The sequence below is a fragment of the Pyrus communis genome, chromosome 3 (assembly GCF_963583255.1).
Source record: "Pyrus communis chromosome 3, drPyrComm1.1, whole genome shotgun sequence".
Classification (NCBI taxonomy): Eukaryota; Viridiplantae; Streptophyta; class Magnoliopsida; order Rosales; family Rosaceae; genus Pyrus; species Pyrus communis.
Window position 1 is genome coordinate 1,805,020 of NC_084805.1, and position 63,975 is coordinate 1,868,994.

The following is a 63,975-nucleotide window of genomic DNA, read 5'->3' on the forward strand; positions in this document are numbered from 1 at the left end:
AACCCTTTTGTCTTTGTGGTTTATCGTCAAGCTTTTGCCTCCCTTGCCTTGGCTCCCTTTGCGTTCTTCCTTGAAAGGTTGTTAATTACTCCTCCTAATTAATCCCACTCTCCCACTTAATTAGTGTTATATTGTTTTTGAATCTTTTTTTGTTTTCTGAATTTTCAGTTCAAAAGAAGCTCCTCTTTCCTACACCTTACTCTGCAAGATTTTCTTAGTCTCCTTATCTGGGTACGTATGAACTTGGTTTAGTTTTTGCTCTCATCAACATTTCAGTTAATCAAGTTCTCTAATCTTGTATTATCTCTCTAATCTAGGATTACCCTGAGTTTAAATCTCTACTACGTTGCAATCAACTACACCTCTGCAACCTTTGCTGCAGCCACCACCACTTTAATTCCTGCGATCACTTTTTTCATGGCGGTTTTATTAAGGTAATTAAATTAAATTAAACTTTATATGATATTTTACTTGTTACTTAAGGTGTGTGTGTATATATAGATAGTTAGTTTTGTCAAATATTGACGAAGAAAGTTGGTTTTTAATTAACTTTTTTGTGCAGGATGGAAAGCATTTCTATGAAACATTTGTACGGAGTGGCCAAGGTGTTGGGTTCTCTCACAAGCCTTTCAGGAGCATTGGTGTTTGCTTTAGTGAAAGGGCCTTCCATAAACTTCAACTGGTTTCCATCAAATCAAAGGCAAACTCCACACTCCTCCTCATCAACTTCCTCCACAGGAGGAGACTGGTTAAAAGGTTCCCTCATCATGATCTCGGCTAATACTGCATGGGCTTTGTGGTTAATTTTGCAGGTTCATCTCATCACCACCACTATATTTATTTATTGTTTATGCACGAGAGATTAGAACTTAAGACTTCAGGTGCATCTTATCACCGTTATTATCTTAAACTAAATGGAATTTTTCTTTGCTAGATAATTTATAATTAAGAAAAAAAAGGTTTTCTTACTAGACGGTGAATTTGGAAGATATTTAAGTATGGTAAAATAACGGTTTTCGTTTAATGTTCTTTTTTATTTTTGCCTCTTGCCTTATTAACTAGTGCTTATGTTCTAGGGTCCCATTATCAAGCAATATCCGGCAAAGTTGAGGCTTACCACTCTGCAATGCTTCTTCAGCTGCATCCTGTCAGCTTTCTGGGCCATTGCATTTGAGAGAAACCCATCAGCTTGGAAGATTGGATGGGACATTCATCTTCTCTCTGTTGTCTATTGTGTAAGTCATTCCTACATATCCACGGGCATATAGAATTCTTGCATACAACATGTATATGTTTTGTGCGGTGTTTTTCTCATTTAACTGATAATGATAACAATAATAAAATGAGTGAAAAGATCATTATATACACACGTCGTATGCAAGAAATTACTATTCTCAGTTAGTATTTTATGATAGTCATTTGTATGTACCGACTTAAAAAATGCTTGCACATAACGTGTATATGTTTTACATGATGTTTTTCTTATTTATATCATACCATTCAAAGAATATGTAACAAAATCACTTCATACATCCGTTGTATGCATGAAATTACCATCCTCGACAATCAAATTTAACTATGCATGAAATGACTGCATGATAAAACAAAACAATTAATATTTGCAACTAAATCACAAAGATCTTTTGTCTTGAGAACTATTTGGACCACTTCTATATGTCATCTCCGACATTGAGGATTGCATGCCGTGCTGATCCCTTTGGACCATATAATTATTTGGACCACTTATATATGTTGTCTCAGACATTGAGGATTGCATGCCGTGCAGATCCTTTTGGACCATATATATGTAAGTGGCTCAATTAGTTCCTAAAAAGGTACTATTTGAAAATGTTCTGGATTTGTATATGGCTCCTATTCCCTCAAAGAGATGGGATAATGACTCATATTTTGATCTATTAGTATTCATAGGGTTGTTATGAGATCACATGCATATTTATCCAGCATTACATATAATATACATGGGCATGCATCTATATAAATATATCACATACATATATAGAAACATAGGGGAGCGCTCACGTGCTAAATGATTAGTAACTTAATACAACAATATCACATGTTTGAGCTCATTTCGTCATATTTTTTTCATGATCTAAACCGTTCATCTTTTAGATTTTTATTCATAGATTAGTTTTACAAAATTTTCATTTGGTCAGTAGATTTTTGTCGTGAATATTTCATTGAGTTCTCATGGTAATTAATTGGTAATGGCAGGGTGTAATTGTAACTGGGATTACTTATTGGCTGCAAGTTTGGGTCATAGAGAAGAAGGGCCCAGTATTCACTGCATCGTTCACTCCATTATCGCTTATTATAACAGCCGTCTTCTCAGCATTCATGTGGAAAGAAGCCATCTACTTGGGAAGGTCCATATCTTTATCTATCATACATTATTTCTGAATGGTGCCGAACATACCATTTACTTCAATTATATTTTATAGACTAAGAGATGTGACGGCTAATAATTGAATTTTTTCTTTAAATCATTAGAAAAAAGAATTCAACTATCAACCGTCATATCATGTGATTACATCCTCATTATTCAAATCACTTGATGCTAAAAAAGTGAAAAATTGAGACAATCACCAATGCATGTGGCGGTATTCTTTTAAGTATTGATGTTGAATTACACATATGAATGTGACTATTTTTGTGATCGAATTTAAATAACGTGTTGCAGTATCGGAGGGGGTGTATTGCTAGTTGCGGGTCTCTATGGGGTGTTGTGGGTAAAGAAGAAAGAGGACCAAAGGAGCCAAGAAAGTGATCAAAAACAAGAAAACAAGCCGGAAGTCGTATAACATGATATAGATGGGATGGGAGGGAATTTAGTATTTCTAAGTTTTGATTGCAGTGTATATAGACATGGATGCTATCACATAGATTTGTATTTGCTAATTAACTTCGAAACTCGGAGCTGTGCTAAAAATTATCAATGGTTAAATCTCGTGGATAAGCGTAAATTCCCATGGTGCATATATGGTTAAATTTGCAAGATACTAACAAATACTTTTAGTTTGAAAAATTCGACACGAAAACGAACACTTGTTATAATAAAGGTTAGTAGAGAGCATACACTTTGTATGTATGAACAATTTCTCTTAATAAGTGATTTTTTTTTTAATATTACATCATTATTGTTTTGTGCTTCTTATGTAAATATTGTGTATTAAAAGTGAGGGTAAAATTGAAAAAATAAGTATATGATTGTCATTTTCTAAAAAAAAAAAAGGGTAAAATAGGAAAAATAAGTATATGATTGTCATTTTCTAAATAAAAAAAGAGAGGGTAAAATAGGAAAATAGGGATATGACTGTCATTTTGTCAAAGAGTAGAAAATTACTATTTTGCCCTCCTTTTTGTCAATAGATCAAAAGTGCGGGTAAAATAGAAAAAAAAAAGTTGATAAGAAGGATTCTCTTAATAGTATAGATAATATTTGGATAATAACCGGTACCCAAATATATTAAATGGGTCAATAGTATTATAACTAGTATGTTGATATGGTGTTTTAGGGAAATTTAAAGTAAATAAGGACTTAAAATTGACTAAAAAAAAAAGTTATAATAGTTGAGCAGTAGGGGGTCATGCTAATCGTCTCTGTATTGTTTCAATCCTATTAGATTAGGAATGTGATTGTGTATATCCTAACATATCTAGGATATCCTTATGAGATTCTACCATATCTCTTAGACTAGATATTATTCTATTAGAGTTGTAATCCTATTAGGATAGGGAATTATCCTTCCATACTACTATAGATAAAGGTATAATAGAGTGGAATAGAACACACCTCACAATTACACATCTCTCTTTCTCCCTACTATTGGCGCACCCCCTCTCTCTATGACCTCCATAATCGTTCAGTAAATTATGCCTACAATAGAGCTGAATTTATTTATACATTCTAATGTAGCGGGCCATGCTAATCATCTTTGTATTGTTTGAATTTTCTTGTCTTTGTATTGTTGAATTTTATCGAATGGCCCATGGAGAAGCCTAGGCTGAATTTTTTATTTGTATTGTAGTCCATGAGATTTGAACTCAAGTTTTACTCTAGCGAACTGAAAAATAATTTTTGCTAGATCAAAGAATTAATAATGCAATAAAAATCATATGGGCTTTGGGTTTTGGGCCCTCATATGGGCTTTGGGTTTGGATCCCCCATATGGGCTTTGGGGTTTGGGCTCACAAATTTAACGAAATTTCACTTTGATCCTTACAAGTATTTATGTTTCAATTTCAACCCTGTAAAATTGTTTCGTTTTCACAGTCGGTACAATTCCACTTGTAGTTTAATCGAAAGTTTCCCCTCCTTCAAAGTTTCAAACCCTTAACCCTCCGCAACTCAAAATCCCTTCTCTTCCCTTCCAAGTTTTCACACAATGAAACGCTCAGCCGATGGCGTTCCCATCGCCGCTTCCTCCGCCAGCGCCTCCTCCTCGCTGCCGCCCAAGAAACCCGTTTTCTTAACTAAAGCCCAACGCGAGCAATTAGCCCTCCAACGCCGTCAAGAACAAACCGAAGATCAAAAGCGCCACCAGAACCATCTCCTCTCCAGTCTTTCCCACTCGCGCCCTTCCTCCGACGCTGCACCGCCCGCAACCACCGCCAATTCTGACCGAGACCGAGATCGAGACAGAGACAGAGACCGAGATCATAGGGACCGAGACCGGGATAGAGACAGGGACCGATACTCCCGTGACCGGGAACGAGACCGGGAACGAGATTCCGAGCGGCGGAACCGAGACCGAGACCGAGATAGGGAGCGGGAAGAGGAGGCCAAGGCTCGAGAGCGTGCCCGCTTAGACAAATTGGCGGAGCGCGAGCGGGACAAAGAGTTGGAAGCCATTAAAGAGCAGTATCTCGGATCGAAGAAGCCCAAGAAGCGAGTCATCAAACCCAGCGAGAAGTTCCGATTCTCTTTCGATTGGGAGAACACGGAGGACACCTCTCGGGATATGAATGCTTTGTACCAAAACCCTCATGAGGCCCAGCTTTTGTTTGGGCGAGGGTTTCGAGCCGGGATGGATAGAAGGGAGCAGAAGAAGCTTGCTGTGAAGTACGAGAGGGAGCTGCGTGAGGAGATTCGGAAGAAGGACGGCGTAGAGGAGAGGCCCGAGGAGGCTGCTGCGCAGAGGCTCAAGGAGGAGGCTGCGGAAATGTATGACACTTTTGACATGAGGGTTGATCGCCATTGGACTGATAAGAAGCTTGAAGAGATGACTGAGAGGGATTGGAGGATTTTTAGGGAGGATTTTAACATTTCGTACAAGGGGTCGAGGATTCCGAGGCCAATGAGGAGTTGGGCTGAGAGTAAATTGAGTGAGGAGTTGCTTAAGACTGTGGAGAAAGCTGGGTACAAAAAGCCTTCTCCTATTCAGATGGCGGCAATTCCACTTGGGATGCAACAGCGCGACGTTATTGGCATTGCTGAGACTGGTTCGGGTAAGACTGCTGCCTTTGTTCTTCCTATGTTGACTTATATTTCGAGGTTGCCTCCCATTAGTGAGGAGAATGCGGCCGAAGGGCCTTATGCTGTTGTTATGGCGCCTACTCGTGAGCTTGCACAACAGATTGAGGATGAGACTAACAAGTTTGCGCAATACTTGGGTATCAAAGTGGTTTCCATTGTTGGCGGGCAGTCGATCGAGGATCAAGGTTTTAGAATTAGGCAAGGCTGTGCGGTTGTAATTGCTACTCCAGGGCGTTTGATTGATTGCTTAGAGAGGCGTTATGCTGTTCTTAACCAGTGCAATTATGTTGTTCTGGATGAGGCTGATAGGATGATTGATATGGGGTTTGAGCCACAGGTTGTCGGTGTTTTAGATGCAATGCCCTCCAGCAATTTCAAACCTGAGAATGAGGACGAAGAACTTGATGAGAAGAAGATTTATAGAACCACTTATATGTTCAGTGCCACCATGCCCCCTGCTGTGGAGCGGCTTGCTAGGAAGTACTTGAGGAATCCTGTTGTGGTCACGATTGGAACAGCTGGAAAGACAACTGATTTAATTACTCAGAATGTAATCATGACCAAGGAATCAGAAAAGTTCGAGAGGTTAAAGAGATTGCTTGACGAACTTGGTGATAAGACTGCTATTGTGTTCGTTAACACCAAGAAGAATGCAGACTATGTTGCTAAGAGTTTGGATAAAAATGGATATCGTGTGACCACTTTGCATGGAGGGAAGTCACAGGAGCAGAGAGAAATTAGCCTCGAAGGTTTTCGGACCAAGAAATACAATGTTCTAGTTGCGACCGATGTTGCAGGTCGTGGGATTGACATACCTGATGTGGCCTATGTTATTAATTACGATATGCCTGGGAATATCGAACAGTACACTCATCGTATTGGGCGTACTGGCCGTGCAGGGAAGACTGGTGTGGCCACAACATTCTTGACTATGCACGACACGGATGTATTTTATGATCTCAAGCAGATGCTTATTCAGAGTAATAGTCATGTTCCTCCTGAACTGGCGAAACATGAGGCCTCAAAGTTCAAGCCAGGTTCAGTGCCTGATAGACCACCAAGGCGTAATGATACTATTTTTACTCACTAAGAAGTTAGGAGTTCACCAGAGTTTTCGACGGAGGGCCCAACTTATTCTCCGTGTGATGGTGTTTGGTGGCTGAGACATCTTTGCTTAATGCTGGAACTGAAGAAGTGAGTTGCTTTGTATGGGATTGTGCTCATCTAAAATTTGTGCCGTACTGTAATTGGCAAATTGATGTCATAGACTCTTTTGCTCTAGAATAATGTTGTTAACTGTTATGTTTGCTAGAATTATGACGATATCAGTTTGAATGTTTACTTTTTCACTCATCATTGAGTTTTGCAAATTATTCATTCACTTGAGTGGGTTTTCTTCAAATACTATCTTTGTCTGTTGATGTTTTCATATCACATTTGTATGCAGAAATAAACATTAAAGCTACTCTTGTATGCTCGTTATGTATTATGTGTGTATTATGTTCACAGTGTGGTGGTCACTTCCACCTTGGAGGTTCTTGGCAACATATCTCCGAGAATCTGCTGGACCACCTTGCTGGATGGCACTGTTTGGTTTTGGCGCTTTTCTGTGCATGCCAGATTTGTCGAAGCAATTTGGTATTAAGGTGCTGTTTTCTACTATGGTATGTGATTTAAGTTATTGCTGATATGTGGTATTATTGAGGATTAACTGTGATTAGCAAGGAAGTAAATATGAAGGAAGAGAAAATAAAGAAAGCTCTGTTTATGAATCATAACATTAAGTTTGTAAGTATTGGATAAGAATAGCTGGTTATCTTTTATAGAGTCATAAGATTTTGACAAACCAATACCATGTCGAAATAATTTAGTGTCACTGCTAGCTACTGCTGTAGTTTTGGCTTTTGATAGAATGTAATTTTGAGTTCTTGACAGCCGATAATATACCGATAACAATGTTGATATTACAAAACATGATCAGGAATCGAAGCATATAACATTTGAAGCCCGTTCGTGTACACAAGTGCAATATCTTTTACCCCCAAGGAGCTTAATCTTCCAACTGATGTTAACATATATTCGTATGCATTTGGTCTACAAGAAAATATGTTGTTTCATGGTTTTGGTATTGAAAAGTGGTATTGTTGAACTGCATTTCGTAATATCACCTTTGCATAACTGTTTATTTGCTCTGGTTTTGCAAGCCCTTTATAGTCTTAATCTCGTTGACATAATTAGGTTTTAGATATATCATGTGCAGATAGTCAACCTCATGCATCTTAATACAGAAAATTATCTTGTATTGAAACTCAATAAGCCAAATAATTCGACGAAAAGAGTACTTTGTTCCATATAATTTACATGCTGTTGCGTCTGAAAATTGCTCATTCTATGATCAAGGTTTGTTTTGACTGGAAACTCTTGCATGTGTAATCTAGGTCATAAATCTGTGTTTATACATGTTTAGTGAACTAAGGTGACATTGATTAATAGGAACGATTAGCAGCTGTTCATAGATTTGGATACATTCTGCAGATAAGTTGCATATATTTGAGCATATTACAGTCCAGATGAAGTAAATAAATGAACAAGAAGAGCAAAGTACTGAAAATTTCAGAACCCATATGTCAAGGAGGCCTTCTTGCCTGAGGTTATAACTTATAACATGCAAATATGTCATTGTTAACTACACCCTTGTGAGACAAGAAGTATTTTGCAAAACGCGCATCGAGGTGCACCTAGGCGGCTTTTGAAGGCAGGGGCGGTGATGTTAACGCGAATGCCCATCGGGAGTAGGCTTAAACGCCCCGGCTTTTGGAGGCGGGGCGGTGATGAGGAATAGTCGTACTATCAGAATTTTGGTGAGCAGTCAGTAGCGTCCCCGAGATCATGGTCGTGGCACTTTAGCCGTTAAGCATCCGCCGGGTCCAGTTCCATCTTTTGAGACATGATTATTTGGGCTTGCTGATTTTCTGTCTCACCATTTTATGATTTCCTCCAAATTCAAAGCAAAGAAACCATAGCCCAAAGGAGCTACTAGCATTCTAGGAAAGCGTAACGATGAGATTATTTATGCTTTATATTTAATTTTCGGCCCTCCCTAACTTCGAATCCTTAGCTCCGCCCCTAAAAGAGAGCTAATGAAATTCGGAAAGGGCCTCAGGGGAGACCATTGACCAAGAAGTGATGTAAAATATTAGTATAGCATAGCTAGTTTTGAACTCAACAACGTTACGCTATGAATAAAGGAATACATAGAATTAAAAATAGGAAAATTTTCTTCGTAACGTCTGAGATTTTTCAAAAAATGATTAACATCTTCATTCTCCTCCCACCGCTCCCACAAGTGAAATGCCATCATGAAATGCCTAAACCCGCTTACAAGGCAAGGTGTTAATTTTCACTTAAAAATCCCAAGTGCGACAAAAATGCTTTCCAACTAACTTCGTGAAATTTGGTGATAAATCACATCATCCGAAACCTTGCCTATCTAATAATTTGGTACTTACGTGTTTGTCTAATTAGATTTACACTGCAACTTAATATTATGATTTAGCGATATTTTTTTTAATTTGTAAATGAGATATTTTAGGTTCGATTTTCGTTAAAGGCGAATATGAACCAAATTATTATGGTTAACCCACAATGAGACTTAACTCACTTTAGTGTAGATAATGTTGCATGTATTTATAAAAAAAAATAATTAGATTGCACTATATTCTTCTTTGTTTCTGTTTTGCTTCCAAGTTAGATTTCAAGTTTCAACCACCATAATGAGTACGGTTGGTTTTTAAATAAATAAATTCATGTTTTTGAGCCAAGAGGAGGGCAAGAGTAAAAAAGTTCGATCTTAAGTACTCATTGAGCCAATATATACCAAATTTACTAAGAATATAATATTGGTATATGAGTACATACTTTGAGCTTTACGACCTTCATTCGAAATCTTTGTAAACAATTTCATGACATTTTCATACTTTAAGAAATGGCTTTGAGAGATAAATTCTTAAGTAGTAAGTATACAACTTTCACATACCATAAGTCTCATGTCTAAAGTAACAATGTACTTATAGAAATGTGGTTGCTTGGGAGACTCAGTGGGACAAAACCAAGCGAAGGAGAAAAATCGAGGCAAATTGATGGACATTCAAGGAGAAGTGTTGTATATATTATTCATTATGTGGTTGTTCACTTTCTAGGTTAATAAGTAATATCTCAATAATTGAACACTTTTTTATGTAAATCATATACTAATAAATATGCACTCTAATAAGAAGGAAATAACACCTAGATTTCTCCTCCCCATCTCTATCGTCACTCTATTCTTTGTTAATAAAGAAAAAAAAAACAAGAGACAGTCGTGTTGATAACATGTTAAAAACAACTAAGGTAATAAAAATAATTTTCTCACCAATTAACTTCAATATCACTTGTTTTCTCTTCATTGACTTATTTTAGAACATAAAATATTTATCAACCGAATCTTAGTATTAAATATCTTTTATAATCTTGTAAATTTTGCATAATTGAAGTTATTCTTTTAAGTTTAACTCACGTATATACATTTTAGTACAACTAAGAAATTAAAAATTGTGTCTAATACAATGAAATTAAAATTTGTTTTATTTCATGTGTTAGCTAGACAATATATGATTGTCAAATGCTAAGGGTAGTTAGGTAAACACTTCGTTTTTAGTTTTCACTTTTTGTGCTTGAAATATGAGAAAACATATAATGAATAAGAGATTAAGCATATGGATGAATAAGGGATTAAGAAAACAATTTTTTTTAAAGTGAAAATAATTTTACATAGTTTTTTACTTTTGGTTTTCATTGTGTGTACCTTTCTTTGTAAAGTTCTTCTACATTTATCACGTCATTCTTCCTCCACTCTCATATTTCTCATTTCTCCTTGATCTCCAACGTAAAGACATATTCATGAATAATATGAATCCTTATAAATTAGAACTACATAAAAAATTACAACGAATCATGATCAATCGCAAAGCAATAAGCATACTTTACTCATTTCGTTGAAAGTCGAACTTATTAAGAACTGCAACGTTAAAAGGATTAATAAAATCGCTAAATTCCGATTTCCATATTCCATCCATTTTTGTCTGCATGCCTCTCTTACAGTGTAGCAAGTGAAGTAAGCAAAACTGTACAATACAGACTTATGTGGCATGTTGCCTGCCGTAGAAATTTTGGTCCCTTCATTAGACTATGCAAATCAAGTCGGCAATATTATATTGTTATGTAAAAGAGATGTGGGACCTAATTTGCCTATTCACTTGAAGTGCGCAAAATTTCTTACTCAATGCAGGAAGCAAATTTGTTCTTATACGGCCCTCCACCATTGGATGCTCTTATACAAAGTTTTAAGGGAATTTTAATGAAAAATTCTAGGTACTGTTACAAAGTCAATCATAATATTATTTACTTTATTATTTATTTTATCTTTATCATTAAAATTTAAAGTTTTTAAACCCTCTCCATTAATTTTCGTAAATTTTTATTTCCGGTCAATTCCATATTCCATCCATAAAATCCAGGCAAATTCCACCAATGAAATCCACTGACTACACACGTGGCAGCAGATGCAGCGAAATCCACTGACTACACACGTGGCAGCAGATGCAGCAGCCTAGTAAGTAGAGTCACAACCGCAAGGGACAACCTCGTCATAGCATACCCCATCAGGGATACAACCGTCATTTCACTATCCAACAGGCTTCCATCATGTTAGCGTGCCCCATGCCATAATCTTCCCCACATGCGCACACCATATTAAATCCTGACCTTTTCAACAACATCAACGGCCCAGATCAACAGCTCCAGTGCGTCCACAAGGTAATAAACAATTCCCAGAAGCACTGTATTACTCCTCGCAAATTAGAACCAAACGATGTCGTATGAGGTGCATGCTAAAGTACGCCGAACGTGAAACAAGCGGTTTGCGTCCGAATCTCGCTGTAGGATACGCCGTTGGTCGGGTAACGGAAACACGGGGAGTTGGTCTTTAGACCAACAAAGTCAACCGTTAGGGGCACAATGGTCATTCGCATCAGTCTCAAGTGGGGTTCAATTAAATAAATTCAGACAAATAAATAAAACTAAACAATTTGGGATTAAGTTAATAAAGCTATTAGTTGGTGAACTGGATTGAATAAAGAGTTGAAGTCCGGACCACCTCAGAGAGAGAGAGAGAGAGAGAGAGAGAGAAGACGTTGATCTGGTTGTTCTGATTATCTGGTGTTTGGATCGCAGCTTTTAGAAGTACTGAATCATCACTTGTCTCAGATGTTTGTTTAGATTCCTGGACCTCTTCTTTTCTGTTTGTTTCTCGCGAAAATTTGTAGGCCCACCTGGTTTCATTTCTCTTATTGTTGGATTTACAAGGTACGTTTTTTCTGGGTTCTTACCTTTCTGTTCCAATAGGGTTTCTGATTTTGTGGGTTTTGTTTGGTTGGTGGGTTGTAAATCTCTTATGGATAATATCTGAATTTTCATTTTTTGTTCTGTTTTTAATTCAGGGGGTTTGCAGCTCCACATTTTTATGTAATTTGCAGCTCCACATTTTTATGTGCTTTCTGCACTAATTTGCTTAATTTTCATTTTTTTTTTTTTTGTATTTTTTGTTGGCTTTGCATCATCTACTTTTGAATTTTCAGTAAACGGAAAATCAGCAAATAAAAAGCAAATTTTTGATGGTTTTTACCTTCAATTTTTGGGTGTTTGTGTTGTAGTATTTGTATTTGCAGTATCTCTACGAGAAGGTTTCATCCTTGCAAGTTCACTGATCTCCGAAAGCCTTAGCGGTGAAGCAATGTATCTTTGATCAGTGCCAACCTTTTCACATTCAGTTTTTTGGAATTCTACTTTGGTGGTTTTAGGGTTTGCTCTCTCTCTCACTCTCCTCACTCTCCCTCTCTAGATATATATATATATATAGTGTGTGTGTGTGACTTATGAAGCTAACTCTTAGTTGAAGGATTTGCGTTTAACTTCTAGGTCAACATAAATTAGAACTCTTTTTTCTTTTTATTCAGGTTACATCTATCATTTGGTTCATATTTCAGAATCTGGGTTTTGTTTTCCGAGGTTCATTTGGTTTAGACCGTACAAATAGGGATTTCGGATTGAAACTGGTTTGAATTAGTTGTAGTTTGGTTTGTAGAAGATCAGCTTTAAACCCTGCCACCAAAAGATGTATCTGATTAAAGTTTGATACTTTAGGCTGCTTTAAGTCCATGTGTGAAAGTGAGACTTTATTCAATGGGAATCTCCTTTCCTTCTCAGTCTGTCTTCTTCCTTTATTTTTTTATTTTTTTTATTACATCGAAGGGGAGTTCGGCAAACCACACAATGGGCAGCCTAATTTGGTATCAAATTTGCCATCCACGAGATTCGATCCTAAGATCTTTCACTTACAAGTTAAAGAGGAATAACATGAAATCGTAGTACTGAGTGACACCTTTTTTTTCCTATTTTACTCTCTGTTATTAAGCTTTCCGGCAGGAATTTAAATCTTGCTTACGGCAGGAATTTAAATCAATGTTTGATTAATTTGCAGCTGAACCCACACTTATAGTTTTGGGGCCAGCCCCCTTGAAGTGGATATACTTAACATCTGGGTCTGTTGGCACGTCAGAGTAAATGTCATTCCGCAGTATAGTTCGCGATGTAAGAGATGGGTTTGGAAGTTTATCAAGACGGAGTTTTGAGGTGAGGCTGCCTGGTCATCACAGGGGGAAATCACATGGTTCAGTCCATGAGGTGCATGACCAGCATTTGGTAATCCAAACTAGCCCTTGGGCTAGCCTGCCTCCTGAACTACTGCGCGATGTAATAAAAAGATTGGAGGCTAGTGAGAGTACGTGGCCTTCTCGCAAGCATGTTGTTGCTTGTGCTGCTGTGTGCAGTTCATGGAGGGAAATGTGCAAGGAAATCGTCAGAAGTCCTGAATTTTGTGGAAAGATTACCTTCCCAGTCTCCTTGAAGCAGGTGAGAGGTTCTCATTATTGTATTGCTTATAACATGGATTTTGTTGATAAAAGTCAAAATGCCCAAATATTTTTCTTTTAATCTTGTTACCCTGGTTTTTCTGTTTAAGTTATTTGTGTCGGCATTTATCCACTTAGATGCTCTCTTTTGAAGAACGATGTTTATGCCTTCTTAAAAAGGAAAATGATATTTATGATATCTGGTAGCTGAAACGTTGTTGAAATCTCTGCCTTTCACAGCCAGGATCTCGGGATGGAACCATCCAGTGCTTTATCAAGAGGGACAAGTCTAATTTAACTTACCACCTTTTTCTTTGCCTTAGCCCTGGTAAGATTCTCTTTAGATGGTTTTGTTGGCGCATAACGTTCAATTTGACATTTCATGTTCTGTGGTTGTTTGGATGATCAACTCCAAACTATTCTGTGTATAGTATTGTGAATATCTTTTTGTTATGCATTGCCATTGCACCAAGTTTTCTTATAAATCTTGTAGTGATCAGGGTGTTTTTATTTTATATTTTTTTATAAATTACTAGTGTCTCTTCTCCTGCTGTGTATTTTTCTGGTCTTGCAAATCATTTACTTGTGCACTTTGCCCCTATTTTCCGATGACTAGTGCATCCAAGGCCCTAAAGCCTAGCTAGGTGGAGAGGTCTACCGATACCTCACTAGTTCTAAGTTCTAATTTGGTTCAGCCAGTCATGCTGTCCTGCATCAAGACATGTTCTTGTCATTGAGGTTATTAGCATGTGCAAGGCTGAAAGCTTATTTTGATGCTTAGTGGTTGACCATCGCCATAGGATTAATACATAAACAGTGCACTTATCCCACTTTATAATGCAATAAGAATTATCTACTTCTCCCTATGTGTTTTTTTTTTCAACGTAAACCTGCTGCCCTTACCCTACTTTGCCACAGTTGCATAAAGGGTTTATGTAACAAAATCTTTGTCAGCAAAGGTTGAATATCATAACTCGACCTTGAACTTCATTGACAAACATCTTTCCTTGATTGCATTACTGCATTCGAGTTTACTTTAGGCTGTTCTCTTGATCAATGCCATGCCCTTGCAGCTTTGCTTGTTGAAAATGGGAAATTTCTTCTTTCTGCAAAGCGGACGCGGAGAACTACTTGCACAGAGTATGTGATCTCCATGGATGCTGATAACATTTCAAGATCAAGCAACAAGTATATTGGGAAATTAAGGTGGGTTTTCTTCAACTTTCTTCTGAGCTGTAAATATATGTGCTGAAATTCATCTATTAGCAACTCTTTAAAAAACAACAATGTGAACGACTTAAAAACTTAAAAGATGTGTCATTGTTAATTCCCCAAAAAAGAAAACGTCATTGTGCAAACAATTTTTTAAACTTTGGTGTGAAATTGGAACTGAGAAAATGGCCTTATTTTAAACTTATTGCGCAGATTTGAGGGATCTAGTCTAAAGAAATGAATGGCCTTGTTTTAAACATAATGCGCAGATTTGAGGGATCTAGTCTGAATTAAATTCATTTATTTTCTTATTCACCTGATGCCGCATTGATAAAGGATTAGTATGGGGGTTCTTCAATGTGATTCAATATTGTTCCTTTGCTTGGGTTTGCAGTAAGTGGCTCTGTCAAAAATATATTTTGTTTGAATAATATACATGAAAAAGGGTTTTAAGATGGTTAATTGTTGATTTTTATAATTAGCTGTTCTTTTGTCTTGTTGGAATCGTCTTGGTATTTATGCTTCTTTGGTTGCATTAGAATTTCATTGCTATACCTTAAATTTAAATGAGATTTCAACGTGAATAACACTGAAGTTGGTGCATTCTGACCATGGATTTGGATAAATCACAAGGGTTTTCTTGCTATCTAGTGTTTTGGTGCAAGGAACTTGTAAGATTGTCTTCTATTTACTAAAAAGAATGAAGAATGTGAATGTGCTGAAGAAGATTGTTCTAAGAATATCTTCTCTAGCATATTTTCATTTGACATTACTATCATCAGTATATTTCTTAGCTGTAACAGTGCCTCGCTTGTAGGAATTTAATAGCAAGTATCAACTTGTTTATATTAGGGGGCAAAATCTCGTATTTGACAATTTTAAGTAAAAAGTTCTCTCCCATGTATTTGCTGTTATCTATAAACCTTCGATTTCAGCCCACTTTCCATGATCGATTGAACTCTACTTATATCAGTCCGTTTAATTAGTAATGTATCAACTTCACATCAATTGTCTTGTCACTCATTTGAATCATCTTTGCCGCTTTGCATGCCGTCCAAAATTGGTGCTTTCTAAGTTCTCGTGGATGTGTATATGTTCATGCTTAAATCAATTTATTCTTATATGGTAGACATGTTTCTTGAATTTTTAGCAGTTCGTAGTATTGAAAACATAGCTAAACAAATCAATTTACTGGTATACTACATATAAAAGTCCTTATTCAATATCTCCCTGGAACTTTGATTCCACCTGGTTTACAGACTTTAAGACTAATGGGCATCTTCCATTCCCCTTTTCCCCATATTTTTCAGGTCTAATTTTCTAGGCACCAAATTTATTATTTATGATACCCAACCTCCCTACAACAGTGCCCAGCTTCCCCCACCTGGGCGAAGCCGCCGGTTCTACTCTAAAAAGGTTTCTCCCAAGCTCCCCACCGGCAGCTACAACATCGCACAGGTGTCGTACGAGTTAAATGTGCTTGGCACAAGAGGGCCACGGAGGATGCACTGCACCATGCACTCAATCCCTGCTGCATCCCTTGAGCCTGGTGGCATTGTCCCTGGCCAGCCTGAGATTCTCCAACGCTCCCTTGAGGACTCATTCCGAAGCATTTCCTTCTCAAAATCAATTGTTGATTCAAGTGAGTTTAGCAGTGCACGATTCTCTGATATAGTTGGGGCCCATTGCGAAGAAGATGGAAAGGAAAGACCATTAGTTCTTCGGAACAAGGCACCAAGGTGGCATGAACAGTTGCAGTGTTGGTGCTTAAACTTCCGGGGAAGGGTGACAGTTGCCTCTGTCAAAAACTTCCAGTTAATAGCGGCTGCACCTTCTGCTGCTGGCGCGCCAACACCATCTCAACCACCACAGCCAACGTCTTCTGACCACGACAAGGTCATACTTCAGTTTGGTAAGGTTGGGAAGGATATGTTTACTATGGATTACCGGTATCCATTGTCTGCGTTTCAGGCTTTTGCGATCTGCTTGAGCAGTTTCGACACCAAATTAGCATGTGAATAGAGAGAAATTATGGCAAGAAATAGAAAGCGTAGTTGGTAATTCTTTTTTCATCATTTTCTAGCTTCTCATATAGATTGTTGTTGTTGTATGATGACATTGTTAAATCTCATAGCAGACTGAAGTGCAGAGCAACAGAAGTGCACACTGCATGAGGCCCTCTGTTTTTTTTTTTTTAATTTTCTTATTAATGTTTATTATATTGTTCTGTTTTTTTCTTTCTTTCTTTCTTGTGTTTTTCTTTTCATATTTTCTTTTTTGTTAAAGACTATTGTTTTATTATATATGCTTTGGAAAGAAAAATTAATTGAGAATCAAGAGATAAAAATAAGGGCAAGTTGTAAGAATGCTCACATTTTGACATTTGCTTCGGTTGTAGAAATGATCTGTTTCTAGTAAAAACTGCATATTGATCATAGGAGGTGGATTGTTTGCCCTTTCATTTCCATACTCTTCTCATGCCATCCTATAATGTGTGGTCATGGTTAAGTTACGTCAACATTTTATATTAATTTTTTATAGAAATAATAAAACAAAAAGTAATAGGAATATAAAATGTTGACATGGTTTAATCGTGTACACATAAACAGGAGGGGATCGGGAGAGTATGGAAATGGTAGGGTAGACAATCCACCTCCTTGATCATATTGATGAAACAATGATAATAAAGTAATGACATGCAAAATTGATCATTTCTGTAATTAAATGTCAAAATTTGATCATCTGATTGAATGAATTGAAGATAATTAAACAATAGATTTGAGCAAATATGCATAAAATGTAAAAGAAGAAGACGTGTGGATAGCAACACGAGGGCTATGAAATGAGGTATAAATACCACCTAAAAAAAGAATTTTTACGAAAGGTTTTTTGTACTGTTTATTTTAACGAAAAATCATATTTTTACACTGAAAAATCAATCTAATATTATTCATTTTACTCTTTATTTTGTTTTTATCGTTAAAAATCAAAACCTTCTAATTTTTTTCATTAGTTTTTTCTAAAATATATATATATATATATATATATATATATAAATACTGGGGCCATCTGTTGTGAGCGGCTCAAAGTAACCAACCTTATGGCGCCATCTCTTGGGTTACCTCAAGTCTTACTATGGTCCTTCCCACATTGAATCTTCGTGTATATAAATCCGCAAGCCCTACACTCTCCCTTCCCACTCTCACGTAGTTTCAGTCGCCGCTTCTTTCTCCCCCACACCCGCACGGCCTCTCTGTTTAGCCCTAAATCACCGATTTGGGGATTTGCCCTAATTTACCAATGTAGAATTAGCCCCAAATTTCCTTTCTTTCATAGTTACGATTTTTGCTTTCAGAAATTCCCAATTTGTAGAATTAACCCTAAATTTCGTGTCTTTGATAGTTATGCTTTTTGTTTGGCGTTTGATGTTAAATGGGATTTGTGGGGGGAATGATGATACATGCACTGGGGCTTGAGCAGTTCAAAATCGCTTTCCATAGTTGCTCTGAAATTACTGTTTTTGGTAATGCTAGTTTGGATTGTTTAAGGTGTATTATATCTAAATGCATGAAATTTAAATTGTGTTTTTGGGTAGATTTGCTGTTAACCATTGTTGTTGTTATCATGCATTCAACTAATCTTCATTGCAATGCAAATGAATGGTGGAGTTGTCATTCTAGGTTTGCTGGTTTGGGATTTTGCAGTAGTGATATTTCTGTGCTAACTTTTGGATGCCTAATGATGGAAAACTCATTTTCTGAGCGGTTACGCGGGTTATTGTTACGAGCTTTTTGTATCATTTTTGCTGTACTAGTCTCTCTCTCTCTCTCTCTCTCTCTCTTTCTCTCTCTCTTTCTCTCTGTCTGTCTGTCTGTCTTTATGGCTTGTACAGTTGAAGATGTGAAAAGGCTCATGGTGATAATCCCGCAGATGACTGTCTATGACCAGGTATAGCTATGAGATCTGAAGGCTTGTTTGCAGGCATTTTCTTTTCCCAAACAGATGTGTGTTGAATTTTCAGTTGTTTTGTTTCGTTAATGATTTCAGTAAATGTATTCTTACTATTGTATTGATCTGAAGTTTTCTGTTAATAGAAAACCAAAGATCACTTTTGGCGTTGCAGTATTTTACCCCTATAAAACGATTATTGGAGATTGTTTTCGTTAGAAGATGGTTATAGATTTTTTATTCACTTTATCTTCTGGTTCAAATATGAAGCTCAGCGATGGGAGAATTGAAAACCTAAACAGTGGAGCGGTTCTGTGGATTGTTATTAGGAGCCTAATGATGGAAAACTCATTTATGGAGCGGTTCTGTGGATTGTTATTAGGAGCCTTCTCTATCATTTTCCTGTACTAGTTGTCACCATCAACACCACTCTCCCTCTCCCTCTCTCTCTCTCTCTCCCTCACTCTCTCTCTCTCTCTCTCTCTCTCGCCCTCTCTCTCTCTCTCTCTCTCTCTCTCTCGCCCTCTCTCCCTCTCTTGCTTGTATGGTTGAAGATGTGAAAAGGTTCATAGTGATAATCCACAGTTAACTAGCAATGACCAGATATAGCTATGAGATCTGAAGGCTCTTCAGTTTATTTGTTTATTTAAGATATGCATGTTGAATTTTAAATTATTTTTGTTCCTTTAGTTATTTCTATAGGTCATTGCAGCATTGTAGACATTATCTTTGGTTTAACTGAAGAGCACTTTCGGCATTGCAATATTTGATTACTATAAATGTACTGTTACTTTTGTATTGATTTCAAATTTTCTGTTAATAGAAAACCAAAGAGCACTTTTGGCATTGCAGTATTTTTGTATATAATGCGAGCTCCCTTCAGACTCACACTGCTTGTAGATTGTTACATATAAAGCTAATAAACCGTCGTTTGGAAAAAAAATTTCATTGTTACCGAGTGCTTTTATTTCCTACAAAACTATTATTGTAGATTGTTTAGGTTGAAAGATGGTTATACATTTTGATTTACTTTATCTTCTGGTTCAAATATGATGCCCAATGATGGAAAATTGAAAACCTAAAGAGTGGCAAGCGTGGTTGATTCTTCATTATCCTGTACTAACCACAAGCACCGCCTCTCTCTCTCTCTCTCTCTCTCTTTCTCACTCACTCTCTCTCTCTCTCTCTAATATATATACATACACACATACATACATTGGTGCTGCATTGTGGAGTATGAAGGCTTTTGAGGAACGCCATTTGCCATGAACTGGAAATGATTTATTGCTATGTGATCTGAGGGCATTTTCATAGAACTCACTATTTTCAATTACCTATTTGGGGATTTATCCCTCCATGCAGTCCAAATTTTGCGCCGCAAGTTATTTTGACCCCGCATGTGTGTTTGGGCCCCAAATTTTGTTTCTTTCATAATTATGCTTTTTATATGGGCTGATTGTCTGTACTGTTCTTGTTTCAAACTGTTGTTTCATAAAAACCTGTATTTTTCTTGACTTGGTGTTAGGCCTTTGATATTAAGTTGTTTTGATGATGGTTTATTTTCATTTGTGGTAGAAGTTTATAATGGCATAGTTCTGAGTGGAGTGCTTGTTTAATTGGCAGTTGGGGTTGGGTTATAACTGTTATGTGAGTGTGGGGAATGATGGTACATGCAGTGGTCTCTGGGTAGTTTGGGATTGCAATTGTCAATGGAAATGCAGCCTAGAATTCTATTTATGACGCCTGGAGTAATTGTACTTTGGGGTTGGAGTACGTTTCATGTTATTATTGTCAATGGAAATTACTGGTCAAGTTATTTATGACCCCTGAAATAGTGATGTTGTGCTAATGAGTTACACTCTGTCTATAGTCTTTCTTTTTCTTGAATTATTTTGGGTCATTACCATGTTCTTTGATATAGCTTTTTTGCTGCTTCTGAAAGGTGGTGCAGTTTTTATTTGCCTAATGATGGAAAACTCATTTATGGAGCGGTTCTGTGGATTGTTATTAGGAGCCTTCTCTATCATTTTCCTGTACTAGTTGTCACCATCAACACCACTCTCCCTCTCCCTCTCTCTCTCTCTCCCTCACTCTCTCTCTCTCTCTCTCTCTCTCTCTCTCGCCCTCTCTCTCTCTCTCTCTCTCTCTCTCTCTCGCCCTCTCTCCCTCTCTTGCTTGTATGGTTGAAGATGTGAAGAGGTTCATAGTGATAATCCACAGTTAACTGGCAATGACCAGATATAGCTATGAGATCTGAAGGCTCTTCGAATTTTTTCCTTTTTTATTCTTAAGATATGCTTGTTGAATTTTAAATTATTTTTGTTCCTTTAGTTATTTCAATAGACATTTCCTTTTCTGGTTATTGCAGTATTGTAGACATTATCTTTGGTTTAACTGAAGAGCACTTTGGGCATTGCAGTATTGTGATTACTATAAATGCACTGTTACTTTTGTATTGATTTCAAATTTTCTGTTAATAGAAAACCAAATAGCACTTTCGGAATTGCAGTATTTTTGTATATAAGGCGAGCTCCCTTCGGAGTCAAACCGCTTGTAGATTGTTTCATATAAAGCTAAGAAACCATTGTCCGGAAACTATTGTTGTAGATTGTTTTAGTTGAAAGATGGTTATAGATTTTTTATTAACTTTATCTTCTGGTTCAAATATGATGCTCATCGATGGAAAATTCAAAACGTAAAGAGCGGTAGGCATGGTTGATTCTTCATTAGCCCGTACTAACCACAAGCACCACCTCTCTCTCTCTGTGTTATGGGATTGTGGGGAAGGATGATACATGCAATGGTCTCTGAGCAGTTTATAAGTGCAATTGTCGTTGGAAATATTGGAAATGCAGCCTAGAAAGCTATTTATGACCCCTGGAGTAATTGTACTTTGGTGATGTTTCATGTTATTATTGTCATCATTCAATTAACTAATTGTGTTGCAATGGAAATTACTGGTCAAGATTTTTTTTCAAGGTCAGATGTTAGTAAAGCGCAATCCCTTGAAGTAGTGATTCTGTGCTAATGGTGAGCTCTATTGTCTTTAGTCTGTTTCTTTTTCTTGAATTATTTTGCTGCCCCTGAAAGGTGGTTCAGTTTTTATTTGCCTAATGATGGAAAACTCATTTTTGGAGCGGTTCCGTGGATTGTTATTAGGAGTCTTTTCTATCATTTTTGCTGTACAAGTCGCCGTCGTCATTACCAACCCATCCTCTCTCTCTCTCTCTCTCTCTCTCTCTCTCTCTCTCTCTCCTCTTCTTTCTTTCTCTCTCTCTCTCTCTCTCTCTCTGTGGCTTGTATGGTTTAAGATGTGAACAGGTTCGTTGTCATAATCCACGGCTAACTGGCAATGACCCGATATAGCTATGAGATCTGAAGGCTCTTAACAGGTTTTTCCCTTTTGTTTTCTTAAGATTTGCTTGTTGAATTTTAAATTATTTTTTTTCCTTTAGTTATTTTTATAGACATGTTCTTTTCTTTGGTTTGCAGTGTTGTACACATTATCTCTGGTTTAACTGAAGAGCATTTTGGTCATTGCAGTATAGTGTTTATAACAGAAGCTCCCTCTAGACCCAAAATCCTTACAGCTTGTTTTTCTCACACCGAATCTGAGTCTCTTTTGCAAAAATTTCACATTTTTTTTCTTCTTAGATTCCTCTTTTATCCAAGAAAGCAGTTATTTTAGAGTCTTTTGTATGCTTATAGATTTAGTACGCACAAATCTGTGTAATGTTTGTTGTGTTTTATGTTTACAAAGCGACATGCTAAATTACTCTTTTTTTTATTCTTGCTTGTACGATTGAAGATCTGTTGAGGTTTATAATCGAGCTTGTGACCGTGATGACTAGATACATATTTTCATGGCTATTTGAATTTATTGCTATAGTTGTGTTGTATTGATTTATACGTTCTCAATAGTTACATGTTTTACCCATTCAGTCGTACAGTCCATTCCTCTCAAAGGTGCCCTTGCAATGCTAATTCAACAAATTTTACGAGGCCTCGATCAACTGAAAATAGTTATGATCTTATATGTGGCTTTGTTTTCTTTTTGCTTTGTTGGTGCAACAAATGCGAAACTATGAAGTATGGTTTTTGCATATATGCTGCAGTATAGTTTTACACATTTGATCCAGACTCGTGGTCTTGGGTATGCTTTTGATTTTCATTATGAGCATCTCCACTTCCTATATTTCTATCGTCAAGAGTAGCCATCTGCTCTTTATGTTGGTGGTGGTGGTGGTGGTGTTGGTGTTTTAGTCAGATACTGTTTATATTTAATTTTAAATAAAAAAATTTAAAAAATTATGACCGCACGATATATGAAGAAACTTATGTGATTGGAAGATTATCAAGATCATCACAAAGAGGATCCGACGAGAATCCTCTCTCCACATGTCCCCCTCCATCCATCAATTCATTTAACAAATTGACCCATTCCAAAAGAGAATCAAATGCTCATGTTCCACTCAAGAGCTGAATGAATGAAAATGAAAGCTGCAATTTGTTTTTCTTTGTTACCGTTTTCCCTTCTTTAACATGTGCTTAATTGTTTGAAGTGATCAAACTTAAATATAATATTTGATTGAGTGAATGATGGGTTTCTTTCTTTGTTTAGAAAGAGACACAAACAGAAGCTAACTGCGTTTCACACTTTACATCTTTGATGTGATTTTTCTAAATATTGAAATTGTATTAATTTATGTGAACTATTATTAGCACGTCAAAAATTTTATTCTACACATCTCACAAGTATATTTTTCTTTCTAATTATAAAAAGTTTGTAGTGCCAAATGAGATTTTTGGAATGCTAATAACAATTTCTTAATCTATTTCTACAATTTAATAATAACTTTGATTTTTTATTAAATTGATGGCATAATAAGCACGCTACCGATGTTGAATTCATATTTAAATCACATTTGTAAGACACTAACAAATAACTCATCAATATAATTAAAGAATAGATGCTTATTCAGGAGAATTTATCAATAATAATCAAAATTTAACACTCACTTTCATAAATGTCAATTTTTTTTTTTATAAAATCTTTTAAATATAACAGAAAATCACATAAATAGATCTAATGCCCTTAAAATCCAAAACCCATTTACACAGAAAAACCAAAACAATTGAATAGATCTCCTATGCACCTTTGTTTGACGAACTATTGTCACATCCCAATCTCGACTCCGTCGTAGTACAATATTGTCAACTTTTAAGGAACGCCACTAGCTGTGAACTGTAAATGACTCATTCAAAGGTGTGAGATCTGAGGGCACAAACCTTTGAAGTAGTGATGCTTGTCAAGTTACTTTTCAAGGTTAGAGCACTAGCCTTTGGTGTGGTAATGTTGTGCTAATGATGAGTTACATTCTGTATCAAGTCTTTCTTTTTCTTGAATTATTTGGGTCATTACCATTTGGTTTTGATGCTTTTGGATGCTAAGTGATCTGGTTTTTGGGATAAGTTTATAGGCTGTACTTGCACTTACCATTTGGTTTTGTTTTTCAAGGTTGGATTCTCTATGTTCTGGTTCACATGTAAAAAACGATATATCCTGTTTATAGGCTGCACTTGCACTTGCACTTGCACACACCAAAAAGACAATCACATTCACATGTAGAAAACGATATATCCTGTTTAATGTTCTGTTGTCCTTTACATGGTTGAAAATTGTTGCAATGCTTCTTTGTGAGTGATCAGTAACGTTAAGTACTGTGACATAATGCTTCATGATATTTTGAACGAGATAAGTGAAAATACCATGGAATTTCAAAATGACGGGATTTAGAAACACATGATTTAGATCCCCCAAGATTTGAAGATTTCTTGTTTGACTAACCTATTTAGAATAATATGATTTCACTGAATTTCTAATCTATTTACTCGTAATCTTGGATGCATCACTTCGTAAATATGAGTGGTTGTGGTGGTGGAGTTTTAAGTACCCCTGACTGAGGACTTTAGTAATGTCGTGATATCTTAAATCCATTCCTAGCTTCAAGCCCCATCTCAATCCCCATATTCCAAATGCACCCTTTAGTGTCCAGGTGTTTTTTGGTGTCGTGGTTTGGTGTTGTTCACACTATGTAATACGCAACATCTCCCTGTAACTGGGAAAAAAAAAGAATGAAAAAAAAAAATACATAGCTTATCCTGAGTGTGGATACCTGCACTTGAAATGAAAAGAATATTATACCCTGTATTAATTATTCCGGCATAAATGGATCTAGTCAATATTATACCTTGTATTAATTATTCCGGCATAAATGGATCTAGTCTGAGACAGTAAGAGGCCATTGCTATGGCAGATGGTAGGGGAAAGAAAAAAAAGCAAAAGACCACAACATCTGCAGCTGAAGCCGGGTTTTCTATTAGTAGGCTTGAAATCTGCGTTGGCCTTGTTACTAAAGCTGAGAAGCGTCCTGATGCTGATTCACTTTACGTGGAGGATACTGATGTTGGTGAAGGACAAACTAGAACAGTGGTCAGTGGACTAGTCAAATACACACCTCTCGGAAAAATGCAGGTTTGTGCTTCTATCTACCCATTTTTCAGAATACGAAGTTAGTATCAATTTATTTCAACGTTTATTCGTATTGATTGTTCTGTGGCAGAACAGGAAACCATGTGTTCTTTGCAATTTGAAGTCAGCAAACATGTGGGGTGTTAAGTCAAAAGCAAACGGTTCTTGCTGCTTCGAACAGTGATCCCACCAGATTAAGCAGCCCCGTATACCCTGAATTAGTATTTGCATCTTAATTATGTACTTTTCCTACGCTAATCATCACTGAAACGATTTTATGCTAATGATTAATCATACTCTATGAGTGACACCAAACAAAGGAGTCTGCTAATATGTATTGATAGTATTTTTCACGTCTATGCAAATAAGATCAAAATCACATGAAATACTTGCAAGAATACAAGGATGTTGTAGTATAGATGCTCATGCAAGGTTGTTCTCCTCAAGGGCTATTTGGATAATTTATGTAAAAACAATTTCTAATTAAATACTTATAGTTAAAAATAGAGAAAAGAGATTATGAAATTGAGTAATATTAAAAACGAATTTTAATTAAGAACTAATATGACAAAAGAAAAGAGTTTTAAATACCAATTTATAAAAGTACTAGAGTTCTACCATCACCTAACAATCCTATGTACTTTTACCAGTTACTTATGATCTACACATGTCACTTTAAATGTTAGGTTTTCCTAATTTATATTCTACTTGGAACCTCTAACATCAAATGTATATCTAACATGTAACCCGTCTAAACGTTCGGATCAAATCTGAACATGAGAGACTCATTAGGCTTTATGAAAACTCTTTGAAAAACCATACAACCCTTAAGATGTGATGTTCATCCTAAGTGAAATTACAATTATTAATCGCAAGAAGCCAGCGTCAATTTTAGGGAACCTTCTAATCAAAATTGCATCAAATTACTTTTCTAAATATCCTAATGGTGATTAGGCATTAAGACAATTAAATAGTTTTAATCATGGTGATCAATAATTCAAAGTGTGCATGCAATCAATCATAAACATTTAAATAAAAATCATATGTTCATGCTAAGGCTTAAGGCTTAAGGCTTCGCCCTAGCAAAATGGATTAGTTATGCATATTCATAATTGAAATCATATAAAATATTATTAGGAAAATGATTGAAAACACTTTAAAGTAGAAAATCTCCAAGAACCCGAGCAATTATCTTTGTCTCCAAAGTTGCATAAAGAAAAGCGTAACCTCAGACTAATAATGGCAAAGCAATATATTTGCTAAGCCATCGCATAAACCCTAAAACATAGGTATCTTATTCCAACTAGGAAACTAAATAATAAATAAAAATAACTTAGAAAATAAAGTTCTAATTATGCTAGGAGAATATGCCAAATACTTGTCCAGCCATGTTTTAGCCTTAGACATCCTCCAAATCTGGCTCAATATAGCTTGTTTTAAAGATCATGACATTTTGAACACAAATCCGGAAGGCCACAAACTCATTCAAGGTCATCTTGAGCCCCAAAAACGCAATTCAAGCCCAAAACGTCATTATTCCAGCACTGCACATCGCTAATTTATTTTATTGCCAGAAAATCACCGCCTAGTGGATAAATCTGATATTTTGACACAATCTAGTCAACTGACTCACGAACGTCCTCCAACTAGAATTACTCCAAAATTCGTCCATTTGACCACGTTTTGCTCTAGAGGAAGTTGAAAGTCCTATATTGGAAATGCGAATCAAAGTATAAAAAATTCTTCCAAAATATTGACCAAAATATACTAAGAATAGGGTTGAATATCCAATATAAAATCTACTCATCATGTATCTTGATGGTTTGGTCTCTGACATTTGTTGATTTACGAATAATGAGGATATGTTTCCACATCATTATGTGAAACTTGCTGTTGTAAAAGAGTTGATTTCTGGTAGGCACGGGATTGTAGGTGTTTGCCGAATTATGCATACGGTCATGGCGATAATACTGTGAAAATGTGAAAAAAAAAAAAAAAAAAACTGCAGAATTCACTGGTGATCATGCGGCCTATGGCATTCTTCAGTTTCATCGCTTGCTTCAAAGGCAAGTATGGCTTTAATGATTATGATACTGCAAAACTCCTCAAAATGCATTAAATGGGAGTGGATCCATCTGGCTGAGGCTTTGGATACTTTTGAAGATTTAGCTGCCTTTGTATGTTGAACCATAGACTGCCAAATAGTCACAGAAGGAAGGGGTTCTAGGACGTGGCCCTTCTTTTTCGAAGTACTTTCCTGATTTGAGCAGGAACATGAGGAGAATAAGACCACCTAAAGTCATTGTTGGTAGATGAGACCACATATTTCATCACTTAAGCTTGAATACCACATATGGCCGTTGCTACTCATTGAATGATAGGGCTCATCAGTCAACTCATTGAATGATAGGGCTGCAACAACCTATCTTTAAATTTACATTCTAATTAGTTAAATTTACAAAATTGCCCCTAACAAAGTAAGTGTCGACTTCCATTGACTTTCGCTTTATGGCATGTAATAATTGTTCTTTTAATTGGTTCACGTTGCACTTGTTGCTACGAACGCGTGGGTGCAAGCGGAATTGAATTCGGAACTAAACCGAAGTTTCTACAAATTTTTAAACATCAAGGGCATTTTAGTAATTTCACATTAAGAGATATTTGTCCATCTTACACTTTGGGGCTCGGTTTTGGAACGTCTTTCGCCGAGGGTCACAACTAAAATGAATGATACTCTCACAATGCCTATCTCAGTTGATGAAATTAAATTGGCAGCTTTCTAGCTGGGGCGTCTGAAAGCCCTGGGTCCGGATAGATTTACCATGTTATTACTTATAATCCAAGTAGGGAATTATGTAGAGTTCTTTGATTAAATTTGTGGAATGATGTGTTATCTCATTGATTGATTAACGTAATTAAATGATAATATTGTGTATCTTTGACTCATGAATTTATTAATGGACATGTTTGTGGCATGGTGTTGGAAAGCATGTGATATATGTGAATGACGAAATGACAAATCTTAGTATATATATAGTTGTTATATAGTGGAGTACTCTATGTTTTCTGCTAGGAAGTATGCTGAGAAAGGTTTAGAGTTTAATTATAGGTAAATTTAAGAAAGGTTTAGAGTTTAATAATAGGTAAATTACGAATGACTTGATCTCTATTTAGGGTATGTAGGTAGTCTAACAAGGAGATTAGATGTAGCCATAAAGTATACGAAAAATTACTACACAATTGGACTTCGAGTGGTGTTTTGTCTATTTCTTGAAGGCAGGGCATGATAGACGTATGTTGGGTTCGGGGCTTGACAATTGTTCCTCTGTCTATTTGCCCTTTCCCCTTTTCGCTCTTCCCTTCTTTCCCTGTTGTTGCACAGTGGATGCCTTATTGCTCATCTCCACGATGTCAGTCATTCTTTTGAATTTCAGATCGACCTCGGACTCATCTGCAAGTTCCTTCATAACCTTGCGTTAAAGGTTACTGCAGCTGGCGCTGAAAGAAGTGTTCTAGTGGTGCTCCTTGCCAAGATCGATGGCTAGTTCTAGGTCTTTCTTGGTCTGTAGGTAGGTGTGAGTCCATAGCTTGAGGTGCTCGATGTTTCTGGCGAGATCCTCTTTGGCTTTCTCAATTGCTTCATGGGATCCTTTCACCGCGTACAGATCAGAGAGAGACTGAAATCTGCGTGCGCCACCCCGCATCACCATGTTAGCGGCTGCCATTGTCAAGGTTGGAGAGAGAGGAGGCATGGAGACTACTTCCTGATATCCTCTCACAGCGTGCAGATCAGAGAGAGACTGAAATCTGTGTGCGCCACCACGCATCAGCATCTTTGCAGTTGCCATTGTCAAGGTTACAGAGAGAGAGGGCAGGAAGCAGAGAGAAAAATGAGGGGGGGGAGAGAGAGTGGGTGGAGAGGAAAAGAGGGAGGAGCGGTCTGGGCTGGTTTTCTTGAGAGAGAATATTGGACTGAATCCATGTGTTCCAAAGGGGATTGGAGGGAAGGAAAGAGCCGGTTTGTTATTTCTGTTATTTTCTTGCAATTGAAACATTTTTGTTAAAGAGTCGGTACCTGCACTTGAAACGAAAAGAATACTATACCTGTATTAGTTATTCCGACATTTCACTCTTTCATTGTTACTGACTGATTTTATTTCCTACAAAGCTGTTATTGTAGATTGTTTTGGTTGAAAGATGGTTATACATTTTGATTCACTTTATCTTCTGGTTCAAATATGATGCCCAGTGATGGAAAGTTGAAAACCTAAAGAGTGGCAAGCATGGTTGATTCTTCATTATCCCGTACTAACCACAAGCACCACCCCTCTCTATCTCTAATATATATACATACATACACACATACATACGTTGGTGCTGCATTGTGGAGTATGAAGGCTTTTGACGAACGCCATTGGCCATGAACTGGAAATGACTTATTGCTATGTGATCTGAGGGCATTTTCATACAACTTACTATTTTCAATTACCTATTTGGGGATTTATCCCTCCTTGCATTCCAAATTTTGCAAGTTACTTTGACCCCGCATGTGCATTTGGGCCCCAAATTTTGTTTCTTTCATAATTATGCTTTTTATATGGGCTGATTGTCTGTACTGTTCTTTTTTCCAAACTGTTGTTTCATAAAAACCTGTATTTTTCTTGACTGGGTGTTAGGCCTTTGATATTAAGTTGTTTCGATGATGGTTTATTTTCATTTGTGGTAGAAGTTTATAATGGCATAGTTCAGAGTGGAGTGCTTGTTTAATTGGCATTTGGGGTTGGGTTATAACTGTTATGTGATTGTGGGGAATGATGGTACATGCAGTGGTCTCTGGGCAGTGGAAATTACTGGTCAAGTTATTTATGACCCCTGAAATAGTGATGATGTTGTGCTAATGAGTAATACTCTGTCTATAGTCTTTCTTTTTCTTCAAATAGTGATGTTGTGCTAATGAGTTTTTTGCTGCTTCTGAAAGGTGGTTCAGTTTTTATTTGCTGCTTCTGAAAGCTCATTTATAGAGACAGCTGGGTGTGCCTCTGGCGAGCGGAGAGGAGGGAGACACAGGGCCTGACAGATTGGAGAGAGATGGGAGCTACGGGTTTGGACTGAGTGAGAGAGATTTAGTGGGATTTTCTCCCATTTTACAGAGAGAGATGGGCAGGGAGAGAGATACAGAGCGGGTTAGCGACTTTCATTTCCTTTCTTTGTGAGCTGCAGTGGGACTCGGTGAGAGCATGCCGTCGGGAGAGACACAGCGAGCGAGCAGAGAGAGAAGAGAGACAGGGAGGGAGAGAGAGAGAGAGATTTGGTGAGAGGAAAGCATGCGGTTTGCAGGCAGACAGAGTCACAGGGGGTGTACGATTCGAGGGAGAGAAAGGGGTTGGTTTCGAAAGCTCTACCTAGGGTTCTTCCTGCAAGATTTCAACAGCGTTTTCCCTCTTCTCCACTATTTTCCTTCATTCCTTTTCTCTGAACCAGAAAACTAGATTCCTCTTCTGGAGTCTCTCCCAGTGTGGAACCCCCGCCACCACCAGGCGCCACAGCTGCGTCAAAGGTTTGCGTGTTGAATTTCACATCAACGGCATCTCCCTATAACCTAGGAGCTTGGTTCGGATCGGGCGATTCCGGAGGCCCTGCCATCGAGGTTAGTCTGAAGCGATTCCTATCTTATTGACTTATTGCATGTCAAAATCTGCTTCAAATTTGTGATTTAATATAATTGGGCTTTAGAAAAAAATTCATGATTTTGTCTAATCCAATTGAATGATTAGAAAAATTTTCATTAAATTTCTGGGTTCCTGGGGGTTCTGAATCGTGATGTTGAGAGAGCTTGGTTGCTTTAATTGCTAATGAAATTAGCTTCTAAAAGTTCATAATTTGCTTTTTTTATGTTCATTCTATATTTTCTTTGAGTTCAGATATATTTGTTTTTTTTTTTTTTTTGGTGATATATTGCCGCTGCCAAAATATCATATTTACAAGGACAAAGATAGCAAGGTTCTAAATCAAATTTTTATCCTGGTTCTGCTGCTGGGTTCACTATCAGTCAAAGGCACATGAAATATGGTATTGATTTCAGAGCCTTTGATTTCTCAGAATGTCTTCATATATCGAATGTCATCTGAATTTAGTTGTAGTTAATTTGTCAAAGTTTGTTGTTGTTCGGCTTTTTCAAAGGTCAGTGTTAGTATTTGCCCAGTATTTTTTGTGAATTCCAAACTTTGCTTATAATTGTTGGTATGTAAAAGCTGCCAATTGGATTTGTTCCCCAGATGATAATGGCATACTAATATAATGGTTGTTCTTTTGCTTTGATGTACGAGTAAGAAGATTGTTTTGCCCCTAATGTATCCTGCTTCTTTCCGTTCCACGAAGTTGCCAAGAAAAAAAAGTACTTTGTGATCGTTTTCTTTCTTATGGTGATGTGTAGATAAAATCTGTCCTTTTTTCTTTGTATCAGCAACCTTTTACCCCTTCATGAGCATGTTCAGTTAAGAAACTTTTGATTTTTCTTCTGTTTAATTTCTCATCTGATAGGTTCAATATTAATAGAGTCCAATTAACATCCATATTGGAATGACAATCGAGAAATGCAATGACATACTTCTAATTCCATCCTCATTAAGTGTCTTAGTAACAATCAAGAATTGAATGACATGTTTCTCATTGTTTGTTTCTGTTACAGATCTACAAAGGATGATGAAAGCTTTTCGTCACTGATCTTTGGAGAAACAGAGGCATGCATATAAAAGATGTAATTACCTAGAACCTTTGTTTCAGTTGAAGCATGTCATCAAAGAGAGTAGTCAATTAACAGTTGCCAATTGATATTAGGTCTTAAATATAATTTTAGCTTTCATTTTTTTTTTTTATAAATTAAAATTTTTTACAGAGTTTTATTTTTATGTAAGGTGGGTGAAATATATATATCTATATATATATATATATATATATATATATATTTTTGTAATATTACTTTGATTTGCAGATATGTCATTGCAGCAATAGTACATATATTTTCAATTTAAACATCATCCTATATATTTTCATACTGCATGTCGTTTGGGTAACCTCAAACAGATGTGTTAAACATTTTTTTTTTAATTTGTTGTAGTGTGTCCATTTTTTGGTGCAGAGCTCCACGATTGGCTAGCCTGCATCTTGGTATCTTCATATGCATGCAATGTTCAGGGACCCACAGGAGTCTTGGGGTACATATATCAAAGTTATAATTTTCGGTTATGCAAAAACTTCAAATTCGTTTTTTTATTTGTATGGTACTCAATTCCATATTTTATGCATTATGCTAATGAGTTTCGGTTCTATTTTTCCCTGCATTATTCTGATGATTTGGTTGCATATATCCAATGTAAGTACCAATGCTGTTTTACCGGCTTCTTTCCATTCTGGTAGTAAGGTCATATCTGTCATGCAAGGTTGCACTGAGAGTGAGAACACCGAGGGCACTCTCTTACCCTCACTGACCCACATTAAAGAGGCACATTATGTTTGCACCCTATTTTCGCATATCTCTGTAAATTTAGCTATTTTTTACCCAGATTTTTTTCTTCGTTAAGCTTTCATCTTGCTGTAAATTTAGGTGTTTTCTATCTGTGTTGGTCCATCTGCTTATACTTTTCAAATGTTGGTTCATCTTATGTTACTTACGGAATGATAATTATTGCAGGAGGAGGAGCAGAGGGCATTACTGCAAATGCAGTGGAGAGTTTTGGTAATAAGCCACAAGAGGACCAAGAAGTGAATTCAAAGAAGGTTGGCTTTATAATAGATTACTCTCTCTCTCTCTCTCTCTCTCTCTCTTTTTCTCTCTCATATCCACAAACACAGATTAAATTACTATAAGTTGTTTAGTTGCAGTTGATTGGATGTATTGGTTAATCTTAATTTTAGTCCGCATAAATTACTATGGCTGTGGAAATTGAACTAAAAAGTACACTTCTTTTTTAAAATTGAATTTGTTTTCCTACCAGGAAATAGGTGGTTATAAATTATTTACTCCACAAATAAAGAATTTGTTAAATTAATATAAGCTATTTAAATGTTTAATTTCCATTTGAAAGCTTGGGGAGTTCTAGGTATGTTGTTGATTGAAGAAGCTCAGTCTCAAACCCCTCAAACGGTCTCTCAGTTGCCACTTTGTTTTCGTAGGTTGTGGAACTTGATTTTCTCCATCCGTATGAATTTGTGCCTTAGGTTATGTTTATCTGCTAAGTATGTATTTTGGAAATGCTTATTTGATGAATGCACTGGTATAATTGATCAGTAATTTACTGGAATTGAATATAAGTGAAAATCAAACTTCTTTGATTCGTTCACCCATCTCTTGGTTATTTAAATTCTTTACAGATGCCTATATTGATTTGTGATTTTATTGGATTTACTCTGGTGAAATGTGTGTTATCTGCATTGGTGTATTGATTAGCATTTGTTTTTTAATAATTTGGGGTGTGAACCATGAGTTACTTTACAGTGGTCTGTCTCATTGAGTTGCAGTTTCTTCCTTATGCACACGAGGTAATTCCATGAGGTTATTCTCAGCAGCGAGTACTCAAGGAGGGCATGTTTGATGACCTGAGCTTGGCCAACAAGCTGCTCCGGTTTGTTTTGAGATTTTTAATGGTGTGCTTGCTCTTGAATTGGCAAGAGATGGTCCGGCAGCTGCTCAATCAGGTCAGAGTCTTGGTTGATGAGTGCAAGAGGACCTTCCAGGTTTGTGATTTTCCATTGTTTTGTCATTAGGGTGCTTTGATTTGTTAGAAAACATAAGTTCAGTGTTCATGTTCTTGTTTTGTGTATTTTTAATCTTTTCTAACTGACCACTATGTTCTGATTCATTATCCTGTTAGTTAACTTAGTTAACTCTATGTACTTTTGTGCAGCCATGGGTAATGAAACGGGAAACAGTTATTGGGAAATAGAATTGCCACCAAATTTTGACAGAAGTGGGACGGAGAAATTTATTCGTGCCAAGTACGTTATTTTCTAAAATTAATTATGAGCTTTATGTGGAACATGGAGAATGCTCAGTTATTATTTCCTTCTGCTCTTTTAACTTTCTTGGGAACTTTCAGATATGAGGGAAAACTGTGGGTTGCGAAGAATGCAAAGCAACCAGTTCCTCTCTTAATTCTGATTTGTGAAGGAGCCCGTGCTTTTCCTCAAACCAACGTTGTCTTACTTGATGAACAGCGGCACGATCGAAGTCCCTCACCCTCTGTTATCGTTGGACGATGAGGTGGCGGTGATCATCTCTCAGAAAGCTCGCGATGTTCCGCAATCCACCGCCATGGATTACGTTGCGGGTAAATTTGTAATTTTTGTTATTGTTATTTGTTAATTAATCACTTTTTATTTTATTTTTTGAATGTCAATTAATTAATCAGTTAATAGTTTTGCTGTTAATGATTTAGTTTAATTAAGCAGTTAATAATGCTGCTGCTAATGATTTAATTTTAATATAATGATGCTGTTAATGATTTGGTTTTAAGTTTAAATCTGATTAGCGAAAATTGGATGGTGTAAGGTTAAGCACTTGCTTTGGATATGACTGCCAGAGAAATTCAAGCTTCTGCTATGGTAATTATCGATAATCGGATTGTTTTGATGCGATCAAACACGGTAGTGAAATGTTCAATTTTATGGCTACAAGTTTCTAATTAGAATGCTAATGCTGCAATTCATGATAATCATATGTTCTGATTTAAACAGTTACTGCAAATGTATTCTTGCTTTGTGATGAATGAGTTATCTTTTGCATTTAAGACTTTTCGTTTCTCAATACTAAGTCTAAAATAGAGATTTCAGAGCAAAACATTGATCCAATATAAGCGAGTTGTGATTTTGTAGTTTATTTATGTTTCCAGATAAAATCTACAGAGATTAGAAAGAGAAAAAGGGCAAAGGAAAGGTATGGTGACTCTCGAAAGATGGTTCAAGTCTCTGTTGGAGGTACATTGGATTTATGTTTATTATGTGTTTAGTACATTTTTTGGACTATAGATTTGGATTGAACTCAATGTTGTCCGTGTATATAAATATATCTGCGTAAATATATTTTTGTGTGAATATATGTGTGCATATAGATTTATACATTGTTAGGACTAATAATGTTTGTGCTGTCGGGATTTTCTGTTGGGATTGGGGGCTAATAAGGACTAGGGATGTTGGATAGCATCTTAATTTATAAGGGAGTTGATTTTTTCTTCTCTGTGAATCAGGATTGACAATTTCATTTTGCACAGGCCATACCAATTAAAGATGCTATGATGTTGTCAAAAGATAAACCTGACATATAAAGTTGGATATTTCAAAGTTGCCTGTTTTCTGTTTAACCATTTTGTTTTTCCCATTTCTTCAGTTTCAATTCTTACTTTCGACTACTACTTTTAAGATGTTGTTTTGGCTAGACTTTTGGATGAGGCCAGTCCTGCAAAGATATAATTTTCTCTTCTTTTACATAAGATATTGCTTTTTTTTTTGTCATTCATCGCTTTGAAGAATGCATTTGATCTGCTTGAGCATAATATTCTGATCTCAAACCACTTTCCCAAAGCTGATTTGTTATCTACATGTATGCTATTTTCATTTCAAATTGTGACTGCTATTTTGCTTTTCCCCATTCTCATATTCCTAACAAGTGATCTCTGAAGTTTATTGCCTATATCTTTTCAAAGCGCTTCAGGTATAAATTCACCTCACACTTCCTTGACAGGGGAGAATCAGACCATTGAGTGGGCTATACGACTAACAGGTGCTCTGAACATTGCCAAAGCATTAGATCACTGCAGCAGCGAATGCCGCCCATTGTACCATGACTTAAATGCATATATGGTTGTCTTTGATAAGGTGGTGTCTCAAATTTCCTTTCCCAAACGATAATTAATAAAATAGAGGACAAATTAAGTCTTTGAAAAACAAATTTCTTTGTCTACGTTGCTGAGTATTTGGAGCTTGCAACTTTGATTGGTTATTATATTTGATTGAGTTAAACTTGGATTTCTGGATTTTGACTTTTCCATTTGTTTCTCTGTTGCAGAGTTGGCTTCATTTCAGTCCAGTAACTCTCTAAATAGGTCCAATAACTCACTAAATAGGTAAGTTGAGAAGAATTCAGTGTTGCACGCCTTTTTTGGTATACTGTTTAAATCTGTCTGTCATTTTGTTCATTCTTCATGCTTAACTTTGTTCTGCAGGCTTCCTATGGCTAACTTAAGCATTTAAGTTATTCATTTGTTAAAGATGTTAGCTATTTTGGAACAGTTTGAAAGTTAATGCATGACTCGAGGATGACTTTTAGCTTATCCCACTTATCTTTCACGCTCTCACTTCATTCATGTGCTGAGTCATGGTTTAATTGCCTAAATTCAACTAAAAATGGCTAGCAGGCTAAAAAGTGATTAGATTTTGAGATGCATATTTTGGTTTCTCATTATTTCTTTGTTTTGTATTTTTCATTTATTAATGTTCTTTTGGCAGCTTATTTGATTGTATTTGTGGTTTCCCGGGGACGAACAAATCCTCTCCTTAAACATCGATTCTCAGAAGAATCACATTTCTGATGGCCTCTGGGAGAGAATGATTAGTTGGAGGTTTAAGCTTTTGATAAGATACAAATTGAAACATTAATTTGTGTTTGTGTGTTTATCTCTATATATATTATTATACATATGTGTAATCATTTGCTGCTCTACTTAATCATCATATTTTTTATTTGGGTTTCTGAAGTTCTGGGACGAGTTCGCCGCGACCAAAATTTATGCCTTACTTTGATTCCAAACTATCCAAAGCTGCCTTCTTTATAGATCATCAAAGCAGTGCTGAAATTCTGAGAAGGTATATTTAGAAACAATTATTGAGTTTTACCAAAAGTTTTGCTCATTTTTTTTTCTTCATTTTCTTATGAAATTTAGGTTTTTGAGTAATGGGTTAGGAATTAATTCTTAATCAATAATAGGTATTGTAGTTGAGTTGCAAATAGTGTTGAAAGTATTAGATGATCTTAGTTGCGTGGGATTATTGTGTTTCTAATCCACCAAATTCATTTCAAATATAGTGTCGATTCTTGGTGTACCTGAATAAGCCATACTCAGTTGAATGCATATAAAATCTAAGCTGCTTATCTTATTGACCTCATTCACTCATGTGTCCCTCTATTCATTCATGGCAGTTGGTTCCCGCCGCAACACGCGGGCTTATTATCTAGTGTTCTCTAATATAATTAATTTGCTGCCTCTGAAAGGTAGTTCAGTTTTTATTTGCCTAATGATGGAAAACTCATTTTTGGAGCAGTTCCGTGGATTGTTATTAGGAGTCTTTTCTATCACTTTTGCTGTACAAGTCGCCGTCGTCAATAACAACCCATCCTCTCTCTCTCTCTCTCTCTCCCCTCTTCTTTCTTTAACTCTCTCTCTCTCTCTCTCTCTCTCTCTCTCTCTCTCTCTCTCTCTCTGTGGCTTGTATGGTTTAAGATTTGAACAGGTTCGTTGTCATAATCCACGGCTAACTGGCAATGACCCGATATAGCTATGAGATCTGAAGGCTCTTAACAATTTTTTCCCTTTTGAATTTTAAATTTTTTTTGTTCCTTTAGTTATTTTTATAGACATGTTCTTTTCTTTGGTTTGCAGTGTTGTACACTTTTATCTCTGGTTTAACTGAAGAGCATTTTGGGCATTGCAGTATAGTGTTTATAACACAAGCTCCCTCTAGACCCAAAATCCTTAGAGCTTGTTTTTCTCACACAGAGAATCTGAATCTCTTTTGCAAAAATTTTACTTTTTTTTTTCTTAGATTCCTCTTTTATCCAAGAAAGCAGTTATTTTAGAGTCTTTTGTATGCTTATAGATTTAGTACGCACAAATCTGTGTAATGTTTGTTGTGTTTTATGTTTACAAAGCGACATGCTAAATTACTCTTTTTTATGTTCTTGCTTGTACGATTGAAGATCTGTTGAGGTTTACAATCGAGCTTGTGACCGTGATGACTAGATACTTATTTTCATGGCTATTTGAATTTATTGCTATAGTTGTGTTGTATTGATTTATACGTTCTCAATAGTTACATGTTTTACCCATTCAGTCGTACAGTCCATTCCTCTCAAAGGTGCCCTTGCAATGCTAACTCAACAAATTTTACGAGGCCTCGATCAACTGAAAATTGTTATGAACTTACATGTGGCTTTGTTTTCTTTTCGCTTTGTTGGTGCAACAAATGCGAAACTATGAAGCAGTGGTTTTTGCATATATGCTGCAGTATAGGTTTACACATTGGCCCAATGATGCAGACTCATGTTCTTGGGTATGCTTTTGATTTTCATTATGAGCATCTCCACTTCCTATATTTCTGTCGTCAAGAGTAGCCATCTGCTCTTTATGGTGGTGGTGTTGTCGTCTTAGTTAGATATTGTTTATATTCAATTTTAAATTTCTTTTTTTTTTTTTTTTTAAATTCTGATCGCACGATATACGATAAAATTGATATGATTGAAAGATTATCGGGATCATCACAAAGAGGATCTGGCGAGAATTCTCTCTCCACACTAACCCCAACACCCACCACCCCCCCAACAATCCATCAATTCATTTAACAATTTGACCCATTCTAAAAGAGAATCAAATGCTCATGTTCCCCTCAAGAGCTGAATGAAAAAAAAATGAAAGCTGCAATTTGTTTATCTTTGTTACCATTTTCCCTTCTTTAACATGTGCTTAATTGTTTGAAGTGATCAAACTTAGATATAATATTTGATTGAGTGAATGATGGGTTTCTGTCTTTGAGATAGAGACAAACAGAAGCCAACTGCGTTTCACCCTTTACATCTTTGATGTGATTTTTCTAAATATTGAAATTGTATTAATTTATGACAACTATTAGTAGCATTTTAAAAATCTTATTTCACAAATCTCACAAATATATTTTTCTTTCTAATTATAGAAAGTTTGAAGTGCCAAATGAGATTTTTGGAGTGCTAATAACAATTCCTTAATCTATTTCTACAGTTTAATAATAATCTTTGATTTTTTATTAAATTGATGACATAATAAGCATACTACTGATATTGAATTCATATTTAAATCACATTTGTAAGACACTAACAAATAACTCATCAATATAATGAAAGAAGGAGAATTTATCAATAATAATCAAAATTTAACACTCACTTTCATAAATGTCATTTTTTTATATAAAATCTTTTAAATATAACAGAAAATCACATAAATAGATCTAATGCCCGCAAAATCCAAAATCCATTTACACAGAAAAACCAAAACAATAGATCTCCTCTGCACCTTTGTTTGAGGAACTATTGTCACATCTCAGTCTCGATTCTGTCGTAACACGATATTGTCCGCTTTTGAGGAACGTCACTAGCTGTGAACTGTAAATGACTCATTCAAAGGTGTGAGATCTGAGGGGCACGAACCTTTGAAGTAGTGATGCTTGTCAAGTTATTTTTCAAGGTTGGAGCACTAGCCTTTGGTGTGGTAATGTTGTGCTAATGATGAGTTACATTTTGTATCAAGTCTTTCTTTTTCTTGAATTATTTGGGTCATTACCATTTGGTTTTGATGCTTTTGGATGCTACATTCTGTATCAAGTCTTTCTTTTTCTTGAATTATTTGGGTCATTACCATTTGGTTTTGATGCTTTTGGATGCTAAGTGATCTGGTTTTGGGATAAGTTTATAGGCTGCACTTGCACTTACCATTTGGTTTTGTTTTTCAAGGTTGGATTCTCTATGTTCTGGTTCACATGTAAAAGACGATATATCCTGTTTATAGACTGCATTTGCACTTGCACACACCAAAAAGACATTCACATTCACATGTGGAAAACGATATATCCTGTTTAATGTTGTGTTGTCTTTTACATGGTGGAAAATTGTTGCAATGCTTCTTTGTGAGTGATCAGTAACGTTAAGTAATGTGACATAATGCCTCATGATATTGTGAACGAGATAAGTGAAAATACCATGAAATTTCAAAATGATGGGATTTAGAAACACATGATTTAGATCCTCCAAGATTTGAGGATGTCTTGTTTGACTAACCTATTTAGAATAATATGATTTCACTGAATTTCTAATCTATTTGCTCGTAATCTTGGATGCATCACTTTGTAAGTATGAGTGGTTGTGGTGGTGGAGTTTAAGTACCCCAAACTGAGGACTTTAGTAATGTCGTGGTATCTTAATTCCATTCCTAGCTTCAAGCCCCATCTCAATCCCCCTATTCCAAATGCACCCTTAGTGTCCAGGTGTTTTTTGGTGTCGTGGTTTGGTGTTGTTGGCACTATGTAACACGCAACATCTCCTTGTAACTGGGAAAAAAAAGAAGAAAAAAAAAATACATAGCTTATCCTGAGTGTGGGTACCTGCACTTGAAACGAAAAGAATACTATACCCTGTATTAATTATTCCGACATAAATGGATCTAGTCTGAGACAGTAAGAGGCCATTGCTATGGCAGACAGTAGGGGAACGGAAAAAACCAAGAGCCCACAACATCTGCAGCTGAAGCCGGGTTTTCTATTAGTAGGCTTGAAATTTGCGTTGGCCTCGTTACTAAAACTGAGAAGCGTCCTGATGCTGATTCACTTTACGTGGCGGATACTGATGTTGGTGAAGGACAAACCAGAACAGTGGTCAGTGGACTAGTCAAATACACACATCTCGGAAAAATGCAGGTTTGTGCTTCCATCTACCCTTTTTTTGGAATACGAAGTTAGTATCAATTTATTTCAACGTTTATTCGTATTGATTGTTCTGTGGCAAAACAGGAAACTATGTGTTCCTTGCAATCTAAAGTCAGCAAACATGTGGGGTATTAAGTCACAAGCAAACAGTTCTTGCTACTTCGAACAGTGATCCCACCAGATTAAGCAGCCCCGTATGCCCCGAATTAGTATTTGCATCTTAATTATGCACTTTTCCTACGCTACTCATCACTGAAACGATTTTATGCTAATGATTAATCGTACTCTATGAGTGACACCAAACAAAGGAGTCTGTTAATATGTATTGATAATATTTTTAATGTCTATGCAAATAGGGTCAAAATCACATGAAATACTTGCAAGAATACAAAGATGTTGTGGTATAGATGCTCATGCATGGTAGTTCTCCTCAAGGACTATTTGGATAATTTATGTAAAAACAATTCTAATTAAATACTTATAATTAAAAATAGAGAAAAGAGATTATGAAATTGGGTAATATTAAAAACTAATATGACCAAAGAAAAGAGTTTTAAATACCAATTTATAAAAGCACTAGGGTTCTACCATCACCTAACAATCCTATGTACTTTTACCAATTACTTATGATCTACACACGTCACTTTGAATTTTAGGTTTTCCTAATTTATATTCTACTTGGAACCTTCAACATAGAATGTTTATTTAACATGCAACCCGTCTGGACGTTCGGATCAAATCTGAACATGAGAGACTCATTATGCTTTATGAAAATCCTTTGAAAAACCATACAACCCTTAAGACGTGATGTTCATCCTAAGTGAAATTACAATTATTAATCGCAAGAAGCCAACGTCAATTTCAGGGAACCTTCTGACCAAAATTGCATCAAATCACTTTTCTAAATATCCAAATGGTGATCAGGCATTAAGACAATTACATAGTTTTAATCATGGTGATCAATAATTCAAAGTGTGCATGCAATCAATCATAAGCAATTAAATAAAAATCATATGTACATGTTAAGGCTTAAGGTTTCGCCCTAGCAAAATGGATTAGTTACGCATATTCATAATTGAAATCATATAAAATATTATTAAGAAAATGATTGAAAATACCTTAAAGTAGAAAATCTCCAAGAACCCGAGCAATTATCTTTGTCTCCAAAGTTGCATAAAGAAAAGCGTAACCTCAGACTAACAATGGCAAAGCAATATATTTGCTAAGCCATCGCATAAACCCTAAAATATAGGTCTCTTATTCCAACTAGGAAACTAAATAATAAATAAAAATAACTTAGAAAATAAAGTTCTAATTATGCTAGGAGAATATGCCAAATACTTGTCCAGCCATGTTTTAGCCTCAGACATCCTCCAAATCTGGCTCAATATAGCTTGTTTTAAAGATCAGGACATTTTGAACACAAATCCGGAAGGCCACAAACCCATTCAAGGTCATCTTGAGCCCCAAAAACGCAATTCAAGCCCAAAACGTCACTATTCCAGCACTGCACATTGCTAATTTATTTTATTGCCAGAAAATCACTGCCTAGTGGAAAAATCTGATATTTTGACACAATCTAGCCAACTGACTCACGAACGTCCTCCAACTAGAATTACTCCAAAATTCGTCCATTTGACCACGTTTTGCTTTAGAGGAAGTTGAAAGTCCTATATTGGAAATACGAATCAAAGTATCAAAAATTCTTCCAAAATATTAACCAAAATATACTAAGAATATGGTTAAATATGCAATATAAAATCTACTCATCATGTATCTTGATGGTTTGGTCTTTGACATTTGTTGATTTACGAATAATGAGGATATGTTTCCACAACATTATGTGAAATTTGCTGCTGTAAAAGAGTTGATTTCTGGTAGGCACGGGATTGTAGGTGTTTGCCGAATTATGCATACGGTCATGGCGATAATACTGTGAAAATGTGAAAAAAAAAAAAAAAAAAACTGCAGAATTCACTGTTGATCATGCGGGCTATGACATTCTTCAGTTTCATCGCTTACTTCAAAGGAAAGTATGGCTTTAATGATTCTAATACTGCAAAACTCCTCAAAATGCATTAAACGGGAGTGGATCCATCTGGCTGAGGCTTTGGATGTTTTTGAAGATTTAGCTGCCTTTGTATGTTGAACCATAGACTGCCAAATAGTCCCAGAAGGAAGGGGTTCTAGGACGTGGCCCTTCTTTTTCGAAGCACTTTCCTGATTTGAGCATGAACATGAGGAGAATAAGACCACCTAAAGTCATTGTTGGTAGATGAGACCACCTAAAGCCGTTGCTACTCATTGAATGATAGGGTTCATCAATCAACTTATTGAATGATAGGGATGCAACAACTTGTCTTTAAATTTACGTTCTAATTAGTTAAATTTACAAAATTGCCCCTAACAAAGAAAGTGTCGACTTCCATTGACTTTCGCTTTATGGCATGTAATAATTGTTCTTTTAATTGGTTCACGTTGCACTTGTTGCTATGAACGCGTGGGTGCAAGCGGAATTGAATTCGGAACTAAACCGAAATTTCTACAAATTTTTAAACATCAAGGGTATTTTAGTAATTTCACATTAAGAGATATTTCTCCATCTTACACTCTGAGGCTCGGTTTTGGAGTGTCTTTTACCGAGGGTCACAACTAAAATGAATGATACTCTCACAATGCCTGTCTTAGTTGATGAAATTAAATTGGCATCTTTCCAGCTGGGGCGTCTGAAAGCCCCGGGTCCGAATGGATTTACCATGTTATTACTTATAATCCAAGTTGGGAATTATGTAGAGTTCTTTGATTAAATTTGTGGAATGATGTGTTATCTCATTGATTGATTAACATAATTAAATGATAATATTGTGTATCTTTGACTCATGAATTTATTAATGGACATGTTTGTGGTATGGTGTTGGAAAACATGTGATATATGTGAATGACGAAATGACAAATCTTAGTATATATATAGTTGTTATATAGTGGGGTACTCTATGTTTTCTGCTAGGAAGTATGTTGAGAAAGGTTTAGAGTTTAATAATAGGTAAATTACGAATGACTTGATCTCTATTTAGGGTATGTAGGTAGTCTAACAAGGAGATTAGATGTAGCCATAAAGTATACGAAACATTACTACGCAATTGGACTTCGAGTAGTGTTTTGTCTATTTCTTGGAGGCAGGGCATGATAGATGTACTGGTACCTGGTGACATCAAGTGTCAATTCTAGACGTATGTCGGGTTCGGGGCTTGACAATTGTTCCTCTGTCTATATGCCCTTTCCCCTTTTCGCTTTTCCCTTCTTTCCCTGTTGCTGCACAATGGATGCCTTATTGCTCATCTCCACGATGTCGGTCATTCTTTCGAATTTAGATCGACCTCGAACTCGTCTGCAAGTTCCTTCATAACCTTGCGTTGAGGGTTACTGCAGCTGGCGCTGAAAGAAGTGTTCCAGTGGTGCTCCTTGCCAAGATCGATGGCTAGTTCTAGGTCTTTCTTGGTCTGTAGGTAGGCGTGAGTCCATAGCTTGAGATGCTCGATGTTTCTGGCGAGATTCTCTTTGGCTTTCTCAACTGCTTCCTGGGATCCTTTCACCGCGTGCAAATTAGAGAGAGACTGAAATTTGCGTGCGTCACCCCGCATCACCATGTTCGCGCCTGCCATTGTCAAGGTTAGAGAGAGGGGGCATGGAGACTGCTTCCTAAGATCCTTTCACCGCGTGCAGATCAGAGAGAGACTAAAATCTGCATGCGCCACCACACATCAGCATCTTTGCGGCTGCCATTGTCAAGGTTAAAAAGAGGGGGTAGGGAGCAGAGAGAAAAATGAGGGGGGAGAGAGAGAGTGGGTAGAAAGGAAAAGAGGGAGGAGCGGTATGGGCCTTGAGAGAGAATATTGGACTGAATCCATGTGTTCCAAATGGGATTGGAGGGAAGGAAAGAGCCGGTTTGTTATTTCTGTTATTTTCTTGCAACTAAAACATTTTTGTTAAAAAGTCGGTACCTGCACTTGAAACGAGAAGAATACTATACCTGTATTAGTTATTCCGACATTTCACTCTTTCATTGTTACTGAGTGATTTTATTTCCTACAAAGCTGTTATTGTAGATTGTTTTGGTTGAAAGATGGTTATACATTTTGATTCACTTTATCTTCTGGTTCAAATATGATGACCAGTGATGGAAAGTTGAAAACCTAAAGAGTGGCAAACGTGGTTGATTCTTCATTATCCCGTACTAACCACAAGCACCGCCTCTCTCCCTCTATAATATATATACATACATACACACGTACATACGTTGGTGCTGCATTGTGGAGTATGAAGGCTTTTGAGGAACGCCATAGGCCATGAACTGGAAATGACTTATTGCTATGTGATCTGAGGGCATTTTCATACAACTTACTATTTTCAATTACCTATTTGGGGATTTATCCCTCCCTGCATTCCAAATTTTGCAAGTTACTTTGACCCCGCATGTGCGTTTGGGCCCCAAATTTTGTTTCTTTCATAATTATGCTTTTTATATGGGCTGATTGTCTGTACTGTTCTTTTTTTTCAAACTGTTGTTTCATAAAAATCTGTATTTTTCTTGACTGGGTGTTAGGCCTTTGATATTAAGTTGTTTCGATGATGGTTTATTTTCATTTGTGCTAGAAGTTTATAATGGCATAGTTCAGAGTGGAGTGCTTGTTTAATTGGCATTTGGGGTTGGGTTATAACTGTTATTTGATTGTGGGGAATGATGGTACATGCAGTGGTCTCTGGGCAGTGGAAATTACTGGTCAAGTTATTTATGACCCCTGAAATAGTGATGATGTGCTAATGAGTTATACTGTCTATAGTCTTTCTTTTTCTTGAATTATTTTGGGTCATTACCATGTTCTTTGATATAGCTTTTTTGCTGCTTCTGAAAGGTGGTTCAATTTTTATTTGCCTAATGATGGTAAGCTCATTTATGGAGCGGTTCTGTGGATTGTTATTAGGAGCCTTTTCTTTCATTTTCCTGTACTAGTTGCTGTCACCATCAACACCACCATCCTCTCTCTCTCTCTCTTTCTCTCTCTCCCCCTCTCCCTCTCCCTCTCTTGCTTGTATAGTTGTAGATGTGAAGAGGTTCATAGTGATAATCCACAGTTAACTGGCAATGACCAGATATAGCTATGAGATCTGAAGGCTCTTCAGTTTTTTGAATTTTAAATTATTTTTGTTCCTTTAGTTATTTCAATAGACATTTCCTTTTCTGGTCATTGCAGTATTGTAGACATTATCTTTGGTTTAACTAAAGAGCACTTTGGGCATTGCAGTATTGTGATTACTATAAATGCACTGTTACTTTTGTATTGATTTCAAATTTTCTGTCAATAGAAAACCAAAGAACACTTTCAGAATCGCAGTATTTTTGTATATAAGGCAAGCTCCCTTCAGAGTCAAACCGCTTGTATATTGTTTCATATAAAGCTAATAAACCATCGTCTGAAAACTATCGTTGTAGATTGTTTTTTGTTGAAAGATGGTTATAGATTTTTTGTTAACTTTATCTTCTGGTTCAAATATGATGCTCATCGATGGAAAATTCAAAACGTAAAGAGCAGTAGGAATGGTTGATTCTTCATGATCCCGTACTAACCACAAGCACCACCTCTCTCTCTCTCTCTCTCTCTCTCTCTCTCTCTCTCTCTCTCTATGTTATGGAATTGTGGGGAATGATGATACATGCAATGGTCTCTGAGCAGTTTATAAGTGCAATTGTTGATGGAATTGCAGCCTAGAAGGCTATTTATGGCCCCTGGAGTAATTGTACTTTGGAGATGTTTCATGTTATTATTGTCATCATTCAATTAACTAATTGTATTGCAATGGAAATTACCGATCAATATATTTTTCAAGATTAGTAGAGCACGATCCCTTGAAGTAGCGATTCTGTGCTAATGGTGAGCTCTACTGTCTTTAGTCTGTTTCTTTTTCTTGAATTATTTTGGGTCATTACCATTACTTTAGTCTAAAGAAAGCATTGCAATTGGCACTGTTCTTTACTGTTTATTGTACCTGAATTTCAATTTATTTACAAGATAGCTACTCGGATGCTTTTAACCCACTTTCACTTAATTTACAAAGTTGCCACTGAGGCTTAAAAACCTTCTTTTAGCCGTTGGCTGCATTTCATGTTTGACTCGGCAAAGACAGAGGGGAGGGGAACATCACGCCCGACAAATTGGAGAGAGACAATCGCTCTCATTTTTGACTGGGAGACAGCTGGGTGTGCCTCTGGCGAGCGGAAAGAGGGGGACAGAGCGACGACAGAGGAGGGAGACACAGGGCTGACAGATTGGAGAGAGATGGGAGCTACTGGTTTGGACTGAGTGAGAGAGAGATTTAGGTAGGTGCTCTGTCAGGATCTATGGGATTTTCTCCCATTTTACAGAGAGAGATGGGCAGGGAGAGAGATACATAGCGGGTTGGGTGGGTTAGCGACTTTCATTTCCTTTCTTTGTGAGCTGCAGTGGGACTCGGTGAGAGCATGCCGTCGGGAGAGAGAGAGCGAGCGAGCAGAGAGAGAAGAGAGACAGGGGGCAGAGAGAGGCAGATTTGGTGAGAGGAAAGCATGCGGCTTGCAGGCAGACAGAGTCACAGGGGGTGTACGATTCGAGGGAGAGGAAGGGGTTGGTTTCGAAAGCTCTATCTAGGGTTGTTCCTGCAAGATTTGAACAGTGTTTTCCCTCTTCTCCACTATTTTCCTTCATTCCCTTTTCTCTGAACCAGAAATTCCTCTTCTGGAGTCTCTCCCAGTGTGGAACCCCGCCACCACCAGGCGCCATAGCTGCGTCAAAGGTTTGCGTGTTGAAGTTCACATCAACGGCATCTCCCTATAACCTAGGAGCTTGGTTCGGATCGGGCAATTCCGGAGGCCCTGCCATCGAGGTTAGTCTGAAGCGATTCCTATCTTATTGACTTATTGCATGTCAAAATCTGCTTCAAATTTGTGATTTAATATAATTGGGCTTTAGAAAAAAATTCATGATTTTGTCTAATCCAATTGAATGATTAGAAAAATTTTCATTAAATTTCTGGGTTCCTGGGGGGTTCTGAATCGTGATGTTGAGAGAGCTTGGTTGCTTTAATTGCTAATGAAATTAGCTTCTAAAAGTTCATAATTTGCCTTTTTTATGTTCATTCTATATTTTCTTTGAGTTCAGATATATTTGTTTTTTGTTTTTTTTGGGTGATGTATTGCCGATGCCAAAATATCATATTTACAAGGACAAAGATAGCAAGGTTCTAAATCAATTTTTTATCCTGGTTCTGCTGCTGGGTTCACTATCAGTAAAAGGCACATGAAATATGGTATTGATTTCAGAGCCTTTGATTTCTCAGAATGTCTTCATATATTGAATGTCATCTGAATTTAGTTGTAGTTAATTTGTCAAAGTTTGTTGTTGTTTAGCTTTTTCAAATGGCAGTGTTAGTATTTGCCCAGTATTTTTTGTGAATTCCAAACTTTGCTTATAATTGTTGGTATGTAAAAGCTGCCAATTGGATTTGTTCCCCAGATGATAATGGCATACTAATATAATGGTTGTTCTTTTGCTTTGATGTACGAGTAAGAAGATTGTTTTGCCCCTTATGTATCCTGCTTCTTTCTGTTCCACGAAGTTGCCAAGAAAAAAAGTACTTTGTGATCGTTTTCTTTCTTATGGTGATGTGTAGATAAAATCTGTCTTTTTTTCTTTGTATCAGCAACCTATTACCCCTTCATGAGCATGTTCAGTTAAGAAACTTTTGATTTTTCTCCTGTTTAATTTCTCATCTGATAGGTTCAATATTAATAGAGTCCAATTAACATCCATATTGGAATGACAATCGAGAAATGCAATGACATACTTCTAATTCCATCCTCATTAAGTGTCTTAGTAACAATCAAGAATTGAATGACATGTTTCTCATTGTTTGTTTCTGTTACAGATCTACAAAGGATGATGAAAGCTTTTCGTCACTGATCTTTGGAGAAACAGAGGCATGCATATAAAAGATGTAATTACCTAGAACCTTTGTTGCAGTTGAAGCATGTCATCAAAGAGAGTAGTCAATTAACAGTTGCCAATTGATATTAGGTCTTAAATATAATTTTAGCTTTCATTTTTTTTTTTTATAAATTAAAATTTTTTACAGAGTTTTATTTTTATGTAAGGTGGGTGAAATATATATCTATATATATATATATATATTTTTTTTTTTGTAATATTACTTTGATTTGCAGATATGTCATTGCAGCAATAGTACATATATTTTCAATTTAAACAACATCCTATATATTTTCATACTGCATGTCATCTAGGTAACCTCAAACAGATGTGTTAAACATTTTTTTTCTAATTTGTTGTAGTGTGTCCATTTTTTGGTGCAGAGCTCCATGATTGGCTAGCGTGCATCTTGGTATCTTCATATGCATGCAATGTTCAGGGATCCACAGGAGTCTTGGGGTACATATATCAAAGGTATAACTTTTGGTTATGCAAAAACTTCAAATTCGTTTTTTTATTTGTATGGTACTCAATTCCATATTTTATGCGTTATGCTAATGAGTTTCGGTTCTATTTTTCCCTGCATTATTCTGATGATTTGGATGCTTTGTAGGTGAGATCTGCCACTTTGGATACATGGCTCCCAGAGCAGGTTGCATATATCCAATGTAAGTACCAATGCTGTTTTACCGGCTTCTTTCCATTCTGGTAGTAAGGTCATATCTCTGTCAAGCAAGGTTGCACTGAGAGTGAGAACACCGAGGGCACACTCTCTTACCCTCACTGACCCACATTAAAAAAGAGGCACATTATGTTTGCACCCTATTTTTGCATATCTCTGTAAATTTAGCTATTTTTTACCCAATTTTTTTTTTCCGTTAAGCTTTCATCTTGCTGTAAATTTAGGTGTTTTCTATCTGTGCTGGTCCATCTGCTTATACTTTTCAAATGTTGGTTCATCTTATGTTACTTACGGAATGATAATTATCGCAGGAGGAGGAGCAGAGGGCATTACTGCAAATGCAGTGGAGAGTTTTGGTAATAAGCCACAAGAGGACCAAGAAGTGAATTCTAAGAAGGTTGGCTTTATAATAGATTACTCTCTTTCTCTCTCTCTCTCTCTCTCTCTCTCTCTCTCATATCCACAAACACAGATTAAATTACTATAAGTTGTTTAGTTGCAGTTGATTGGATGTATTGGTTAATCTTAATTTTAGTCCACATAAATTACTATGGCTGTGGAAATTGAACTAAAAAGTACATTTCTTTTTTAAAATTGAATTTTTTTTCCTACCAGGAAATAGGTGGTTATAAATTATTTACTCCACTAATAAAGAATTTTGTTAAATTAATATAAGCTATTTAAATGTTTAATTTCCATTTGAAAGCTTGGGGAGTTCTAGGTATGTTGTTTATTGAAGAAGCTCAGTCTCAAATCCCTCAAACGGTCTCTCAGTTGCCACTTTGTTTTCGTAGGTTGTGGAACTTGATTTTCTCCATCCGTATGAATTTGTGCCTTAGGTTATGTTTATCTGCTAAGTGTGTATTTAGGAAATGCTTATTTGATGAATGCACTGGTGTAATTGATCAGTAAATTACTGGAATTGAATATAAGTGAAAATCTAACTTCTTTGATTCGTTCACCCATCTCTTGGTTATTTAAATTCTTTACAGATGCCTATATTGATTTGTGATTTTATTGGATTTACTCTGGTGAAATGTGTGTTATCTGCATTGGTGTATTGATTAGCATTTGTTTTTTTTTTATAATTTGGGGTGTGAACCATGAGTTACTTTACAGTGGTCTGTCTCATTGAGTTGCAGTTTCTTCCTTGTGCACACGAGGTAATTCCACGAGGTTATTCTCAGCAGCGAGTACTCAAGGAGGGCATTTTTGAGGACCTGAGCTTGGCCAACAAGCAGCTCCGGTTTGTTTTGAGATTTTTAATGGTGTGCTTGCTCTTGAATTGGCAAGAGATGGTCCGGCTGCTGCTCAATCAGCTCAGAGTCTTGGTTGATGAGTGCAAGAGGACCTTCCAGGTTTGTGATTTTCCATTGTTTTGTTATTAGGGTGCTTTGATTTGTTAGAAAACATAAGTTCAGTGTTCACGTTCTTGTTTTGTGTATTTTTAATCTTTTCTAACTGACCACTATGTTCTGATTCATTATCCTGTTAGTTAACTTAGTTAACTCTATGTACTTTTGTGCAGCCATGGGTAATGAAACGGGAAACAGTTATTGGGAAAAAGAATTGCCACCAAATTTTGACAGAAGTGGGACGGAGAAATTTATTTGTGCCAAGTACGTTATTTTCTAAAATTAATTATGAGCTTTATGTGGAACATGGAGAATGTTCAGTTATTATTTCCTTCTGCTCTTTTAACTTTCTTGGGAACTTTCAGATATGAGGGAAAACTGTGGGTTGCGAAGAATGCAAAGCAACCAGTTCCTCTCTTAATTCTGATTTGTGAAGGAGCCTGTGCTTTTCCTCAAACCGACGTTGTCTTACTTGATGAACAGCGGCACGATCGAAGTCCCTCACCCTCTGTTATCGTTGGACCATGAGGTGGCGGTGATCATCTCTCAGAAAGCTCGCGATGTTCCGCAATCCACCGCCATGGATTACGTTGCGGGTAAATTTGTAATTTTTGTTATTGTTATTTGTTAATTAATCACTTTTTATTTTATTTTTTGAATGTCAGTTAATTAATCAGTTAATAGTGTTGCTGTTAATGATTTAGTTTAATTAAGCAGTTAATAATGCTGCTGCTAATGATTTAGTTTTAATATAATGATGCTGTTAATGATTTGGTTTTAAGTTTAAATCTGATTAGCGAAAATCGGATGGTGTAAGGTTATGCACTTGCTTTGGATATGACTGCCAGAGAAATTCAAGCTTCTGCTAAGGTAATTATCGATAATTGGATTGTTTTGATGCGATCAAACACGGTAGTGAAATGTTCAATTTTATGGCTACAAGTTTCTAATTAGAATGCTAATGCTGCAATTCATGATAATCATATGTTCTGATTTAAACAGTTACTGCAAATGTATTGTTGCTTTGTGATGAATGAGTTATCTTTTGCATTTAAGACTTTTCGTTTCTCAATACTAAGTCTAAAATAGAGATTTCAGAGCAAAACATTGATCCAGTATAAGCGAGTTGTGATTTTGTAGTTTGTTTATGTTTCCAGATAAAATCTACAGAGATTAGAAAGAGAAAAAGGGCAAAGGAAAGCTATGGTGACTCTCGAAAGATGGTTCAAGTCTCTGTTGGAGGTACATTGGATTTTTGTTTATTATGTGTTTAGTAGATTGTTTGGACTATAGATTTGGATTGAACTCATTGTTGTCCGTGTATATAAATATATCTGCGTAAATATATTTGTGTGAATATATGTGTGCATATAGATTTATACATGGTTAGGACTAATAATGTTTGTGCTGTCGGGATTTTCTGTTGGGATTGGGGGCTAATAAGGACTAGGGATGTTGGATAGCATCTTAATTTATAAGGGAGTTGATTTTTTCTTCTCTGTGAATCAGGATTGACAATTTCATTTTGCACAGGCCAGACCGATTAAAGATGCTATGATGTTGTCAAAAGATAAACCTGACATATAAAGTTGGATATTTCAAAGTTGCCTGTTTTCTGTTTAACCATTTTGTTTTTCCTACTTCTTCAGTTTCAATTCTTACTTTCGACTACTACTTTTAAGATGTTGTTTTGGCTAGACTTTTGGATGAGGCCAGTCCTGCAAAGATATAATATTCTCTTCTTTTACATAAGATATTGCTTTTTTTTGTCATTCATCGCTTTGAAGAATGCATTTGATCTGCTTGAGCATAATATTCTGATCTCAAACCACTTTCGCAAAGCTGATTTGTTATCTACACGTGTGCTATTTTCATTTCAAATTGTGACTGCTATTTTGCTTTTCCCCATTCTCATATTCCTAACAAGTGACCTCTGAAATTTATTGCCTATATCTTTTCAAAGCGCTTCAGGTATGAATTCACCTCACACTTCCTTGACAGGGGAGAATCAGACCATTGAGTGGGCTATACGACTAACAGGTGCTCTGAACATTGCCAAAGCATTAGATCACTGCAGCAGCGAATGCCGCCCATTGTACCATGACTTAAATGCATATATGGTTGTCTTTGATAAGGTGTTGTCTCAAATTTTCTTTCCCAAACGATAATTAATAAAATAGAGGACCAATTAAGTCTTTGAAAAACAAATTTCTTTGTCTACGTTGCTGAGTATTTGGAGCTTGCAACTTTCATTGGGTATTATATTTGATTGAGTTAAACTTGGATTTCTGGATTTTGACTTTTCCATTTGTTTCTCTGTTGCAGAGTTGGCTTCATTTCAGTCCAGTAACTCTCTAAATAGGTCCAATAACTCACTAAATAGGTAAGTTGAGAAGAATTCAGTGTTGCACGCCTTTTTTGGTATGCTGTTTAAATCTGTCTGTCATTTTGTTCATTCTTCATGCTTAACTTTGTTCTGCAGGCTTCCTATGGCTAACTTAAGCATTTAAGTTATTCATTTGTTAAAGATGTTAGCTATTTTGGAACAGTTTGAAAGTTAATGCATGACTCGAGGATGACTTTTAGCTTATCCCACTTATCTTTCACGCTCTCACTTCATTCATGTGCTGAGTCATGGTTTAACTGTCTAAATTCAACTAAAAATGGCTAGCAGGCTAAAAAGTGATTAGATCTTGAGATGCATATTTTGGTTTCTCATTATTTCTTTGTTTTGTATTTTTCATTTATTAATGTTCTTTTGGCAGCTTATTTGATTGTATTTGTGGTTTCCCGGGGACGAACAAATCCTCTCTTTAAACATCGATTCTCAGAAGAATCACATTTCTGATGGCCTCTGGGAGAGAATGATTAGTTGGAGGTTTAAGCTTTTGATAAGATACAAATTGAAACATTAATTTGTGTTTGTGTGTTTATCTCTATATATATTATTATACATATGTGTAATCATTTGCTGCTCTACTTAATCATCATATTTTTTATTTGGGTTTCTGAAGTTTTGGGACGAGTTCGCCGCGACCAAAATTTATGCCTTACTTCGATTCCAAACTATCCAAAGCTGCCTTCTTTATAGATCATCAAAGCAGTGCTGAAATTCTGAGAAGGTATATTTAGAAACAATTATTGAGTTTTACCAAAAATTTTGCTCATTTTTTTTTCTTCATTTTCTTATGAAATTTAGGTTTTTGAGTAATGGGTTAGGAATTAATTCTTAATCAATAATAGGTATTGTAGTTGAGTTGCAAATAGTGTTGAAAGTATTAGATGATCTTAGTTGCGTGGGATTATTGTGTTTCTAATCCACCAAATTCATGTCAAATATAGTGGCGATTCTTGGTGTACCTGAATAAGCCATACTCAGTTGAATGTATATAAAAGCTAAGCTGCTTATCTTATTGACCTCATTCACTCATGTGTCCCTCTGTTCATTCATGACAGTTGGTTCCCGCCGCAATGCGCGGGCTAATTATCTAGTGTTCTCTAATATAACTAATTTGCTGCCTCTGAAAGGTAGTTCAGTTTTTATTTGCCTAATGATGGAAAACTCATTTTTGGAGCGGTTCCGTGGATTGTTATTAGGAGTCTTTTCTATCACTTTTGCTGTGCAAGTCGCCGTCGTCATTAACAACACCATCCCCCCCCCCCCCTTTTTCTCTCTCTCTCTCTCTCTCTCTCTCTCTCATCATTCTTTTTCTCTCTCTCTCTTTCTGTGGCTTGTATGGTTTAAGATGTGAACAGGTTCATTGTCATAATCCACGGTTAACTGGCAATGGCCCGATATAGCTATGAGATCTGAAGGCTCTTCAACAGTTTTTTCCCTTTTGTTTTCTTAAGATTTGCTTGTTCAATTTTAAATTATTTTTGTTCCTTTAGTTATATTTATAGACATGTTCTTTTCTTTGGTTTGCAGTGTTGTAAACTTTTATCTCTGGTTTAGCTGAAGAGTATTTTGGGCATTGCAGTATAGTGTTTATAACACAAGCTCCCTCTAGACCCAAAATCCTTAGAGCTTGTTTTTCTCACAGAGAGAATCTGAATCTCTTTTGCAAAAATTTCACTTTTTTCTTTCTTTCTTAGATTCCTCTTTTATCCAAGAAAGCAGTTATTGTAGATTCTTTTGTATGCTTATAGATTTGGTACGCACAAATCTGTGTAATGTTTATTGTGTTTTAAGTTTACAAAGCGACATGCTAAATTACTCTTCTTTTTCTTTTTTGATTCTTGCTTGTACGATTGAAGATCTGTTGAGGTTTATAATCGAGCTTGTGACCGTGATGACTAGATACATATTTTCAAGGCGTTTCTGCAGAGACATTCTCATTAACACGCTATTTGAATTTATTGCTATAGTTGTATTGTATTGATTTATACATTCTCAATAGTTACATATTTTACCCTTTTAGTCGTACAGTCCATTCCTCTCAAAGGTGCCCTTGCAATGCTAATTCAACCAATTTTATGAGGCCTCAATCAACTGAAAATAGTTATGGTGTCTGTAATATGGTTTAAGTCTAAGAGTATATGTGGCTTTGTTTTCTTTTCGCTTGGTTGGTGCAACAAATGCGAAACTATGAAGCAGTGATTTTTGCATATATGCTGCAGTATAGGCTTACGCATTTGCCCAATGATGCAGACTCATGTTCTTGGTATGCTTTTGATTTTCATTATGAGCATCTCCACTTCCTATATTTCTATCGTCAAGAGTAGCCATCTGCTCTTTTATGGTGGTGGTGGTGGTGGTGGTGCTGTTGTTGTTGTTGTTGTTGCTGCTGCTGCTGCTGTCATATAAGATGTGGAGAGGCTGTAAATGAAAATCAAAGCTCAACATCCTTAAATATAAATTCAGGATATGATAAGGACTGAGGGCAATCTTTTGTTTACTTTTACTACCCAAGTGGTGTTGCGTAAATGACTGTTTTTAGCTTTTCATGTTTAAGTTATGTTGGCAATTGGTGCAGCTCTTATCCGTGTTGTTCGTCATATCTATATCTTCATCATATGGAGTCATATGTATAAACACATATTGTCTCTCTTTAATTTGCCTCTGGCTTTATTATTGATTGGGGTGCAAGCTGGGATTGGAAATTTTGTTCCAATATTTTCCAACTTTTGTATGACTTGTGAGAATAATCAGTATTGTGCTGCTCACTTTACAATTTTTCCCTTAGTTTTATGTCATTGTTTGCTTCTTTTGTGCAATACGATAATTTCTGTACCCAGTCCCACTGTGTGTGGGTTTCGGTATTAACGTCTCTAAGTTCATAGAAAGAATTTGATGTGTCTATATGAGTATGATTGGATTTCTAGAGCATGGGAGGATTTCTTACTACGGCAACTGTGTATTCTTTTCTTGTAATGCTTTTTTCTCTATGGGCTTTTTTCTTGTAATGATTTTCGTGATTCTTGTTACCTTTATATGAGTAAAGCTATTTTCTGGTGTATATGAAGGTTTTAGGTTTTGAAATTTGAACTGAATTCGCAAAGCTGGAATTGGTGCCGTTATGAGGGAGGAATTCGTTAAGAACATGTTTGTTTTAAAGACTGATGTTCGGCTTTTTAATGATGCTTTTAGTCACTCTTTGTTAATAAGCCCAATGATGAAATCTCATTTTGTGAAGCAGTGCTTCACTTTAAGCCGCCAATTACTGTGCCACGCTGATCATCGCCATTTGCCGGCTCCTTCTTCTTCTTCTTCTTCTTTTCTATTGTTGTTATTATTATTATTATTATTATTTCTGGTGATGATCCGATGGTGTTCGTAAATGGTTTTTGGCTTTCAGTGATTACTGTTTATGAAGTTTTAGTAGTGGTCTGAGGGCTCAAAACATCTTTTGGTTTTTTTTATTCAATGAAAGGCAAATGTATTCCCAGTATAATTTAAATGTGTGGTAATCTGTTTATTAATAATCTGTTGATGTAACTATTAATAATGTAGATTGAATACAGATAGGGACAGAGTTTACTCCAAGCAGCATTACCACAACTTATTTACTAATTCTTGCCCTACTCTTCCGCATGCATTACTAAATTTCAGGTTATTTCGGTTCGATTTCTTTTAATAGAACGTGTGATTAGGGTGTTTCACAGCTTTCTTTTCTATTCTGGTTGGCTGTATCCTATGAGTGATTGCCTCTTTTGTTGGGTTTTCGCATTGCAATATAAGTGTATTGTACTGTGATGGAATCTCATATATGGTCGGTTTTTCAATAAGCCCAATGATGGAATCTCATTTTTTTTGAAGCAGTGTTTCACTTTAAGCCGCCATTTGTTGCACCGGACTGATCATCGACATTTGACTGCTGCTGCTGCTGTTGCTCCTCCTCCTCCTCCTCCTCCTCCTCCTCTTTATTATAAATAATATTTCTGGTGATGATCTGATGGTGTCCGTAAATGTTGCCTGGCCTTTAGTGATCACTGTTTATGAAAATTTTGTTGTTGATGAGGTCTGAGGGCTCAAAACTTAATTCGTCTTTGTGTCTGGCGTCTCTTGATATGTTTTGGTGTTTTGCATTGCAATCCAAGCGTAATTTGATGCAATCCCCCATGCTGTTTGATAGTTTTATCGTCTTTAGTTGTAAAATGTTGTAGTGAAATGAAATGAAATGATAGCGTGTGCATATCATGTCTCTTGGTTTGATTTTTCTTTTCCTTTTTTGTGCAGAGAACAGCTACTTGTTTATGCCATTGATATTGGGAGAGGAGAGATTCAATTCAAACACGACCTCGAATGCAGGGGTAAATGCTTTTTAGTCTTTTTAGAAAGTGTAATATTCATACAAGTGAAATGTTAAAACTATTATATTATGTCATAATATTGTGTTTTCTACCTTAAAAGAAAGGGGAAGTGTGAACTAAATCAAGTGGGTAACCGTTATATCGACTGTTTCCAACTTCGTGGTTTAGAATTAGGGTGGTTATACGATTTTTAATTTGTCTTCCTATTCTTGCCTTTTCGATTTCCAATAGTCGTCCGCATGTGCGTTAGTGACAGTTAGCTCTTCATGGTTGTGCATTCCGCAATTCCTCATTACCCGTAATACCCGTAACTGACAGTCATTTACGCGCATGGACCACTACTTTAGGCTGTTCTTTTGTTTCTATCTTTGAAGTGGAAGTAGGGCAAGGTCAAGGCCCCCGTACAACTTGGATGTAGGTACGAATGTGTCAAAAATCAACGTTCAAGATACCTGGCATGGTTGACGGATAGTGGTGAATCGGCTATGGCTGCTATCTGGTTGGGGTTATAAGAGAGTGTGCTTGTGTACTTGGGGCATGGTTGGTTTTGGGCTAAGTTAATAGCAGACTTAAAATAAGAAAAGGGCCTCCGTCGGGAAGGGAGCAGTCCTTGTGAGAGTAACTTGTGTGATACGGATATATTACTATGCCAACTTGTGTTATTAGCATAGTACGTCAACATGGTGGTGTCTCCGTGTCGTACTTGTCCTTTTCCTAAGGCTCATTCTCAAAGAAACAGTCACCTTTGACCAGTTCCAAATTATTATACGATGTTATTATTGACGTTGGGTTCTAAATTTATTTTGTTTCCTGATAAAATCAGCCTTCTACATTATTTAGTCCACAAGGATTTGCACAAAGATTGTTTCCATAAATCAATTTGTTGAAAAGAATTTAGTGAGCGGTTATCGGTCTAGTAGTATTTTTCTTTTTCATGCTATGAAGAGACTTCAAGTTCAGTATGTCTCATTCACTTATTTTAAATTGTCAATGATATTTATTCATGACTGCTTATGTAAAATTTACTTTGCTCCTAAACGGTTTTAATGAAATGCTTTAATAAGAAACCTCGCAAAATTTCTATTGAAAATATGAGTGCTTGAAAATAGAAGCGTCGACAAAGCGTTTCCCCAAAAAACACTCAAAGTATTTTTGTTGAGCGTATTTTTTTTTTGTTAAAAACGTTTTTTTTTTTTTTTTTTGTCATTTCGGAAGCAATCATTCAATGAAGCCTTAAATTATTGAATCCAAATGAATGACACATGAATGACATCATCAAGAATATAAAAAAGTAAATGGCATCATCAAAAATTTTAAAATAAAAAGACAATTTGAAAGAAGAACACTGGCGAGAGTGGTACAAGCCTTCGAATGAGATCACATCTGTTTCTCGTATATCGTGCAGTGAGTTTTCGTCAGGTATTTTTTATATTCAATTTTAAATGAAAAAATCGATAATGATTTCTGATCGCACGATATATAATGAACGGGTGTGATTAGAGGATTTCCAAGATCCTCACAAAGAGGATCCGGCGAGAATCCTTTCTCCACACTTCCCACTCCATCCATCAAATCATTTAACAAATTGACCAATTCCAAAAGAGAATCAAAAGCTCATGTTCCTCTCGAAGCTCTTGACTCTTCTTCAACTTGAAAACTACATTTACTTGTGGTCCAAGAAACAACCCATATATAATATATGAATGAAAATGAAAGCTGCAATTTGTCTATCTTTGTTACCTTTTCCCCTTCTTTAACATGTGCTTAATTGTTTGAAGTGATCAAACTTAAATATAATATTTGATTGAGTGAATGATGGGTCTCTTTCTTTGTTTAGAAAGATACACAAACAGAAGCTAACTGCGTTTCACAATTTACATCTTTGATGTGATTTTTCTAAATATTGAAATTGTATTAATTTATTTCTACAATTTAATAATAATATTTGATTTTTTATGAAATTAATGATATAATAAGCACGTTACTGATTGAATTCATATTTAAGTCACATTTGTAACACACTGATAAAGAAATCATCAATATAATGAAAGAATAGACGCTTATTCAGATATAAAATATAAATGAATATAATATCAAATAGGGAGTTTTAATGAAAATGGCTTGAGCCAACAAATATTTAACCAAAAACCATCCCAAAATGTTATTTAATCAAAAGGGTTCAAAGTTTAATAAAAAAAAACTATCCAAAACTATTGTTCACGGGCCAACAAATATTCTACCGAGTCCATGCACCACCATAAGGACCAAAACTATTGGCACTATCTTGGGAATGTCTCCGCCTCCTCATCTTCTTTTTCCTTTTCGTATTTCCTTTAGCCACTTTCCTCATGCCTACTCTCCTCTTGCCTTGAGCCATTTTCTTCATATTTGATCTTCTTCCCCACCTCCCCATTTTCTTTTCCCTTCTTACTTGACTTCTCTTTAAATAAAGCTTTATTCTTCTGTCTTGATGATTGCCCACTATCACCTGCAGCAGAATCATGTCCTCGCGGCAGGGGATCATCTTCATCATCTAACTGCCAATTGCCCGGTAATTCCCCAATTTCAAAAACAACCAAATCAAAGTTCAAATCAAAGTTGAAAAAGGAAGCATTCATCGAAACAAAGCCGCCAAACACAAGTTCAAAGAAGTTTAATGGCAGAAACTTGTGAAAAAGTGTCTGAAAAAAAAAAAAACCAAAACATAAAATTATTTCCGGAGAACCCAAAACATAACACTGTTTCTGGAAAAAAAAAAAAAAAATCAGATACAGTGTTTGTTTTGTTTGGCACAAATAAACACTGTATCTGGAAAGAAAAGAATCAAAATCTAGAAACAGTGACTTAAATTCCAAAAACAGTAACTTAAATTTCAGAAACATTGACCTAGATTCCAGAAATAGTCTATGTTTTAACCTTTGACTGTTTCTTTTCTTTCATGCATCAGTTGATTATATTTAAGAAACAAGGTACTTAATTTGCTTTGAATCCAAATACAATGAATTTCACTATTTCTTTTCTAACTTATATTTAAGAAACAATGTGTCTATTTCATTTGGATCCAGAAACAATGACTTATATTTCAGAAACAGTGTTACTTAAAATCCAGAGACAATTTATTTTTACAGTTTAGAAACAGTGACCCGTCGTTATTGTTGAATAGCATGCAAATCTCAAATTTATATTCTGGAGAAACAAACGATGAACTCCACTGATGAAGAAAAATTGAAAAACAGTATCTCGAATACACTGAATAATAACGACGATCACATTTCAACGAAATAATACAAAATATAGCATGAGGATCTATATTTTTGTTTCAAAGAAAAAGAAAAAGGTCTGTAAAACAACGATGAATTCCATTAACAACGAAAATCTAGAACTCAACCTAAAAAAGTTAGGGATAAAATTGACAAATCATGATTTATTATAGTTGGGCCATTTTTAGTTGGACTACTTTAATATGGGTCTTGTATTAATCATTAAACAAAACTTATAACATGATTTTTTATTAAAATTAAAACTTTTCAAGCTCTTTTCATTAGTTTTCCTTATCCAATACAATGTAAGAAAATTGAAACTTAAACGCCTTAAATCTAAAAAGTAAAAATTGTAATTAGCCTAAAAAGAAAAAAATTTGTAAATATTGATTTCTTGATACATTAGGGCGTAATTGGATCCACTTCGGACTTTAGTGTCCAGAGCCTAAGGATCAAATCATATAGGCTGCTAATTGATGTGTAAAAGAAATCAGACTCATTGGTTTTGTATAGTGACTCAGAAAAATAAGTTAATAAGAACCGTTGAATTGAATTTGTACAGTCTAAATGAAGCTCGGGACAGTAAAATCCGGAATGGATCCAATTCGCATTAGGGCAGAGACATATCCCAGATTTGATGTAAAAAGGTGGGGTGTGAAAAGAGCCAGAGCATGCATATATGTATCTTTCCATAAAAGCATGCATATATGTATATTATATTCTGGACTGGGGGGACAACTTGGGGTTTCGCAATTTAATTACACGGACCGGTAACTTGTGGCTGCGTATGATCATAGGTCCACCGCACCACGTACACACGTATAGAAGACTTTTAAGAGAAGAGATCTCCAATTCTTTACTCAAAATAAAAACAAAAATTAGTTATGTGGTTCACACTACTTTAAATTTAATAATCTGAAATGTTCATTTTTTAAGTTAGATCTTATAGGTTATTTTTATAAAATATTAGCTAAATTGAAAATTTTTGAGATATTTAATTGAGTTTAAAGAAATTGACGAACACATTGTTATATAAAAAACAATGAAATTTCATAATGATAATTAAATAGGCAAATAGTTTCGAACTATATCCATGGAATAGTAAAAAAAGGGAATTATATCCATGGGATTGGAGTACTATGGATGGACCCTTCTATGTATCAAAATGACTTGGATTAGAGGCCATTACCCCCAAATACAACGCACAACCACAAACTTAACCCCTTCTGTGTTTGGGGGTGATAGTGACCAATACTTGATGGAAGCCATGTTTTCATGACCTTCTATTAAGGTTGGAGATAAAGTAAGTACTATTAATTTAACAAAGATTTAGTTAAGGCTTAACAGATCCGACATTTTCGATAGATTGCGTGCTTGTTTGGAATATTTAAAAAGATTGAAATTAATTTAGAATGACACTAAAAAGTTGAGGGTTTATCCTCTGTATTATCATGAAAGATGAAATTGTTATTGTCGATCAATGTATAGCAATCATATAAAATGTAAAATAATGTACAAACTACAATACTTGGTTTGGGATTATTTTTTAATTTATTTATTTTATCAATTGTAAAACGGGATTTTAACTTGGGACTTCTTCTAATACTAGTTTTGCCACTTAATACTACAGTCTAATGATATTCATCTTCACTTGTAAGTAAATTCTTTGACTCGATGCTCACCAAAAGGGAATTTGAACCATGTTATTGTTAACCCATTACAAGGCGTAGCCCACTATTTCACTCTCTTAGTGTAGTAAATATTGTTTGCTAAAAATAAAAAAGACTAGCTCTTAAGTCTTGTTTAAGTTATGAATGATAATAAAAGTGATTGAAATTTTTTATTTCAAATATCTAACCAATTTTTATTATAACACTTAATATACCGAATTATATTTTCAGTATATTAAAAAATCTCTCTAAAACTAGAACCAAAAGCACCAATATAGTAAACATATATACTTAACTTTTAAAGTTTTCTTTTGTTTGTTTAATATTTCTATCCAAACGTGGTCTTTTTCCACTTAAATATGTTTTGAATCCTTGTTCTTGAAGTTTGGAAGCTGTGAGAAGTGGGCAATTAGCAATTTAGTATTAGTTAATTTGGAATATGCATGGCTGGCTTTTTATTGGGGATGAGTAAAATGGGCATGTCTTTTATGATGTGGGGATGAGTAAAATGGGCATGTCTTTTATGATGTGGTTATGATGCACTTTCCACGATGTTTGCAATTGTATCATATGAAGAATAAAAGTGAATTATTCCGCGAACCAGTTGGGATGCTTTTAACTCTTCTTTCTTTAATTTAAAAGAATTGTGAGATTCGAAATTAAACCTTTGTCAGAAATAAATGGTACAATATTATTCCACTTTTCAGTTCAGATACAAATGAAAGGTTTTTGGAGTTACTTGGACATGAAGCATCCACTTCTCTCGAAAAAGTAGACAAACATACTATTAAGCTCTTGTCCTTTTTATCTTTTTTTGAAAGAAAGTGATATATTTCCAACACGAACGTGGGGAAAAAAGCACCGAGTCATTGAGAAAAAATAATTGACATGACTGCGAGTATGGCTAAAGCTAGGGTTAGGAAATGCCGATCAAATATGATTGACGGTTTGGTTAGGTTTGATGCGATTTTCTTACACTTTGGAGAAGAAAACCGAACTAAAACAGTTAAATTGGTTTCAAATCCATTCATGAGGAGAAACTTTAGAAAACCTAGATGAATGATACCATATAAAAATATGACTTCTTATATTGATTTGTGCAAGCTATATTTAGGTAAGAATCCTCACTTACTATAATAAGGAATTACATTCCTATAATTCATAAGATAATATTGATCCTAAAAACTATCAAGCCTACATGGCGCGCAGACCGAGTAATTAATAAGTTAACTATGTCATTCGGTTATGTGCGGGGCGTGTCAACTCGTCGGCCGAGATTGGCCAAGGAGTAAAAATGTGTTGATGTTGCATTAAGCGCACTACTC

At 36.0% G+C, this 63,975-nt stretch overlaps 4 protein-coding genes, 1 long non-coding RNA gene and 2 other non-coding genes across 15 annotated transcripts in view; all 7 read left to right on the plus strand.

Annotated features, from left to right (window-relative positions):
* Positions 1-2,978, plus strand: part of LOC137729939 (WAT1-related protein At1g43650-like) — a 3,214-nt gene extending 236 nt beyond the window's left edge. Inside the window, exons 1-7 of the mRNA XM_068468989.1 lie at positions 1-77; positions 169-231; positions 318-434; positions 563-812; positions 1,077-1,235; positions 2,236-2,387; positions 2,702-2,978. The exon at positions 1-77 is cut by the window's left edge and continues 236 nt beyond it. Coding sequence (XP_068325090.1) covers positions 1-77; positions 169-231; positions 318-434; positions 563-812; positions 1,077-1,235; positions 2,236-2,387; positions 2,702-2,822 — 939 coding nt within the window. The 3' untranslated portion in view covers positions 2,823-2,978. The remainder of the gene's footprint in view (positions 78-168; positions 232-317; positions 435-562; positions 813-1,076; positions 1,236-2,235; positions 2,388-2,701) is intronic.
* Positions 2,979-4,317: 1,339 nt separating this feature from the next.
* Positions 4,318-7,147, plus strand: LOC137729559 (DEAD-box ATP-dependent RNA helicase 21-like). Of its 2 annotated transcripts, XR_011068014.1 has the most exons (2): positions 4,318-6,691; positions 7,007-7,147. XR_011068014.1 is itself a non-coding variant. In XM_068468534.1 (1 exon), exon 1 carries the CDS (start codon positions 4,407-4,409, stop codon positions 6,585-6,587), a length of 2,181 nt encoding a protein of 726 aa, XP_068324635.1. In that variant the 5' UTR covers positions 4,318-4,406; the 3' UTR covers positions 6,588-6,878. The 2 variants fall into 2 exon arrangements, 1 of the variants encoding a protein (XP_068324635.1); XM_068468534.1 differs by lacking the exon at positions 7,007-7,147 and having other exon boundaries at positions 4,318-6,878.
* A 4,499-nt stretch (positions 7,148-11,646) lies between these two features.
* LOC137729169 (tubby-like F-box protein 8) lies at positions 11,647-16,879 on the plus strand. 3 transcript variants are annotated; one of them, XM_068468017.1, is made up of 6 exons: positions 11,647-11,899; positions 12,247-12,394; positions 13,074-13,504; positions 13,744-13,831; positions 14,577-14,709; positions 16,026-16,879. In XM_068468017.1, exons 3-6 carry the CDS (start codon positions 13,157-13,159, stop codon positions 16,735-16,737), a joined length of 1,281 nt encoding a protein of 426 aa, XP_068324118.1. In that variant the 5' UTR covers positions 11,647-11,899; positions 12,247-12,394; positions 13,074-13,156; the 3' UTR covers positions 16,738-16,879. The 3 variants fall into 3 exon arrangements, with proteins under 3 accessions (XP_068324118.1, XP_068324119.1, XP_068324120.1); XM_068468018.1 differs by lacking the exon at positions 12,247-12,394; XM_068468019.1 differs by lacking the exons at positions 11,647-11,899; positions 12,247-12,394 and adding an exon at positions 12,429-12,960.
* Positions 16,880-21,447: 4,568 nt separating this feature from the next.
* Positions 21,448-21,540, plus strand: LOC137730403 (small nucleolar RNA snoR118). The gene has a single exon (XR_011068162.1). It is a non-coding gene; the product is annotated as a small nucleolar RNA snoR118 (small nucleolar RNA).
* Positions 21,541-30,243: 8,703 nt separating this feature from the next.
* On the plus strand, positions 30,244-32,423 carry LOC137729429 (uncharacterized). Its single transcript, XR_011067996.1, has 3 exons — positions 30,244-30,842; positions 31,884-31,952; positions 32,334-32,423. It is a non-coding gene; the product is annotated as an uncharacterized lncRNA (long non-coding RNA).
* A 14,187-nt stretch (positions 32,424-46,610) lies between these two features.
* Positions 46,611-46,697, plus strand: LOC137730402 (small nucleolar RNA snoR118). Its single transcript, XR_011068161.1, has one exon. It is a non-coding gene; the product is annotated as a small nucleolar RNA snoR118 (small nucleolar RNA).
* A 466-nt stretch (positions 46,698-47,163) lies between these two features.
* On the plus strand, positions 47,164-58,345 carry LOC137729801 (uncharacterized). Of its 6 annotated transcripts, XM_068468824.1 has the most exons (14): positions 47,182-47,830; positions 48,872-48,940; positions 49,314-49,404; positions 49,544-49,598; positions 49,924-50,009; positions 50,755-50,970; positions 51,141-51,231; positions 51,333-51,563; positions 51,785-51,837; positions 52,125-52,209; positions 52,969-53,102; positions 53,293-53,350; positions 53,982-54,089; positions 57,647-58,345. In XM_068468824.1, exons 8-12 carry the CDS (start codon positions 51,443-51,445, stop codon positions 53,323-53,325), a joined length of 426 nt encoding a protein of 141 aa, XP_068324925.1. In that variant the 5' UTR covers positions 47,182-47,830; positions 48,872-48,940; positions 49,314-49,404; positions 49,544-49,598; positions 49,924-50,009; positions 50,755-50,970; positions 51,141-51,231; positions 51,333-51,442; the 3' UTR covers positions 53,326-53,350; positions 53,982-54,089; positions 57,647-58,345. The 6 variants fall into 6 exon arrangements, with proteins under 6 accessions (XP_068324924.1, XP_068324929.1, XP_068324930.1 ...); XM_068468823.1 differs by lacking the exon at positions 49,544-49,598 and having other exon boundaries at positions 47,164-47,830; XM_068468828.1 differs by lacking the exons at positions 53,982-54,089; positions 57,647-58,345 and adding an exon at positions 53,733-53,974 and having other exon boundaries at positions 47,181-47,830.
* Positions 58,346-63,975: the final 5,630 nt, after the last annotated feature.

What these genes read in the sequence shown, in the direction of transcription:
- LOC137729559 (XM_068468534.1), top strand. Translation starts at nt 4,407, where the DNA reads ATGAAACGCTCAGCCGATGGCGTTCCCATCGCCGCTTCCTCCGCCAGC.
- LOC137729169 (XM_068468017.1), top strand. Translation starts at nt 13,157, where the DNA reads ATGTCATTCCGCAGTATAGTTCGCGATGTAAGAGATGGGTTTGGAAGT. An exon ending in TCCCAGTCTCCTTGAAGCAG is followed by an intron (nt 13,505 to 13,743) that starts GTGAGAGGTTCT and finishes TGCCTTTCACAG; the next exon opens with CCAGGATCTCGGGATGGAAC. An exon ending in AAGTATATTGGGAAATTAAG is followed by an intron (nt 14,710 to 16,025) that starts GTGGGTTTTCTT and finishes CATATTTTTCAG; the next exon opens with GTCTAATTTTCTAGGCACCA.
- LOC137729801 (XM_068468823.1), top strand. Translation starts at nt 49,353, where the DNA reads ATGCATGCAATGTTCAGGGATCCACAGGAGTCTTGGGGTACATATATC. An exon ending in AGTGCAAGAGGACCTTCCAG is followed by an intron (nt 50,971 to 51,140) that starts GTTTGTGATTTT and finishes ACTTTTGTGCAG; the next exon opens with CCATGGGTAATGAAACGGGA. An exon ending in GAGAAATTTATTTGTGCCAA is followed by an intron (nt 51,232 to 51,332) that starts GTACGTTATTTT and finishes GGGAACTTTCAG; the next exon opens with ATATGAGGGAAAACTGTGGG.